This window comes from Salvelinus namaycush, chromosome 32 (genome assembly GCF_016432855.1).
Source record: "Salvelinus namaycush isolate Seneca chromosome 32, SaNama_1.0, whole genome shotgun sequence".
Lineage (NCBI taxonomy): Eukaryota > Metazoa > Chordata > Actinopteri > Salmoniformes > Salmonidae > Salvelinus > Salvelinus namaycush.
Genome location: NC_052338.1, coordinates 17957849 through 18029937, shown reverse-complemented (window position 1 = coordinate 18029937; position 72089 = coordinate 17957849). Strand labels below are relative to the sequence as shown.

At 43.5% G+C, this 72089-nt stretch overlaps 3 protein-coding genes across 4 annotated transcripts; 1 reads left to right on the top strand and 2 right to left on the bottom strand.

Moving 5' to 3' along the window:
- Positions 1-7083: 7083 nt before the first annotated feature.
- LOC120026878 (glucocorticoid-induced transcript 1 protein-like) lies at positions 7084-34027 on the bottom strand. Of its 2 annotated transcripts, none has more exons than XM_038971607.1 (8): positions 33188-34027; positions 19249-19403; positions 16242-16331; positions 10102-10245; positions 9722-9871; positions 8937-9153; positions 8667-8787; positions 7084-8495 (listed from the first exon to the last, which is right to left on the bottom strand). In XM_038971607.1, the coding sequence occupies exons 1-8, from the start codon at positions 33594-33596 to the stop codon at positions 8165-8167; spliced, it is 1617 nt and encodes a 538-aa protein (XP_038827535.1). In that variant the 5' UTR covers positions 33597-34027; the 3' UTR covers positions 7084-8164. The 2 variants fall into 2 exon arrangements, with proteins under 2 accessions (XP_038827535.1, XP_038827536.1); XM_038971608.1 differs by having other exon boundaries at positions 19249-19400.
- A 5469-nt stretch (positions 34028-39496) lies between these two features.
- Positions 39497-64229, bottom strand: LOC120027520 (UBAP1-MVB12-associated (UMA)-domain containing protein 1-like). Its single transcript, XM_038972481.1, has 4 exons — positions 64063-64229; positions 63657-63759; positions 48666-48751; positions 39497-40923 (listed from the first exon to the last, which is right to left on the bottom strand). The coding sequence occupies exons 2-4, from the start codon at positions 63739-63741 to the stop codon at positions 40618-40620; spliced, it is 477 nt and encodes a 158-aa protein (XP_038828409.1). The 5' UTR covers positions 63742-63759; positions 64063-64229; the 3' UTR covers positions 39497-40617.
- Positions 64230-64459: 230 nt separating this feature from the next.
- On the top strand, positions 64460-65954 carry LOC120027337 (replication protein A 14 kDa subunit-like). Its single transcript, XM_038972256.1, has 4 exons — positions 64460-64651; positions 64901-64975; positions 65184-65295; positions 65666-65954. The coding sequence occupies exons 1-4, from the start codon at positions 64478-64480 to the stop codon at positions 65746-65748; spliced, it is 444 nt and encodes a 147-aa protein (XP_038828184.1). The 5' UTR covers positions 64460-64477; the 3' UTR covers positions 65749-65954.
- Positions 65955-72089: the final 6135 nt, after the last annotated feature.

Here is a 72089-nt window from a genome sequence, read left to right as displayed (position 1 = left end):
TGCTTTTAAAACACAAATTCTAATTTCAAATGTTGGAAATTGTAAGACCTAAATAAATTCCCCTCCAATGCGTCCATTGAATGATGTGCCTAAACCTGAAAGTGTAGTTATGATAGGCCTAAGAGGTATATGGTTCAAGATGCAAAGCTTTAAAAGAAGCCAGCTTCCTGTACGCAAAGGATCAAAACTCACATTCTGCTTGACTTTTGAGACTGCATATGATTGACAAATGGATATGTCAAACTGGGATTTCCAAATCGATATGTCTCAAGTTTAACGTTAAAGTTTCCATTTAATGTCCCATAATCTGTGTCATTTAATGTCCCATAAATATGAAGTCAGCTGGTAAATATATGCATGTCGGCCAACATTACATTTTTCAAGTAATGATATAAGACTTCATTCCTGAGTGTCTTCATTTGAATACTTCAGACTAAATCGACAGGCTTTTTGAAGTTTGGATATATCATAACTCAAGGTGAGACCCAGATGCAGACAGAGGAGGCAGATGGTTGGAGTCTTAGATGTTTAATAATCCAAAAAGGAGTAGGTAAGAGAATGGTCGTGGACAGGCAAAAGGTCAAAACCAGATCAGAGTCCACGAGGTACAGAGTGGAAGACAGGTTCAAGGTCAAGGCAGGCAGAATGGTCAGGCAGGCGGGTACAAAGTCCAGAAACAGGCAAGGGTCAAAACCAGGAGGACTAGAAAAAGGAGAAATAGCAAAAGCAGGACAATGGGAAAAATCGCTGGTTGACTTGGACATAGATGACAAACTGGCACAGAGAGACAGGAAACACAGGGATAAATACACTGGCACAGAGAGACAGGAAACACAGGGATAAATACACTGGCCCAGAGAGACAGGAAACACAGGGATAAATACACTGGCCCAGAGAGACAGGAAACACAGGGATAAATACACTGGCCCAGAGAGACAGGAAACACAGGGATAAATACACTGGCCCATAGAGACAGGAAACACAGGGATAAATACACTGGCACAGAGAGACAGGAAACACAGGGATAAATACACTGGGGAAAACAAGCGACACCTGGAGGGGGTGGAGACAATAACAAGAACAGGTAAAACTGATCAGGGTGTGACAGGATATATCCAAATATAACCAAGCCGTGACCCACTCTCATCCACTTAACATTATGCATGTTTCAGCCTGCATAATGTGTTGGTTTGAGGCTATTTACAGTCCATGTGACAGTGCTTTTCTGTAGCCTGTACTGTATTGTATGGTACCCTACTCCGCAGTCACTGTATAAACTAGCTAACAGCAGTGTTATCTGACAGACTGTCTGTCACTCCTCTCCTCCTCAAGGCCACAGCTATGAAATAGCTACAGTTGAAGTCAGAAGTTTACATACACCTTAGCCAAATACATTTCAACTCAGTTTTTCACAATTCCTGACATTTAATCTTAGTAAAAATGCCCTGTCTTAGGCCAGTTAGGATCACCACTTTATTTTAAGAATGTGACATGTCAGAATAATAGTAGAGAATGATTTATTTCAGCTTTTATTTCTTTCATCACATTCCCAGTGGGTCAGAAGTGTACATACACTCAATTAGTATTTGGTAGCATTGCCTTTAAATTGTTTATCTTGGGTCAAACGTTTCTGGTAGCCTTCCACAAGCTTCCCACAATAAGTTGGGTGAATTTTGGCCCATTCCCCCTGACAGAACTGGTGTAACTGAGTCAGGTTTGTAGGCCTCGCACACGCTTTTTCAGTTCTGCTCACACATTTTCTATGGGATTGAGGTCAGGGCATTGTGATGGCCACTCCAATACCTTGGCTTTGTTGTCCTTAAGCCATTTTTCCACAACTTTGGAAGTATGCTTGGGGTCATTGTCCATTTGGAAGACCCATTTGCGACCAAGCTTTAACTTCCTGACTGATGTCTTGAGATGTTGCTTCAATATATCCACATAATTTTCCTCCCTTATGATGCCATCTAGTTTGTGAAGTGCACCAGTCCCTCCTACAGCAAGCACCCCCACAACATGATGCTGCCACCCCCGTGCTTCACGGTTGGGATGGTGTTCTTCGGCTTGCAAGCCTCCCCCTTTTTCCTCCAAACATAACGATGGTCATTATAGCCAAACAGTTCTATGTTTGTTTCATCAGACCAGAGGACATTTCTCCAAAAAGTACAATCTTTGTCCCCATGTGCAGTTGCAAACCGTAGTCTGGCTTTTTTATGGCGGTTTTGGAGCAGTGGCTTCTTCCTTGCTGAGCGGCCTTTCAGGTTATGTAGATATATGACTCGTTTTACTCTGTATATAGATACTTTTGTACCTGTTTCCTCCAGCATCTTCACAAGGTCCTTTGCTGTTGTTCTGGAATTGATTTTCACTTTTTGCACCAAAGTACGTTCATCTCGAGGAGACAGAATGCGTCTCCTTCCTGAGCGGTATGACAGCTGCGTGGTCCCATGGTGTTTATACTTGCGGACTATTGTTTGTACAGATGAATGTGGTACCTTCAGGCGTTTGGAAATTGCTCCCAAGGATGAAACATACTTGTGGAGGTCTACAATTTTTTTTCTGAGGTCTTGGCTGATTTCTTTTGATTTTCCCCATGATGTCAAGCAAAGAGGCACTGAGTTTGAAGGTAGGCCTTGAAATACATCAACAGATACACCTCCAGTTGACTCAAATATATGTCAATTAGCCTATCAGAAGCTTCTAAAGCCATGACATAATTTTATGGAATTTTCCAAGCTGTTTAAAGGCACATGCAACTTAGTGTATGTAAACTTCTGACCCACTGGAATTGTGATACAGTGAATTATAAATGAAATAATCTGTTTGTAAACAGTTGTTGGAAAAATTACTTGTGTCATGCACAAAGTAGATGTCCTAACCAACTTGCCAAAACTATAGTTTGTTAACAAGAAATTTGTGGAGTGGTTGAAAAACGAGTTTATGTTCCTCAAAGGGGAGACGCAAGGTGAGATTGGAGGAAAGGGGTAGGGGGGACGCCGGGATGGGGCGGGGTGTACTTGTTGCCACTGTGTTCCCAGGTGGAGAAGAGAGAGACAGTAACCTCCCCGCCTCTCCCATCACTATCAGCTTAGCGATAGTCACCCACTAACTAACGGCCGTGGGGCAACATTTATCTTGTTGCACTTTTCACCATAGAGGCTCTTGGCAAATATAGGGCGGGTGACTTACTACACCTGTACATGAGATACATTCAAAGTTCATTTTTTTTATTTTACCTTTATTTAACTAGGCAAGTCAGTTAAGAAGAAATTCTTATTTTCAATGACGGCCTAGGAACAGTGGGTTAACTGTCTGTTCAGGGGTGTGTAGATTACATCTACCGATATTTGTTCCACCCCACCCTTTTTTACTCAACACTTTAGCCACACATTCACATGCACCCTCTATCAATAAATCAATCATCCTCAATAAGGAAGATGTTGCATCATTGATGCAGTATGTCTCCATTGAGATCCCAGAATCTACCCTGAAGCATGTCTTTTGATTGTCCTTGTAGTTTATGATATCGAGGTCTACCACACACAAGCACATACACACAAACAAACACACACACACACCGGTCGTGTTCCTCTGCCCAGGCGTTTCTGACGCATGCCAGACCTTACAATGCCTGGATCGGTATTTGAAGTATCAGCTAACCACATCATGTTATAGCAATCTGTCAGTTGATGACACAGTCGATGACGTGGTGGGGTGGATATCATTCAGAGAATTAAAACAATTAGTGTATCGCTTTAATTCCCAGACACTCACCATCAGTGTCAGAAAGGTATTTACTGGAGCACAGGCACCAGGTATGGTGTATTGAGAGTAATGTGTTTGAGATCAAGTAGAATCTATTCTGTAGTGGCCCCTTTCTATCACTAGAGAGTGCTCTACTGACACTCTGCTATTTCATAGCGACCCCTCAAAGATGGCTAGATAATAAACTGTACATGAAAAGGCCCAACCTGGCTGTGAAAAGAAATACATGTTTAATAGTGTATGCATTTAAAAACTTTCACACACTTTCCTCCTCCTATAACTTTCACACACTCTCCCCTCCTATAACTTTCACACACTTTCCTCCTATAACTTTCACTCTCCCCTCCTATAACTTTCACACACTTTCCTCCTATAACTTTCACACTTTCCTCCTATAACTTTCACACTTTCCTCCTATAACTTTCACACTTTCCTCCTCCGAAAACTTTCAGGCTCCTCCTCCTATAACTTGCACTCACCCCTCCTATAACTTTCAGGCTCCTCCTCCTATAACTTTCACTCACCCCTCCTATAACTTTCAGGCTCCTCCTCCTATAACTTTCACTCACCCCTCCTATAACTTTCACACTTTCCTCCTCCTATAACTTTCACTCTCCCCTCCTATAACTTTCACTCTCCCCTCCTATAACTTTCACACTTTCCTCCTCCTATAACTTTTACACTCCTCCTATAACTTTCACACACTCTTCTCCTATAACTTTCACTCTCCTATATCTTTCACACACTATCCTATAACTTTGTCTCCTCCTCCTATAAATTTCACACTCTCCTCCTATATCTTTCACACACTCCTCCTATAACTTTCAGGCTCCTCCTCCTATAACTTTCACACTCTCCTCCTCCTATAACTTTCACACACTCCCCTCCTATAACTTTCACACACTCCCCTCCTATAACTTTCACACACTCCCCTCCTATAACTTTTACAAACTCCCCTCCTTCTATACTTGCACACTCAGTGATGGTCAAAACAACACACAAACCGGTTAATCACATCAACAACCAATCTTTTTATTGTGTTTGTGCATGACCTTTTGCCCCACAGATCCAATGAGGAGCGAGCTGATTGGGTGAGCTGATGATCACTGATGACCTGCTAGCCAATAGCTATGTGCTCTGGTGACATCATATCCAGTACTGGTTTATGTGTCGAGTAATGACTTTCTCAACAGGCTGTTAGGCTTTTCACACTACTGAGCCATACCGAGCCACCATAGTTGCTGGAACCGTGCTGGAAAAGAAATGATCAGAGCCAGCACAGTACAGTCCTATAGTGTGAATCTGGCTTAAGTGCTGATTTGGCTCTATACTCCAAACCAAAGGAATGAGAGAGGAAATGGAGTGGTGAAGAAGAAGCGAAACATATCCAACCCAACGGACACCAACACCTTGTCTATTATTGCACACATCTAGTTAACCAATGCCACATAGTTCATGTATGTAAGTCATTGGATAAGCTATATCGCTTGATAATAAGGTGCTAAATGATTAAAAACAACATCAACATTGCATTGATATTTTTAAAAGCCATATAGTATATCTAACAACGAACAAGAGTATCAATGCAGACAGGAATTCCACAAGCATACATTAGCATATCAAAATAAATAATGTTTCTGATTATGGTTCATCTTTGACTTGAATGTCTTATTGAAGGAATCATGTACAGGTGGGTGTGTTGTTGTGTTCCATGCGAGAATGATGTTACAGACAAATCTGCAGAGGAAATTATTGTGCACAGAATCAAATACGGGACGCTCATAGGAGAATTGCTTCCTTTGAGGAAGATGATGTCAATAATTACTCATGAGTCATGACATTCATGACATTCTGAAGTGTAATGCTTTACAAAGACATGGACTGGATAAGGATCGGGACAGTTTACTCCTTCCCTTAAAAATCCAAAGATGAAACATCTACCAATTCTGCAGGTGCAATAAACCTACTAGGTCCTCTCTAATCAAACCTTAAACTCAGCGCACTGGAGGGCCTAAAGATCAACGTTTGGACATGACTTGATGAGTCTTCTCGACCCCTAACCAGCTAGAATCTCATGGAATGTCTTATGAATCAATAGTAAAGCATAATTATGTTGTCTATGTGATATTAAAACAGTCTCAGACTGGACATCACCTGAATGTAACCAATCAAATGCTTATTTTATGTGATGTTACTGCAGGCCATGACTTGACTAGGACCAGTCAACCCAGACTGACCTGAAGTTGCTACCTGACCTTGACCACAGCACAACGGCTGCAGAGGGTCTGACCACACAGAATCATCAGGCATTGACAGTCATGGCCATTATAGACTTCTCTCAAACATGCACAGCCATTATCTCTCACAGTGGTCTTGGTCTGTTACTAGTCACTCAAAGACAACCAAGACACCTAACAACCAGTGGTGTAAAGTACTTCAGTAAAAATACTTTAAAGTACTACTTAAGTCATTTTTGGGGGGGTTTTGGACTACTTTTACTTCACTACATTCCTAAAGAAAATAATGTACTTTTTACTCCACACATTTTACCTGACACCCAAAAGTACTTGTTACATGTTGAATGCTTAGCAGGACAGGAAAATGGTCCAATTCCCGCACTTATCAAGACAACGATGGTCATCCCTTCTGCCTCTGATCTGGCGGACTCACAAAGGCATCTTTTGGAAATGATGTCTGAGTGTTGGAGTGTGCCCCTGGCTATCCATACAATTTAAAAACAAGAAAACTGTGCTGCCTGCTTTGCTTAATAGAAGGAATTTGAAATTATTTATACTTTTACTTTTGATACTTAAGTATATTTAGAACCAAATACTTTTAGACTTTTACTCAATTAGGATTTTACTGGGTGAGTTTTACTTTTACTTGAGTAACTTTCTATTAAGGTATCTATACTTTTACTCAAGTATGACATTGGGGACTTTTTCCACCACTGCTAACAATACAGTCAACCTGTCATGTCAACCAAGCACAGGTCAAGTCTTGGGACAGCACATCATAACACCATGGAATGTCTAGGGCGAATAAAAGGTTCAGAATTTCTGGAATGGAATCTTGAATGAGAGAAAGCAAAGCTTCAACAAGGAAATGCAGTCGGAGCTGAGTCAATCTGTGTCATGGAATATGGGCATACATTCCAAATTTCCTGAGTTTAGACTCCGTTTGTGATATATACCTGAAGCAAGGCCAGACGCAATGGAGACTGTGCAACAGATTGTTGTGGCCATTTAGAATTTTCTTCTTTATGTCTTTTTCCCCACTTTTTTGATTATTCTTTGCATGTTTCAAAGGAGGTTTGGAAACATAACCTGGATTGTGTAAACATAAATCCTGAATATTTTTTTTTCCTTTCTCTGTTACTGTACATAACATAACACAGCAATACACAGTTTTCTATTTAAACAAGCATTGTTTCTTTCTTTTCATAAGATATATAATGTGTAATATGTTGTATAGAGCTTATTCATACTGTGGAGAATGTCACAACAGAACACAATAACACATAAGTTAAAGAGATTCTCCGGTACTTTTGTATCATTTTCAGCCAGTAGTTCTGAAAGTAGCACACACGAGCCAAAAGTAGTCCCTGAAAACTGTGTTCTACTTCACATATGCGATTGCTCTCTCTCTCGCTGAGCCATTAGGTCCACCCTGCAACCTCATTGGATAACGCTAGCTGTCGTTCAAATGCCAGGGGCTGAAGCTCATTGGCTAGAACTCGAATTGCTAGGGGGCTGGCTGGCCTATGTAGGGGGAAATGTAGAAGAAAATGGCACAGCACATCTTCAAGAAAATAGTGGCTTTCAAACTAGGAATTTCGTGGCTAATTGAGGTAAGACAGTAATTCTGATCATAGATTATGCATGTATGATCTACACATTGACACATCTAGCCCAAAGCGGAAGGTTTAAAATATACTTTTTTAGTTGGCAAAGTACCGGAGCATGTCTTTAATCTTAAACACACTGCCAGTTTAAAACGCATGCCCCTTATCCAAAGTGTCACATTTTCTTCCCATCCATCCCATGCCAGCGTCCAATATCTCTACTTATTACGTGCTGTTAAAGAACATCATGTCTATCTCTGACAGGAACAGTGCTTTAGGAATAGGCTAGAAACATGTGGGACACTTGTCTTTGTTTTCTCAGTTGTTTGTTGTTGTTGTCGTCGTCAGGTACATTGTTGCTAGCACTACGCCATGCAGAGTGTGTAGAGTTCAGCAGAGACAGAGAGAAGAGGAGGGGGAGGTCATTTAGAGAAAGGAGACCAGACTTCAGTGATGATGATGATGATGATGATGGTGGTGGTGGGGGCGTAATAATCAAATGATTAATAACAATAAGAAACAGAACCATGTGACAGAGGCCAGCTCTGCCCAGGTCTAGCTGATGGCCAGGCTGTCTGCCTGAAGGGCAGTCTCTGGTGTCTCCCCCTGCTGGGGAGAGTTGGGCGTTGCAGGGGCAGCTTCCTCGGGGGTGGGAGCGTCGTCTGTGCTGGTGGAGGTGTGGACCTGAGAGGGGAGGACACGGCAGAATGCTGACATCATTGAGCTGGGGCCGGCCTCGGCGTCATCATCGGGGTGAGAGGTCACAGAGAGGTGCAGGGCACCGGGGGTCAGTCTGACGGGGCAGAAGGCGGAGCCGGTGGAGATGAAGTTGACCTTGTTCTTGTCTGGGCAGGAGAAGAGAGGGACGGACGCTGACTGCCTGGAGCTGGACAGACAAAGGGAAAAGTAAGAGACGGCGTGTTAACTCTTTTCATGACATGTATGAGTAACTGACCTTCAGTATCAACGACTTGAAAAATGTGGTGCGATAAAAGAGATCCTAAAAAATCAAATCAAACCCTTCTGGACCCGGTCCCTGGTCTCTTGCTGTACTTACCTCACTTCCTCAAACACCTTGATCTTCTCACAGCCCTCTGGAGGTTCTCTCTTGAACATGTAGCTGTTGTTGGGTTTAGGAGACGAGGCAAACTTAGGCAGCGGAGAGCTACTGCCACTGTCTGTAGACAGAGACAGAGACAATGGTCAGAAACGGTCAGACACAAACACAGTCCAAGGTGGGAGTTCAGAGCCGTGCTCATGGGCACAACAGCAGGATGGACAATGGAGGCCTTGCCCTTGGTCTGAGATGGAATTCTGACAGTCCTACCTTTATCCCTGTCGTAGAGCAGATCGTCAGTGGAGTAAGGGCTGCCCCCATGTGAGCCGGACCCCGGGGGACAGGCAGGAGAGGGACAGGGGGACAGGCTGGAACTACTGCTGGAGCGGCCGGGGGCAGAGGGAGTCTGTGTGTCCACACTGCGGGTACTGCTGCTACGCTGCTGGGGGGGAAAGGGGGCTCGCCGCCCATCTGGTACCTCCAACACCTGGGGAGGGCAGGGGGATGAGGGGGAGAGAGAGCAAGATGTTGGTCAGTAAATATTTGCAAGTAATAGGATTGACAGTGACACAACAGGTGAATGAATGGTTGCGTTTGTGTGCGTGTCTACTCCTCTGTCACCTCCAGGCACATGAGCCTGACTGAAGTCACCCTTGACTGGGAGTGTAAATATGCAGCCTTGTCTCATAGACTAGACGTAAAATAGTAATTGTAAATCCGGGACACTCAAATGAGTATGATATGTTACGTTTGGTATGGTTACATAAGACAGGTTACTTAATAAAGGCAAAAAGCGAAATGAGAGTGGTTGGTCTGGGCGTATAACGCAAACGTCTAGCGACCCAAAGGTTGTGTGTTCAAATCTCAAGTCAGCGTTAGCCACCTAGCTAGTGTTAGCAACAACAAATTGCAATTCGTAACATATCATACAAATTGTAATTCGTAACATATCATACGAAATGGATTGTCTCTGATTTACATACAGAATAATACAAAATGCTCTGAGTCCAGGTTGAAATATGTGATCGTATATGTCTAACAGTCCGTTCCCCCACCTTGAGCTCTTCCTTCTCTCCGTTGTTGTCTCTGATGAAGACCTTCTCCAGCTCGTGGTTGATTCCCTCCATGCTGCTGGGCACTCTGGTGATGGAGGGCTTGGGCACCGTCATGTTGGACATCTGAGATGACTTAGACATGCAGGACCACTGCAGGGACCAGGGACACAACCGCAGAGAGAGACATTCAAAAATGAAACCTCCAACTTACACATATTATAAGAAGCACAGTTTCTGTGATTAAGCTTCACTGGCATGTTGGGTTGGCGAGGGCGCAGTTTGAACTTCTGGGCCGATTGCATTGGTTCCACTCTGCCAAACAAGCTAAACACACACCGTTTTATTTTAACTCAGGTTTGGATGGCAGTATTGTGCCTCACCTGTGCTTGGTTGGCGGTGGTGTTGATGGTGTTGTTAGGTCCCTGTAAAGGAGACAGGCTGTCTTTGTCTCTTTGACACTGAGACTGACGACCTCCCTGCTGCTGCTTACTACCGCCACGCAGCTGCTGCCGGAGCTTGGCTATCTGCTGAGGAGAACAGAGGAGGAGGAGGAGGAGAGGAAGGAGGAAGAGAGGAGGGGGAAGTGGAGAGGAAGAGGAGAAGAGGGAGAAAGACAGAGACAAAGTGAGAAAATAAACATGGGGAAAGAGAGAAAAAGGAATAGTAGCATGTTAACAGCTGAACTTTGTCTCGTGTAATGTAGCCTATTTCATCTTATCACGTTTTTGACACCAATATATCCACCAGGGGTCGCCATAGCCCCTAGGCAGGTAGCTCCAGTAATTAATACATTAGATCACATGTAGAGCTGTAAATGTATTTTCTTTAACTAGGCAAGTCAGTTAAGAACAAATTATTTTTTGAAATGACGGCCTACACCGGCCAAACCCGGACGACACTGGGCCAATTGTGCGCCGCCCTATGGGACTCCCAATCACGGCCGGATGTGATACAGCCTGGAATCGAACCAGGGTCTCTATAGTGACGCCTCTAGCACTGAGAAGCAGTGCCTTAGACCGCTGCGCCCCTCGGGAGTTGTGCAGTCCCTACATACACTGTTCAAAAGTTTGGGGTCACTTAGAAATGTCCTTGTTTTTGAGTTGTAAAGAAAAAGCCATATCTCAAACTGGTCAATAAAAAGGAAAGATTAAGATGGGCAAAAGAACACAGACACTGTACAGAGGCGGATTAGAAAAAAGTGTTATGGACAGACGAATCTAAGTTTGAGGTGTTTGGATTAGAGGTCGACCGATTATGATTTTTCAATTATTTCAATGATTACCGATTATTGGAGTACCAAAAAAAGCCAATACCGATTAAATCGGACAATTTTTATATATATATTTGTAATAATGACAATTACAACAATACTGAATGAACAATGAACACTTTTATTTTAACTTAATATAATACATAAATTAAATCTAATTAGTCTCAAATAAATAATGAAACATGTTCAATTTGGTTTAAATAATGCAAAAACACAGTGTTGGAGAAGAAAGTAAAAGTGCAATATGTGCCATGTAAAAAAGCTAACGTTTAAGTTCCTTGCTCAGAACATGAGAAAGCTGGTGGTTCAATATTCCCTGTTCTTTAATACTCCCAGTTAAGAAGTTTTAGGTTGTAGTTATCATAGGAATTTTGACGAGTCGACTATTTCTCTCTATACCATTTGTATTTCATATACCGTTGACTATTGGATGTTCTTATAGGCACTTTAGTATTGCCAGCCTAATTTCGGGAGTTGATAGGCTTGAAGTCATAAACAGCGTTGTGTTCAAACATTGCTAAGAGCTGCTGCCAAACGCAGTAAAGTGCTGTTTGAATGAATGCTTACGAGCCTGCTGCTGCCTACCACCGCTCAGTCAGACTGCTCTATCAAATATTAAATCATAGACTTAATTATAATAAACACAGAAATACGAGCCTTTGGTCATTAATATGGTCAAATACGGAAACTATCATTTTGAAAACAAAACGTTTATTCTTTCAGTGAAATACGGAACTGTTCTGTATTTTATTGACTGGGTGGCAATCCTCAGTCTAAATATTGCTGTTACATTGCACAACCTTCAATGTTATGTCATAATTGGCGAAGTTGAAGTAGGCTGTGATTCGATGATAAATTAACAGGCACCGCATTGATTATATGCAACGCAGGACAAGCTAGATAAACTAGTAGTATCATCAACCACGTGTAGTTAACTAGTGATTATGTGAAGATTGATTGTTTTTATAAGATAAGTTTAATGCTAGCTAGCATCTTACCTTGGCTCCTTGCAGCCACAAGGTCCTTTTGATGCTGCACTCGCGTAACAGGTGGTCAGCCTGCCACGTACTCTACTCGTGGATTGCAATGTAATCAGCCATAATCGGCGTCCAAAAAGGCCGATTCCCGATTAATATGAAAACTTGAAATCGGCCCTAATTAATCGGCCATGCCGATTAATCGGTCGACCTCTAGTTCGGATCACAAAGAAGAACATTCGTGAGACGCAGAAAAAATAAAAAGATGCTGGATGAGTGCTTGACGCCATCTGTCAAGCATGGTGGAGGCAATGTGATGGTCTGGGGGCGCTTTGGTGGTGGTAAAGTGGGAGATTTATACAGGGTAAAAGGGATCTTGAAGAAGGAAGGCTATCACTCCATTTTGCAACGCCATGCCATACCCTGTGGACGGCGCTGAATTGGGGCCAATTTCCTCCTACAACAGGACAATGACCCAAAGCACAGCTCCAAACTATGCAAGAACTATTTAGGGAAGAAGCAGTCAGCTGGTATTGTCTATAATGGAGTGGCCAGCACAGTCACCAGATCTCAACCCTATTGAGCTGTCGTGGGAGCAGCTCGACCGTAGGTTAGTAAGAAGTGCCCATCAAGCCAATCCAACTTGTGGGAGGTGCTTCAGGAAGCATGGGGTGAAATCTCTTCAGATTACCTCAACAAATTGACAACTAGAATGCCAAAGGTCTGCAAGGCTGTAATTACTGCAAATGGAGGATTCTTTGACGAAAGCAAAGTTTGGAGGACACAATTATTATTTCAAATAAAAATCATTATTTAAAACCTTATCAACGTCATGACTATATTTCCTATTAATTTTGCGACTCATTTAATGTATGTTTTCATGGAAAACAAGGACATTTTTAACCTCTCTTGGGCACGTGAGACGGTAGTGTCCCACCTCTTCAACAGCCAGTGAAACTGCTGGGTGCCAAATTCAAATACAGAAATACTCATTATAAAATTTCAGAAAACAAAACATATTTTACATAGGTTTAAAGATTAACTTCTTGTGAATCCAACCACGGTGTCAGATTTAAAAAATGCTTTACGGCGAAAGCATACCTTACAATTATTTGAGAACATAGCCCACTAGACAATTCATTACAAACAGTAACCAGCCAAGTAGAACAGTTACACATGTCAGAAATAGAGATAAAATGAATCCCTTACCTTTGATGATCTTCATATGGTTGCACTCAGCAGACATTCATTTACTCAAGAAATGTTCCTTTTGTTCGATAAAGTCTCTTTATATCCAAAAACCTCCGTTTTGTTTGCGCGTTTTCTTCAGTAATCCACAGGCTCAAACGCAGTCAAAACAGGAAGACAAAAAAATCCAAATTGTATCTGTAAAGTTCATAGAAACATGTCAAACGATGTTTATATTCAAACCTCAGGTTGTTTTTAGCTTAAATAATCGATAATATTTCAACCGGACAATAACGTCGTCAATTTAAAAGGTAAACAAGAAACGCACTCTCTCGGTCGCGCGCATGAAAAAGCTCTGTGACACTTTAGGGTCCACTCATTCAGACTGCTCTTACTTCTTCATTTTTCAGAATACAAGCCTGAAACAATTTCTAAAGACTGTTGACATCTAGTGGAAGGCATAGAAACTGCAATTTGAGTCCTAAGTCAATGGATACTATAATGGCATTGAATAGAAAACTACAAAACCCCAAAAAACTACTTCCTGAATGGATTTTTCTCAGGTTTTCACCTGCCAAATCAGTTCTGTTATACTCACAGACACTATTTTAACAGTTTTGGAAACTTTAGTGTTTTCTACCCAGATCTACCAGTTATATGCATATCATATCTTCTGGGCCCGAGCGCCAGGCAGTTTAATTTGGGCATGCATTTCATCCAAAATTCCAAATGCTGCCCCCTACCCTAGTGAAGTTAAATGACCCCAAACTTTTGAATGGTAGTGTACATCTAAAAGGAGTGTGGAAGGAAGGCGACTAGCTGGCAGGCTAGTCATTGATCTAATAGCTAAAGGAAGAATCCATAAAACGTAAAACGAGCACACAGACTGGGTCAATTTGAGTATGCAAACACATCTTAAAAGGCCATTTACGATGTAGATAATATATTTCATTTGCATGGTGCCGTTCACACCTTTGAATGCCCCACAGACGGTGCTAAACTACATCTAACAGAAGATATGACAGTGTATTGGCTTCCTTATCTGGTTTGAGAATCCCCTGTGCTCTGACCAATAAGGACAAAGGGCTAGAACTCCTGTCCTGTGTGGCTCTAGGTATATATTTGACCCAAATCTTTGTCTTTATAATTCTGCATCCACAGAGGAAAGTTCCAATTGCCAAAATAGCCTTTTGAACTCTCAGACAAGTGGGGGCCTTTCTATATCAGATAGAAGCACAGTACAGTTAATGGCAAATCAGATAAACAGTTGCTTGCCACATGGTAGCCATCTTATTCTTATTATGTATGCAGCATCTCACTACCAGCCAGGACAAGCCCAGACATGTTATTTTCCTTGCGCCTTTACACAGAAGTCATTGTAGACTCAGTCATTTTACCATAGTAGCACAACACAGGTCACCTTTTACACCAGCAAGACATGCTATGGTGGAAGAAGATAAAGGATGGTTTGTGTAAATGCAATGTGAAACATTCCACCAAGTCTTTTTACTATAGAAACAAAACACAAACACCCAGCCTAACAGGAGGCTCTGTCTGAATGTACAGGCTGATATGTGATCCACTTTCTTTAGCCATCATGAACCTGGTGCACTCAACAGTTAGTCAGCTTTCCAGATATAAAGAATCAGTGGGTGATAATAGGCCAAATCTCTCTTATGATGCTGGGTCCAAAATAAAGACAGTAAAGAAAAGAAAAAAAGCCTACATGTATTATAACATTGTTGCTCAACTGCTTTATTCCAGCAACAAAATAAACAAACTCAAACACACATACTGCAAACTCACTCAAGCGCCTTATATTCTTACTCCTCCCTTCCCTGCACTTTCCCAGCCATTCACTAAAAATACATACCACTAGTACAGGTAGTGCACAGTAGCTAACTGAAAACCCAGTCAGCAGCTGTGACAAAGTATGAATGTGTTCGTTGTCCGGCAGCGTTACATGGCAAGTCAACAAACATGTTGTCCCTGCAACATTGCTGTGTGTGTGCGTGTGTGTGTGTGCGTGCACGGGTACGTGTGAGTTGTAAGACATTAAGCTGGCCCGGGCAGCACTTTACACAGGGCTGAAAGTGGAGCGAGTACATCCTATATAACGCTGAGGAACTAAGATCACAACAAGAGTTAAGTGACAGGAAATGTTTGTAAATAATGAGGTCTATGAGGTTAGGATTACTGTGGATTACGGTCGCTTAATACCGCTGGGATCTCGAGGTTATATAGCCCTAACTGAAGGAGACTTCAACTCAACCCCTCTGCACTGCAGCTCCACTACAGCCCCAAGCTCCACTACTAGTACTAAGGAACATGCCTCAACACTACTATTTAGCTGTTCTCCGGCTGCTAAACTAGGACGGCGAGAGAAAACAGAGAGAGAGAGAGACAAACAGAGAGATGGAGACAGAAAGGGGAGAGAAAGAATGAAAGAAAGAGGTTAAAAGAGAAAGAGGAATCCGAGGCCTGCCTGGCTGTCTTTCCTGTCCATAAATTGCCTGTTGGGTTATGTGTCTGGTTAGTTAACGAGGGAGATAGATAGTGTTATCTGCCTCCTCCCTGCCTGTGGCATTATAGCACCAGGGTGGAGCTGAGAGGGGATGATAAGACAACGACCGCCCGGCCCGGCGCGACGCTCCGTCTCTGACACCCAGCATTAGAACAGACCAAGCCCTGAGCATGCGGAAGTCTGAGGTCAGACAGGAAGTTATATATAGAAGGTGGTACCATGTGGAGAGAGAGAGAGAGAGAAAGAGAGACGGATGGCAGGTGGTAGGCAGTTTCCTATAGACACTGATAACATTCTAGTATTGTCTTGTCAACTTCAAGCCATCTCAACATGGCAGAATCTACGTCTGGATTAAAGGAGGATGACAGCAATGATACGGATACACAGTGTGCTAGGATAGCAGATTTCATCAGTTTTACAGGGAGGCCTACTGTACAGTATGTTGTCATTGTTGATTTGAGAACCCCCTCGGTCCAACGGTCATTAGGAAAGTGCTGCAAGTTGTAGTTTCTTAAATAGGGTTTCTTGTGACATGTTTAAGTGTGGTGTGCGAGTGTGTACCTCTTTGAGCTGGTCGGCGCTGCCCCAAGACGCCGAGCGCTGGTGTGTGCTCCTCCTCTCTCCTGCTTCTTCACTCCAACATCCAGGTGTCTGGACACAACAAGGAAACTGATGATATCATGACCTAATTACCAACCTCTTATCCTCATTAGCCACGTCAATCATCATGATCATCATGGTCGGGAATAAAAGGCCTTTTGCCCTAAGCCTAAACAGAGCTCTACTTTGCCATTTCAAATTTGCCCTTTGCGAAGTGTTAGGTTTGACATGGAAACCTTGATGTGTGTACATCATGTATAACGAGATCTAAAATGGAGCATAACTAGTCGTGAGTTGTGTGTGTCAGTTGACATCAGAACAAGGAGAGGTCTCTAAACGCCACAGCCTCAGGTACAGCTACTATGATGAAGAAGTTATTATGTCAACTAGACGGAGAGAAGCCCTTGCTTCGTCCCCTTGGTTACCCCTGGTCTGACCTGCTCCTGGAGCTGAGAGAGGCACGGAGGAGGAAGAGAGGAGGAGGAAGACAAGTGTAAACAGGAGAAAAAGAGAGAAGGGCTCTCCACACATGACAGTCATCAGACAGGGATTAAATAGAGTGGGTGCTGTGATATAGAATAGTCCTAGCTCTGTGTCTCTGCTTTCAAGAGGGCAGAGAGAGAGGAGAGAGAGGAGAGAGACGAGAGAGAGAGAATGTACACTTCGAATTAAATCCCAAGTTCAAGAACATTGGGAAACAGTGGCACTCCAAAATGTTTTTTTTTAAACAAAGACATTTCACCTTTTTATTGTGAAAAGCGTTTCAGCGGTTATGCTTTCATCAGAGCATCCGAGAATGTACACTGTAAGGGCCAATGGAAGTGCTAGGCCAGTGCTATAGCCAGAAGCGGTAGTAGATATTGTAGTGGTGAGTTGAGTTATTCTATTAATCTGTGGAGACTTCACATTTCAAAGGTTGTCCTCTGTAACCCGCTCAACACCATCACCAAGCCAGGCAGGAAACAGAGAGAGAAAGCTTTGAACATTGTCTTTTTCATCTCCTATTTAAGGGAAGAGGAGGGGGAGCACACACTCACACACACACACACAAACTGAGACACGCATGCGCACACAGCCACACACCATCTCCTCTCCTCTTTCAGTGGACAATGTTTGGTCCACCTTCCCTTCCCTGGTCCACCTTCCCTACGTGTAGATGTGGCAGATTTTTCCATGCATCTGGACAAAGAGCTGAAGTGAAGGAAAAGTGGAATGGACGGGTTGATTCATACAGTAAACCGGCTGCCAGGTTGAGTCCACAGTAATATGGTTTCTGGGATGATCTAGCAATATGGCGTTTGGGTGGCCTGAGGAGCTTATTGGGCTCTGGTTGCCGAGCAGTACAGTAAAAACAGGATGTAGGATGTCATTATGGGATGTCATCTCTGGCTCCGGTGGTGTCATAACCCTGCTAGTTCACTCTCACTGAGACTGGCTCCCACACTAGACCCAGAGAAGAGAAATAAAAAACTAAAGGCCTAATCTACCCCTTTAATGACCAGTTTGAGGGATCCAGAATATTGGGCTGACACTGTAAAATCCTGTTCAACGCAGAAAGCAGAATGTCCATTAAAAGGAGGAATAGGTTTAACCTAGGTTAGTGAAACTGGCCCAGTACACTCACTAGCCTGCACAATAATCAATCTTCCACACACAAATACTTCTTTCTCTCTTGGCATAATCTTAGTGCTATGTGTTTGGGCCTGTCTGTCATAACTTGGAAGGATGGTGTGGGTGTTGCAGGTCACAGCAATGTACAGAATAGAGCGAGGAAGAGGAGGAAGAAGAGGGGGAGGAGGAGAACATTCCAGGTCACAGACCCAATGGCTGAGAGACAGAAAATTACAAGGAAAAGGTGAAGAGTGGAAGAAGGAGAAAGAGGAGCAGGAGGGGAAAATTCCAGCCGCAGCAGGACTGGCAGCAACATGGCTCTGTGCAAACAGCTGACTTCATCTGACAAGCAGAAGCCATGTGTCACACAGACAGACAGGAGCTTGCATATTCTCCACAATGACACCTTTGTGCTGCAGTGACACCCAGTGCCTACTTGTTCAAAGCACAGAAGGCCAGGCAGGTTAATACAGAGAGCCAGGCTGGTTAATCTATTGTAAGTCTAGAGAGGCCCACAGATGCGTATAGATGCGTTTGGTAAATCTCAATGTGACTGACGGAAACAGGGTGTATAGACCTGTGAAAGAGGTCAACAGCGGCTAACTAATATCTGTGTGTGCAGGTGAATCAGTGACTGAGTACTGTACAAACTTGACTGCCACTAGTCAGTTGAAAGAGCCCACTTCCTTATAGCGATGCAGCTCAGTACTCAGCCACTTCTGCTTACAGATGTAAGATCTTAATTTGATCACTTTTTTTAATCACTCTTTTGTTGCTGAGAATGTTCCTACAGATGAGCTTTTCCATTTACATAATTTCACAGAAAACTCACACTAACACACAGTTATATTAACAGTTTTGCACTTTTAATGTAGCCTACTTTTGACCAGCTAATAGCCTAACCACCAATCAAGAACCATTATGGAGTAAATGTTAAAATCCTGTTGCTGCTGGATTATTTTGCTGTTTTGCTGAATATAGGTAAAATTAAGATCCTACATCTGTAGTAGTTTCCTGTCCTTCACCTCAGTATGCTAGTTGAAAACTAGTATGTTTTGCTGATCAAACTGTGCAGATCAGCAAACCAGAGATATCAATAAACCTAGTTTCTTCTAGCTGGAATATCGTTAGGTCTTTGTTGTTGAATTAAATGCCACATGCATTCATCTCAGTAGGGGGACTGAACAAAGCGTGACACATGAAGGATAGGTTAGGGGGACAGGAAGTGGGGAGGCACCTACCTGAGTGGATTTATCTTTAATGCACGAAGCATAGTGTACAGTCATTCATTCATCTCAGTGGGGGAACCAGATAAAACGTGACACATAGGGGGGACAGGAAGTGAGGGGGGACCTACCTGAGTGGATTTATCTTTCATGCATGAGGGGTAGTGCACGTGGTGGTCACGAGGCCACTGGCCGGTAAGGTAGGGGCCGGTGATGGTACCCAGGGATGAAGTCCGCCGAATGGCTCCCAAGTTACGCACCTGCTGCTGGGGCTTGGACCTCTCTACTGGAGAGAAAGAACGAGAGAGAGAGAGGGTGAGCAAGAGAGGAGGGGGATGAGACATTTTAATTAATTGAGGAGGCTCTCACAGGCAACGATTTATTAGAATCCCCATTAGACAACGCCAATGGCGACAGCTAGCCTTACTGAGGTCTGACACGTAACGATAAAAACATTACAGACAGTGGCCTCCCGGGTGGCGCAGTGGTCTAAAGCACTGCATCGCACTGCATCGCAGTGACCCACCAGAGATTCTGGGTTCGAGCCCAGGCTGTCGCAGCCGGCTGTGACTGGGAGGCCCATGGGGCGGCGCACAATTGGCCCAGCGTCGTCCGGGTTAGGGATGGTTTGGCCGGCAGGGATATCCTTGTCTCATCGCGCACTAGCGACTCCTGTGGCGGGACGGGCGCAGTGCACGCTGACCAGGTCGCCAGGTGTACGGTGTTTCCTCCGACACATTTGTGCAGCTGGATGGATGTGCATTGTGTCAAGAAGCAGTGCGGCTTGTTTGGGTTGTGTTTCGGAGGACGCATGGCTCTTGACCTTCGCCTCTCCCGAGTCCGTACGGGAGTTGCAGTGATGAGACAAGACTAACTACTACCATTTGGATACCATGAAATTGGGGAGAAAAAAGGGGTAAAAAATGTAATAAAAAAATTTGACAAAATACTTTACAATTTATATACACTACATGACCAAAAGTATGTGGACACCTGCTCGTCGAACATCTCATCCCAAAATCATGAGCATTAATATGGAGTCGGTCTCCCCTTTACTGTTAAAACAGTCTCCACTCTTCTGGAAAGGCTTTCCATTAGGTGTTAGGGCATTGCTGCAGGGACTTGCTCCTGTGGCTGAATCGAAGCATCAGTGCACTGATGTAGGGCGATTAGGCCTGGCTCACAGTCGGCGTTCCAATTTATCCCAAAGGTCTTAGAGACCCTGTTGAGGTCAGGGCTCTGTGCAGGTCAGTCAAGTTCTTCCACGCCGATCTCAACAAACCTGTATGAACCTCGCTTTGTGCACGGGGGCATTGTCATGCTGAAACAGAAAAGTGCCTTCACCAAACTGTTACCACAAAGTTGGATGCACAGAATCTTCTAAAATGTAATTGTATGCTGTAGCGTTAAGATTTCCCTTCACTGGAACTAAGGGGCTATACCGAACCATGAAAAACAGCCCCAGACCATTATTCCTCCTCCACCAAACTTTACAGTTGGCACTATGTATTGGGGCAGGTCGCGTTCTCCTGGCATCCGCCAAACCCAGATTCGTCTGTCGGACTGCCAGATGGTGAAGCGTTATTCATCATTTCAGAGAACGCGTTTCCACTGTTTCAGAGTCCAATGCCGCTGAGCTTTACACCACTCCAACCAACGCTTGGCGTTGCGCATGGTATTCTTAGGCTTGTGTGCGGCAGCTTTGCCATGGAAACCCATTTCATGAAGCTCCCGACGAACAGCTCTTGTGCTGACGTAGCTTCCAGAGGCAGTTTGGAACTCGATAGTGAGTGTTGCAACCGAGGACAGACGATTTTTATGCGCTGCGCTTCAGCACTCGGCGGTCCCGTTCTGTGAGCTTTTGTGGCTAACTACTTCGCGGCTGAGCCGTTGTTGCTCCTAGACATTTCCAATTCACACTAACAGCCCTTACGATTGACTAGGGCAGATCTAGCAGGGCAGAGATTTGACAAACTGACTTGGTGGAAAGGTGGCATCCTATGACTGTGCCATGTTGAAAGTCACTGAGCTCTTCAGTAAGGCAATTCCACTGCAAAGGTTTGTCTATGGAGATTGCATGGCTGGCTGTGTGCTCAATTTTATACACCTGTCAGCAACGGGTGTGGATGAAATAGCCGAATCCACTCATTTGAAGGGGTGTCCAAATACTTTTGTATATATAATGTACACTTAAAAACATTAACATGTAGTGTGCATCTAACAGTTCCACATACATGTCAGTACATACACACAACAAGTAGGTCACATGGTGGAGAGGCGTTGTTTTAACCAGGTTTCACATGAGCTACATGAGATGGAAGGGACTTCCATGTATAATACTGTACGTTTCCTTGAATTTGTTCTGGCCCTGGGGAGTGTGAAAAGAACCCTGGTGGAATGTTCAATGGGGTAAGCGTGTGTGTCAGTGCTTTGTGCAAGTTCACTATGTAAACAATGTGGAATTTCCAACATATTCATGTTTCTTACAAAAACAAGAAGTGATGCAGTCAGTCTTCCTCAACTCTTAGCCAAGAGAGACTGGCATGAATAGTATTAATATTAGCCCTCTGATTACAATGAAGAGCAAGACATGTCACTCTGTTCTGGGCCAGCTGCAGCACTTGACCATATGACTGGACAATAATCAAGATATGATAAAACTAGAGCCTGCAGGACTTGCATTGTGGAGTGTGGTGTCAAAAAAGCAGAGCATCTCTTTATTACGGACAGAACTCTCCCCATTTTTACAACCACTGAATCTATATTTTTTGACAATGACAGTTTACAATCTAAGGTAACACCAAGTAATTTAGTCTCCTCAACTTTTTCAACAGCCACACCATTCATTACCAGATTCTAGAAGAGATCTAGAACTTCAGGAATTATTTGTACCAAATATAATGCTCTTAGTTTTAGAGATGTTCAGGACCAGTTTATTACTGGCCATGCATTTTAAAACTGACTGCAACTCTTTGATAAGGGTTTCAGTGACTTAATTAGTGGTGGTTCGAAATGCGTATATGGATGAATCATCAGTATACATGGACACACATGCTTTGTTTAATGCCAGTGGCAGGTCATTGGTAAAAATAGAAAAGAGTAGAAGGCCTTGAGAGCTGCCCTGCGGTATACCACTATTAACATGTTTGACATTAGAGAAGCGCCCATTAAAGAAAACAATCTGAGTTCTATTAGATAGATAGCTCTGAATCCACGATATGTCAGAGGTTGAAAAGCCATAACACATACAGTACCAGTCAAAAGTTGACACACCTACTCATTCAAGGGTTTTGAGATTCTTCAAAGTAGCCACCCTTTGCCTTGATGGCAGCTTTGCACAAGCTTGGTATTCTCTCAACCAGCTTCACCTGGAATGCTTTTCCAACATTCTTGAAGGAGTTCCGACATATGCTGAGCACTTGTTGGCTGCTATTTCTTCACTCTGCGGTCTAACTCATCCCAAACCATCTCAATTGGGATGAGGTCGGGTGATTTTGGAGGCCAGGTCATCTGATGCAGCACTCCTTCACTCTCCTTCTTGGTCAAATAGCCCTTACACAGCCTGGAGGTGTGTTGGGTCATTGTCCTGTTAAAAAACAAATGACAGTCCCACTAAGCGCAAACCAGATGGGATGGCTTATTGCTGCAGAATGCTGTGGTAGCCATGCTGGTTAAGTGTGCCTTGAATGCTAAATAAATCACTGACAGTGTCACCAACAAAGCCTCCCCAAACCATCACACCTCCTCCTCCATGCTTCACGGTGGGAACCACACATGCGGAGATCCTTCGTTCACCTACTCTGCATCTCACAAAGACACAGATGTTGGAACCAAAAGTCGCAAATTTGGGCTCATCAGACCAAAGGACAGATTTCCACCGGTCTAATGGCCATTGCTCGTGTTTCTTGGCCCAAGCAAGTGTCTTCTTATTTTGAATATTTTTCACCTTTATTTAACTAGGCAAGTGTGCTTTAATAGTGGTTTCTTTGCAGCAATTCGACCATGAAGGCCTAATTCACGCAGTCTCCTCTGAACAGTTGATGTTGAGATGTGTCTGTTACTTGAACTCTGTGAAGCATTTATTTGGGCTGCAATCTGAGATGCAGTCAACTCTAATGAACGTATTCTCTGCAGCAGAGGTAACGCTGGGTCTTCCTTTCCTGTGGCGGTCCTCATGAGAGCCAGTTTCATGGTTTTTGCAACTACACTTAAAGAAACTTTCAAAGTTCTTGACATTATCTGGATTGACCAACCTTCATATCTTAAAGTAATGATGGACTGTCGTTTCTCTTTGCTTATTTGAGTTGTTCTTGCCATAATATGGACTTGGTCTTTTACCAAATAGGACCGTCTTCTGTATACCACCCCTACCATGTCACAACACAACTGATTGGCTCAAACGCATTAAGGAAAGAAATTCCACAAATTAACTATTAACAAGGCACACCTGTTAATTGAAACTCATTCCAGGTGACTACCTCATGACGCTGGTTGAGAGAATGCTAAGTGTGCAAAGTTGTCATGAAGAATCTCAAATATAAAATATATTTGGATTTGTTTAACACTTTTTTGGTTACTATACGATTCCATATGTGTTATTTCATAGTTTTGATGTCTTCACAATTATTCTATTATGTAGAAAATAGTAACAAAATAAACCCTGGATGAGTAGGTGTGTAGAAACGTTTGACTGGGACTCTACGTTTTCTCAACAACAGGTTATGGTCAATAATATCAAAGGCTGCACAGAAATCTAACAGTACAGCTCCCACATTCTTCTTATTTTCAATTTCTTTCAACCAATCATCAGCTATGTGTGTCAGTGCAGTACATGTTGAGTGCACTTCTCTGTAAGCATGCTGAAAGTCTGTTGTTAATTTGTTTACAGAGAAATTGCATTGTATTTGGTCAAACACAATTTTTTCCAACAGTTTGGTAAGAGCTGGCAGGAAGCTGATAGGTCTGCTGCCTGACCCAGTCCATTACTTTTGCGCTTATAATCTATTAAAAACGGATCAGATTACTATGCCAATCCACCACATTTTGTACAGTCAGAAGCACTTTTTAGAATCCTCACAATATATTTTCTAGAGGCAATATGTGAGGATGCAGACTGAAACAACAATGTCACAGTGTTGTTGTCAGAGACTGCAGGTTGACTTGGTTACCCTTGGAGCAGCCCAGCCCGTCCTCCCTCACAGCCAAGCCTTCATGGTGAGGTAACCCTACACCTGATAAAAAATACCTCACACACACCCCCAAGGCTCTTTCCAGGCTCCCTGGGACCTGAGGATCTGGGTCACGGGCTGTGTGTTTGTTCTAGCAACACTCTCTGGTTGGTGTGTGTGTGTGTGTGTGTATGTGTGATAGAAACAACAATATTTACACCATCCTAACCCTGTGGCCTTGTATGGGACTAGAATATTCAAAAACAAAAACCTTCAACTCACACGGTGCTAGCTAGCGTATATATAGGCCTTTAGCAAAGTTGACCAAACAGGCCAGGTTTCTAAAAACAACATTCCAGTATGACATGAAACAGACTGGTGAAGTGTACAGTAACACCTCTGATTTATGGAGGACTTGACCTACGCTGAAGTTTCTCATAATTAGGAAGTATTGAGTAAATGTTGGTATTTTGTTGTGTTGCAAAACCTCAATGTACGGCTATGATCGGAGGTTTTGAGGGAAGCAGTTGACATGTTTTTCAAAGACATTAGCACAGCAGTGTTTTGCCCTCAAGTGTACTAGGTGGGCTTAGGGCGGCTGGCCCCCTTAACCTGCCCCTGCGCTGACTGACAGGTCCTGTAGGCCTTAGTGGGATCAGATCCCACTGAGAAAGGCACAGGGCAGGGTCACCTGGGGAAAATCCACTGGATTACAGGTAAATACTAGTGCATTCTGAGGGAACTTATAGTAAGGCCTTGGCTGTGTTCTGACACACTATGTCAAGCAGCAGTTAGCTGTATCAGGGAAGCAGAGGTCAGAAGATGTAAGAAGTAACAGGAAGTAAGAAAGAGGAAATAATACACTGAGCTCTTCTTGAAAGATGTTACTTGTGTTTCTTCTCAGGAAGCTAAAACAGCATGTCTGGTTGACTGTCTTGAAGTCTTTTTCTGACTAAACACAAAAGCTCTGGGATACTTTAGAATTGTCACACTATAATCTAATTCACATTCAAAATCACAAAATATTGACATGTGCAATATCCATATAGCAAGAAATCCATATCACATGGAATATTTTCAAATGCCACTCAGCCACGTGCAATGTCCGTTTTGATAGTTTATTCAATTTTTTTCTCATCTTGAGGAACAGTTGCATGCTGTTATGTTAGGTCAAATGCAGTCAACAGACTGTTCCAAACAAAAATTATGCTGCTTTCCACTTTGCTTTTTAATATAAATCATGTTATTTCTATGATTCCAACAGTTCACCCAAAAGTTTTGATCTATATCGCAGATCAAATCATTAAGACACTCCTCTTCAAACTTATTGGGCTTCTCATCATTTCTACTACAATCTTAGAAAAAAACAGTGCTATCTAGAACCTTAAAGGGTTCTGCGGCAGTCCCCATAGCAGAACCCTATCAAGAACCCTGGTTGGTTCCTGGTATAACCCTTTTGGTTCCAAGTAGCATCATTTTTCTTTCCAGATAGAACCCTTTCGACAGAGGGTTCTACATGGAACCCAAAAGGGTTCTACCTGGAAACAAAATGGATTTTGGAACCCTTTTTCTAAAGGCGTCCGCATGCTTCCCAGGCGAAACAGTTCGAGCATATATTATGACGACATTTTGTTAGTTTTTGACTTCAGCAAAGGTTTTTCGGCTGTTCGGGCACACACACAAAATTCTCAAGGCAAGCCAAAGTCAAGAGCATAAGTCTACACCTCCTCCTCAGCGATTGGTCAACAGTAGGGATTCGTCAATGAAGTGCCTGTTGTCATTAAATGAGAGACGACTCGTCCTCATGCAAATTCTTTTCACTAGGGATATACTGCACCAAACATCCTAGTCAGATAAAAAACTGCGGGACAAACTTTTGTTCGGCAAAAAACGCCAAAATTAATTAGATATTTCTTGAATTACCTCTGATTATTTTGAGGAAGTGTATCCTGGCTATGGAGTCTCAAAATTGACAAACAGTACTATTGCCACATTTCTTTCATTTTTCAAGCAGTCTTTTAAGGGAGTATACAAGCTCAGCTAGGTGTCAGCCGAACTGAAGCATGCGGACACCTTATGAGTGTAGGCCTTCCTCACACCAGCTCTGTGCCTGTAATGGTTAGCCTAGTTACACTAGGAAGTGACACATAGGAGATTATTGCTCATAATGAGGCTAGGTGGAACTGGTCTGAGCTCCAAACGGGTCAAGTGTTCCACCGAGATGTGCAGGCTTCTCCTAGGACCTAGTAGGCCCATTAGGTCTACTGGACAGGCCTCTCAGTCCTATAGGCCTACAGCATTAGGTGTCTGCCTCCTGGTACAGACATGTTTCCCCTCAGTTTTTTCCAGTTTTCTGAGAGCAGATGGAGAGAGAGAGAGGAGCAAGACTGCCAGGAGCTGTCACAGAGCAGTCCACTGGCACCATCACAGCACTGTGCTCGCATGTGCGTGTTGCGTGTGTGTAAACATGTGCCTCCTCATGCCTAATCATTTGGGTTACGTAGGTATTCAATGACTAACAAACTGCACCAACAACCTTAGGGGAGTTCTTTCAGTGCAGCTCAGAACAAGGTATGTGTTAGACTTTTTCCAAAAGTGACATAGTATAGGGAAAAAGCGATAGAGAACCTACACAGATGTCGCCATAGGTCTAGTTGGCAATACAAGCATTAATATCAACATAAGGGAACAAGAAAAACAAAGATCGGTTTGATTATATCTGTTGCAACGATGCGTAAATCCCTATCACACGAGGGGGAAAACTGTAAGGGAATGGATAAATATGCAAACATTCAAAACAGACATTACGATGTCTTCTTCAAAGCTAGGTAATGTGACACACTGTCACAAGGAAGGTTACAAAAACAACAGCAACAGTCAGATAACAAAGAATAAACATTCAAGCTGAGCTCTTCAAAGTGCCTTATCAAAATAACATCCAACAGTTAAGGTCAGGTTTCACAAGGTTTAGCCTAAAGTGGAGACTTCAATGAAGGAAAAAGAGCCAACCTAGCCTGGATATAACCAGACGGAAGGCTGCTTTCACGATGAAAACGTAATCTGTTTGGATGCCAGGCTAGGGCCAACCTGCAGTCAGTTTTAAAAATAATAGTTAAACAGAGCTGGAAAATATAGAATACGATACTATATGGAATAGGCCTACTATAAGTAAGCCTGTTAAATAAAGCCACATGACAGTTACAACAATACAGTACTATTCAGGGCCTACTACTAATGAAGACACGTCATGGCAGTTAAAAAGACTCTTCTAAACCTACATACTTTCTCCTCAGGCCATAGGCTAAGACCTACTGCTGAACATTGGTGAGGCAAGGACCAACTATGTACCAAATACACCCACAATGATTTAGATTAAGGTGATAGATGGCAATTACTGGGGGAACGAACAGAGAGAAAGGAATGGTGTTGACTGACAAGAGAAACTCTCCCACATCACACCAGAACAATGTTTAAGGGAACACAGGCGTACACATGGAAAACCTATCCTAACAGGACAATGTCACAGGTTTAAGCCTAGGTTACATATGTGACAGAAACAACAGCTAAAACATGCAATAACCATCAGTCTCAAGTCATTCAATAACCCTAATATGGTTATAGCCCCCATTACAAAAGCATATTGACTATAACGTAACCATTGCTATAGCATATCTCTCACCAACCTATCATACCAGGGGAAAAATGCACAGGTTTATGTGGCTACTTACAGTGGCTTGCATAAGTATTCACTCCCTTAGTAAAATGTGGAAAAGTCTGTTACAACCTTTAACTAAAATGTATTTAATTGTAATTTTTGTCAAAAATCTTCTCAAAATACTCTGTAATGTCAAAGTGGAAGAAATATTTAAAAAAAATTTAAAGATGAATGAAAAATAAAACACTAATATACCTTGGTTACATAAGTATTCACCCCCCTGAGTAAATAACATATGAAAAAAACACATTTGGCAGCGATTAAAGCTATGAGTCTTCTTGGGGAAGTTTCATAAGAGATTTGTGAATTCCTCTCCCAGTGTCTGGTGTAAGGCAGATATAAGCAAGTTTTTCTCTAGAATTTTGAATGTGCTTAGCTCCATCCTGTTTCTTTGCATCCTGAAAAACTCTCCAGTCTTTGACGCTGTCAAGCATACCCCGAGTGGGCTCCAGAGTGGGCTCCCGAGTGGCGCAGTGGTCTAAGACACTGCATCTCAGTGCAAGAGGCGTCCCTGCAGTACCTGGTTAGAATCCAGGCTGCATCACATCCGGCTGTGATTGGGAGTCCCATAGGGCGGCGCACAATTGGCCCAGCGGTGTCCGGGTTTGGCCGGAGTAGGCCGTCATTGTAAATAAGAATTTGTTCTTAACTGACTTGCCTAGTTAAATAAAGAATACCCATACCATGGTGCAGCCACCACCATGCTTGAAAATAAGGAGGCAGTTACTCACTGATGTGTTGGGTTTCCCCAAACAGAAGGCTTTGCATTTAAGCCAAAAAGTGTATTTATTTTCCTTTAATTGCAGTATTACTTTAGTGCCTTTTTGCATGTTTTGGAATATTTGTATTCTTATTTTCACTCTGTCATGTAAGTCATTAATGTTTGAGTCACTACAATGTTATTGATCCATCCTCAGTTCTCTCATCGCAGCCATTAAACTCTGTTTTAAAATCACCAATAGCCTCATGTTAACATCCCTGAGCAGTTTCATTCCTGTCCTGCAGCTCAGTTCAGAAGGACGACTGTATCTTTGATGTGTAAGGGTGGTTTAATACATAATCCACAGCATAATTATTAACTATACCATGCTTAAAGAGATATTCCATGTCTGATTTGTTATTGTTACCCATCTACCAATCACTGCCCTTTTTTATGAGGCTTTTGAAAAGATCCCTGGTCTTTTGTAGTTAAATATGTGCTTGAAATTCAATACTTGACTGAGGGACCATACAGATGTTGTATGTATGGGTTACAGAGGAAGGGTTAGTCATTCAAAAAATCATGTCAACATCTATTATTAGTCCTTGTAACTCATTATTTGATTTGTTAAGCCAAATTGTACTCCTCAACTAATGTAGGCTTGCCTAAACAAAGGGAGTGAATACTTATGCAACTATATTTTAGTTATACATTTTGTATTTATCTTTAAAAAATGTTAGCCTTGGGGTGTCAGTCCAACCAGGCCTCTACATTGAGAGCACCCGTCATCATACCATGAAACAAGAATGAAAGAAAAACACATATTCCCACTTTGGAATGATGCCCTGTGTGCTTTCCAGAAAAATCAATGATTATTCAGCCAGACCAAAAATAGAGATGTAAGCAACGGAAGAAATAAGTTGAAATAGCCTAACATTTGGGTCTGGTCGCAGATACAAGCTTCTCTAGCCAAGATGAAAGCCTTTTATGTAGAAGCTATGGGACATTTATTTGACATTGGTGACAGAAAAGTATGTGATGATTTAAAATGATAGTTCTTAAATAAAGGTGTAGATGAAATCACTGTCACTGCGTATCCGTACAGTGTTAAACGGTTTACAAAGGGGGTTAATAATACAATAACACATGCTACTTAGCAGACGCTGTTATCCAAAGCCACTTACACTAGTTAGCGCATCCATATGTTTTGAGTGTGTGTAGGCTATGTGATCCATGCGGGAATTGAACCCACAATCCTGGTGTTTCCAGAGGTTAAATGCGCAGCATTCATGCAAGATACACAATCCCTCTCTATCTGCACGACTAACTCATTCATTCAACCCCTTACTATTTAAAGGCAACATTGACCCATATTGGAGTTTGGAAGAGAGACAGGTTGTGTTCTCGGTTCAAGGTGATGATGTCATGTGTTAATCACTCATAATCCCTCTCTCACTTTAAGTGTGGCTGACAGTTCAGCACAGGGTCGCACAAGGACTGTCACTAGCAGAACAGGCCCTGAGCATGACAGAGCCCTATAGATTTGTCCAAAAGTAGTGCACTACGTGCCATTTTGAAAGGCTGTGGCTCTGGTCAAAAGTAGTGCACTAGCTTAATATAGGACGTAGCTCACAGATCTGCAGTACGGATCCTTTCATCAGGAAGTAGGTGGTTGTTGTTGTGTTGTGTTCCTTTAATGCCAAGCCTATTACAGGAAGCTGCCATGTCTTTGTTTTACAGCTTCACGAGAGCGTAGTGAACTGGCTCATTAACTGTTGCGTCACACACACACACTTTTCAGCGTAGTTTACAACCCTCGCTCTCTCTGAAGTTATACCTGGAGAGAATTCACAAGTCCCTTGTAGGTAATGACTTTAGGTGTCAAAAGGAACATAGACTAGATTATATAACGCCTACGTCAACATATTCACTGTCCCATTTGTTCATAACTTGACACGAGGGGCCATTTTCTCGGGCACAGAAACACTTTCGATGCAGAATATCCACTGAATATGCTTTTTAGTCCTGGACCAGACTTCGGCTTAATCTGTGTCCAGGAAACCGGCCATAAAGGGGCGACTACAAGAAATTGCTAGAAAGTTTAACTGCCCCAAACTTACTACCTGAAGATAAAAGGTTTGATGATAAAACGGCTACATTTTTCCATTAAAACTGTTCATGCCAGAGTAATGTATTCTAAATCCCTCCCAGCCTGCAGTCCTCTATAAGCCTGCTTTACAAGCTATACACTTAAAGACCTGTAACCATAACATCCCCCCCCCTTTTTATACAACAAGGTATTGATTATCCTATACATGGTGGAATATGAGCCCAGATACAATATGCTATGGAAATGCAAGCAACGTGTCTCTAACATATATCTGTTAGGTTGAAGCAGTGCAAAATCATTGCCTCAACATAACCCTGTAGCAATGAGTTAGGCCTGTCTCTGCAGAAAGCCATAGATAGGATATAGGCCTACCTCCGACACAGAACTGACTGAGTGTCAGTCAACTTTAAACAGATGGTTTTAAACACCTTATTTTTGGTTCATATAAGCTAGTTTCAGCTAAAGGTGATGTGTTAAAAGGGCCTTTTGAGTCAAGATGAATGACAATGTTGTGGGAGTGTCTCTCCAGGGGTTTTCCTGGTCTTTAAGCATGATGATGTCATCTCTCAGAACCTTAAAAACGGTAATGTGATGGAATGTCAGAACATGCCACACTGAACCAAGGAACGCTTTCAGCAGTGACAAACCAGAGTGTGAGCTGGAAGGAAAGCACAGCCTGTCTCACACACCTGCTTGTCACCCATTATCAAACAAACAACACCTACTTACGCACAGACTTGTGCATGTTGCATAACCAACACAGACTGGGCCCAAAGCACTACCTCATTTCATTTATTTAACCAGGATAGTCCACTCAGTAACAATGGCCACTGTTTTTCAGGGAGTCCTTAATGCTAATGTAGGAACTAAATAGTGTTAATAGATGAGTTCTAATGACTAAATAGCACATAGGGCCATCAACAATGACTGCATACGCATGGCATACTAACACAGAGGGTATAGCTATCAATATTATCAAATGACTTGTAATATCATGTGGTTGTCACTTGTCCTTCTTTGGAGACTAGACCCTACATGCTTGACCTGAGCTCAAATTCATAATTACTACAGTACAAATGACAAACTGTTAAAGCTGAGAAATCTAGCCCTTTGAATATCATATGCTTTTTAAGAGATTGTATGATAAGACATGTTAAGGCCTCCTTTTCCATTCCATTCAAACCCAGTCGTGGTGCCCCCTGTCCAATGCCCCCGACCTAAAAAGTACAGAACCTCTGTGGTGATCAGTGACCTCACCATATTGCATCCATAATATCTGGCTTGACATGGAGAGAGGCCAAGGCTTTCTAGGGGTCTGGGCAGTGGTATCCCACTGTTAAATCAGTACTACTACCAGCAGACAGTTCTACTAAACCTGCAGAATCCGCATTGCACACCTAGGCTACTGAGGTCTCTTATTTTGAGAGAGGGTGCACAGAGACAGCATATTGTGGGCCTGGTAGCTAAAGAAATGGATTGGAATACAGTCTCTACCTCTTCTAGAATCCATACCATCATAAGTTCTGGGAAAGAATAGCACTCCCTAATAGCATTTCACCTCTTAGATGGATGTATTTACCTAACTGTCAAATAGAGTCAATAGCACTCTCCTGTAAGGTGTCAAATAACACTACAGCTTTAGAAAAACTTATTTGAAACAAGCAAGAGTATATTTGCAATAGAATTATCGTGTTTACGTCTCGAGATGCTCTCGCTCCTACTAGGCCCCAGTGTTGCCATAAGCGCGCGACCTTCTCCAGTCAACGACGTAATTATTTCCATTCCTTCGCGCTGGTAAACAAGCGTCCATTTCAGAGAAAATACCTAAATACATTTCCATGTCACTCTAATCATGAATGGTATTGATTGAATACTTTTAACATGTCCGCTGATGTGGTTGCAGTTATTCATTTATTTTAATACGACGAACCAGTCGTGTTTATCCAACTGTCGCGCGCTGGCCTGGAGGTACAGTAACTGCATCGTCACCATAATAGCCACGGATACATAAATCGAAAGCCCAAAGCAGTAGTTTGCAAATTAAACAACATAGTACATATCTGGTTTCAAAGCATCGCCTCGATACCAATTCATTATTTGAACATGACAACATTTGGCTACTGGGTCCATAATAATTCATACGACATACGCAATAAATTTCAGCATTTTCAGGGTTAGCTAGGTTTGTTATTTGCTATATCTGGATTGGCTTATAAACACACAAATGTGGGGCAAAACAATATGTGTTTGCGTGCTAGTGATGCTGATGCGTCTAGCAGAGACCCCCGATCTGACCCAATTAGCTTGCTAGCTATAGCAACAGCTAGCCTGTCTAGCGTTGGATGCAATAAATGGTGGACAAACGGCACTACTGCACCTTTGAAAACAGGCGAGATCGGACACCGCTCAGGTGAGCTTTTGCTGTCCAGCGGCGAGCGTCTCTGCCTTGCGACCAGCCTGCCCTCCACCGAGCCGTTTCCACCCGGGTTCGCGAGCAGCAGCTGCGTCGGGCTGGAGGGGCTGTTGCAAGGGGATGTCGATGTCGGTTCTGTATTGCTCGCGACTGTGAAGGAAGATGAGCAGGAGCGGGTTGGGCTGTGCTGACTTCCACGCAAGAGCTGGTATGGCACCGTGGCACGAATAGGCTGCAACCGGATCGTGGTGGTGCTGCCGTTGCTGCAGCCGGCTGGAGAGATGGTTGGGGAGCCCCCGCTGTCACCTCTTCGCTTGACCCGCTGTTGCTGCTGTTGGGTTGAGTTGGTTGCTGATGATGCTGCTGTTGACATTATGTTGATTGCCACAGTGCAACTCTTCCAGTTCACAAACTTGGCAAAAACAAAAATACTAAGTTAAATCTTGAATAAGCCTCAAGTTACTTGCGAGTACTTTCGTTTGTTTACTTAGATATAATCAATGTGACATGATAAAGCAAGTTGGTAACTTTCCCAAAAAAGCTGGAACATTTGTTCTTGTAAAAGTCCAGTTGAGTTTAACGTTAGTTATTAATAAGCTGCCCAGAGTTAGCTTAGCTAGCTACATTTTCTCACTTTTTCTTCTACTTGTCCATGTTGAAGTGTTTCAACAAGTATGCATTCTCGAAAAACTCTCAATTAAACATTTTCATATCGAACAAAACTATTTAAATCACGACGTTCACTTATAAAAGCTCTATAACATAGCTAGCTAGTTAGCTATGTCTCTGTGTCGTCTGTCTTCCAACGCGCAATCCCTTTCCTGTGTCCCTCCTCTGGCAAACTACTGGCTGACAGACCAGGGCGGGACAAAATAACTCACTGTAAACTTCTGATTGGTTAATATAATACTAGAAGGACGAGGTCATCAGGCACACTCTAAGCATCCACCAATCGATTCATTGAAGTTGGCTGAAGATAGACCACTCTCGAGCAAGCAATTGGTTGCAGAGTTTTTTTATTTTTTTTATTTTATTTAACCTTTATTTAACCAGGAAGGGCTCGTTGATATTTAAAATCTCTTTTTCAAGAGCGTCCTGGCCAAGATAGGCAGCACCAAGTCATTACAAAAATTACAGACAGACATGAAAAACTACAAGTAATCTAGTAAAAACCATTGAATTCACAAGAGTATAACAAAATCAAAAACAGCAAATTAAAAACATTGACAGGTCAGGGAATCAGCCTCAAAATCCTTCATCAGTGATTTAAAAACACCAATCGGGACAAGTTCTTCCAGTTTAAAAGTATTTTGTAAGGTGTTCCAAGACGATGGCGCAGAGTACATAAAAGCCCTTTTACCAAATTCAGTTCGGACATTTGGAACAGTTAGCAGGATAAAGTCCAGCGAACGAAGAGAGTACCCACCACATTTCTGAACAATAAAAATGCCCAAATAAAAAGGTAGTAAACCCAAAATGGCTTTGTAAATAAAAGTATACCAGTGACTGAGCCTACGAGTGACTAGAGAAGGCCAGCCAACCCATGTATACAAAGTGCAGTGGTGCGTAAGGGTTTTTCAGTTTAAAATAAATCTCAAAGTGCCATGGTAAAGTATAAAAAGCAGTTTGCAAGTTCTGGAAAGCTTTTGTAAGAGACGATGCACAACAGTAAATAACAGTATCATCAGCATAAAAATGAAGTTGTGCATTTTGGACATTTTTGTCTAAATCATTTATATAAATAGTGAATAAGAGAGGACCAAGTACAGAGCCTTGGGGCACACCATTAAGGACAGACAATTTAACAGACATAAGCCCATCAAATTGAGAGTTAAATCTCAGAGAAATGGGTGGTGCACAATCTTCAGAAAAACAAAGGTCGTCTGGGTTTCTGTTGTTGACAACTGCAATGTTATTCTTATACCAGTCATCGTAAATTGAAACAACCACTGCACAGTTGAAATATTAAAATACTGTAGCTAGATCCCTCCTAAAAATCCACATACTGCTTTACTAATAAAACAGACAGAAGCAATACTGTTACATTTATTACAGCTTTATAAACACCATATGTATTTTCACTACCAACAAGACAATAATAATCCCAATATTTTTTTTACATGTTTTAATAGCCTGCTTTTGTACAACTTTGATCAAGTTCTTTCACCCACATACAAAAAAATATATATATGTATAGCTGATTCACAATCAAATGCATATACGATTGAAAAACAAAGCAGATACAGAACCAAAATGTTACAGTTGCTATTGGTTGTGTAAAGTAGTACTTTCAAGTATTTTTACTTAAGTCGTTTTTTGGGGTATCTGTACTTTACTATTTATATTTTTGACAAATTTTACTTCACTACATAAGAAAAGTATGTACTTTTTCCTCCATACAAAAGTACTCATTACATTTGTAATGCTTATTAGCAGGACAGGAAAATTGTCTAATTCACACACTTATCAAGAGAACATCCCTTGTCATTCCTATTGCCTCTGATCTGGCACACTCACTAAACACATGCTTAGTTTGTAAATATTGTCTGACTGTTGGAGCATGCCCCTGGCTTTTCATAAATAAATAAAAACAAGTAAATAATGCCAACTAGTTTGCTTTAGATAAGGAGTTTTAAATTATTTATACTTTGATTTTGATACTTAAGAATATTTTAGCAATTGCATTTACTTTTGATACTTAAGTATATTTCAAACCAAATACTTTTACTCAAGTAGAATTTTACCAGGTGACTTTCACTCGAGTCATTTTCTATTAAGGTATCTTTACTTTTACTCAAATATGAAAATTAGGTACTTTTTCCACCACTGGCTGCAAATATGTAACTTTTTGGGCGACCGACCAAATTCACATAGAAATATAAGTCATAGATACAGTATGTCACTCTCATTGAAAGCAAGTCTAAGAAGAAGTGGTAGATCTGGTCCATGTGCACTATAAGTTGTCTTTTGCATCTTTTACTTTTGGTTTTGTACAGCAGCTTCAAACAGCTGAAAATACAATATTTTGCAAACTATTCGATTTTTAGCAGAGGTGACATCATCACAATATGCAGAGCCATTTCTGCATATTGCACATTTAAAAGGCATTGGACAAGGACTGAAAAAGAAGTGAAGCTGAAGACAAGGTTCAGAATAAGGGGGTGTAAACTTTCCAGATATACCACAATGTAAAATAGTTCGATTTTAAAGTGCCATTCAAACTTCTTCACAGGTAGGCTACATTTTCAAAGAACCCACAACTGAATGTTGAGATTTACCGGATGTACTATTGCATGTAACATCCTTCATAAACTCTTAATATCAATTTGAAGTTGCAGTGTTGGGGAGTAGTGAACTTCATGTAGTTCAACTAGTAATTTACCTACATTTTGAAGTAGCTTGCTGGTAGTTGAACTAAATTCAAATCAAGGTAGTATTTTCAGTAGTTAAATACTTTTTTTGCCATGTAGTGGTGTAGCTAACTACTAGAACTAAACTCTACTACTCTTTTTGCAAAAATAAAATATGGGTGAAATCAGCATCAGACCTGTCCAATTCTCACTTGAAAAATAGTTTGATTAATAGGACAAATTACATTCTGTTAACATCGGACTACAGAGGGATCTGTTCTTGACATTTTTCAACTATGACATTTCAGATTTACATTTGGATGTAGTGGACTACCATTTCAAAATAACTAGTGAAGTAAACTGTATATTTTTTTTAAAGGGTAGATTTAGTGTAGCTTACTTTCTTCCAGTGTGAAGTAATTGGTAACAATATTTTCAGAGTAGCTTCCCCAACACTGAGTACTTGGTACATGATAATGTGCAAATACTTGGCTGATGCTCAGGTACGGCCATTATGAAAACAGAAGCAGGTAAGTAGGGCAGATAGAGGATATATTGTCATTGGGTTAGAGCATGTAAAACATATTCTAACCCAATAACAACATATTTCCTAATAAAAATAAAAAACTAATAAAAATACAGTACTCATGCTTTTACAGGTCAACCACTTTTAGAGAAACCTCAGTTAAATGACAAAAAAATAAACAGCAGGACAAGAAAATTAAATAATAAAAAAAACAATGTCTTGTTAATAGCAAACATGCACAACCACATAAAATGAACCACTTTGTAAGTAAACACCCAAAATACATCCAAGTAAACCAAACAAACTAAAGTTACTCAAACCTCCCCAAAATACAAAAGAAAACAAGTGTATATTTCCACGCCTGTGAAACAAAATCAACATGCAAGGTTAGGTCAGTGATTGACTTACAAAGAGAGGAAGAGGCCTGGGAAAATCCACAGTGTCGTTTAACACAGACAGACAGAATACACTTGGTTTCCAGCTATGCATAGCAAAGGATTGTCCAGAGAAGGTCAATACCAAACATTTCCTAATGTATACAGTAGAAAGTAACTTTACACAGGCGGCCAAATTCAGATTTTTTTGTTGTCAAAAAGAGCTGATCTGATTTGTAAAATCAAATAAAAAATTTGAATTGAGCTGCCTGTACACACGCAGCATCTGTGGATGATTTCACATGATGTGGAATACCACAACATTGCACTGAAAATACCAGTGCAACTTATGAGCCATCTTTTCAGATTCTTGAGTGGTTGTATTATGAGTTAACTACTCATAATTAGTTAACTTCAAAATAATTGTCATAAAAATAAACAGTTTATTATGATTTGGCTTCTCTTGGCCATTTGTACAGCAGTCCAAAAGATGAGATTGAGAGTTAACAATGTGTAATTGTTCACAAGATCATTTGTTTGTGTGCAATGCAGTATATAGATAGTGAATTCAGAAAGTATTCAGAACCTTGACTTTTTCCACCTTTTTTTATGTTACCTTATTCTAAATTGATTTTAAAAAATCCTTATCTACACACAACACACAAAGCAAAAACAGGTTATACATTTTTGCAAATTTATTAAAAAAATAAAACTGAAATATTACATTTACATAAGTATTCAGACCCTTTACTCAGCACTTTGTTGAAGAACCTTTGGCAGCGATTACAGCCTCAAGTCTTCTTGGATATGACACTACAAGCTTGGCACACCTGTATTTGGGGAGTTTCTCTCATGCCTCTCTGTAGATCCTCTCAAGCTCTGTCAGGTTGGATGGGGAGCGTCGCTGCACAGCTATTTTCAGGTCTCTCCAGAGATGTTCGATCGGGTTCAAGTCCGGGATCTGGCTGTTCCACTCAAGGACATTTAGAGACTTGTCCCAAAGCCACTCCTGCATTGTCTTGGCTGTGTAATTAGGGTCGTTGTCCTGTTGGAAGGTGAACCTTCACCCCAGTCTGAGGTCCTGAGCGCTCTGGAGCAGGTTTTCATCATGGATCTCTCTGTACTTTGCTTCGTTCATCTTTGCCTCGATCCTGACTAGTCTCCCAGTCCCTGCCGCAGAAAAACATCCCCACAGCATGATGCTGCCACCACCATGCTTCACCGTAGAGATGGTGCCTGGTTTCCTCCAGATGTGACGCTTGGCATTCAGGCCAAAGAGTTCAATCTTAGTTTCATCAGACCAGAGAACCTTGTTTCTCATGGTCTGAGAGTCTTTAGGTATCTTTTGGCAAACTCCAAGCAGACTGTCATGTGCCTTTTAATGAGGAGTGGCGTCCGTCTGGCCACTACCATAAAGGCCTGAGTGCTGCAGAGATGGTTGTCATTCTGGAAGGTTCTCCCATCTTCACAGAGGAACTCTGGAGCTCTGTCAGAGTGACCACTGGGTTCTTGGTCACCTCCCTGACCAAGGCCCTTCTCCCCCGATTGCGCAGTTTGGCCGGGCGGCCAGCTCTAGGAAGAGTGTTGGTGGTTCCAAACTTCTTCCATTTAAGAATGATGGAGGCCACTGTGTTCTTGGGGTCCTTCAAATGCTGCAGAAATATTTTGGTACCCATCCCCAGATCTGTGCCTCGACACAATCCTGCCTCGGAGCTCTATGGACAATTCCTGTCAACTGTCAACTGTGGGACCTTATAGACAGGTGTGTGCCTTTCCAAATCATGTCCAATCAACTAAATTTACCACAGGTGGACTCCAATCAAGTTGTAGAAACATCTAAGGATGATTAATGGAAACAGGATGCACCGGAGCTCAATAAGTCTCATAGCAAAGGGTCTGAATACTTATGTAAATACGTAGTTTTTATTTTTTGTAATACATTTGCAAAAATATCTAAAAACCTGTTTTCAATTTGTCATTATGGGTTATTGTGTGTAGATTGTTGAGAAAATGTTTTATTTAATCCATCTTAGAATAAGGCTGTAACGTAACAAAATGTGGGGGGAAAAAAATCAAGGACGGCTGAATGCTTTCCGAAGGCACTGTATATTACAGGATTCCTTGAAACACTGTCAAATCTGAACTGTGCCATGAGAACTGGAGGAAACTTGGTCTGTTAAAAAAACAGACTAAAACAGAATAAATAGCAAATACAATGTTTGGGAGGTTACAACACATGATGATACCATGCTGAAGATGATCAAAAGAGAACGCCACTCCTGATAATAACTGTTGAAAATTAGGGGATATATATTCTTACATTTTAAATACATTATCAAAAAGCTACAAAGTTCCATTGTAGAAATGCTTATGCTACACAAACTTTTTTGGAAATGTCTTCATTGGCAAAGGTGAGGACACCAGGGTAAAAAACGTAACCAGATAAAGAAGTAATTTCCTTCCTAAGATTCGATTTGAAATCTGTCTGGTACGTACATTAGTGCAAACCCAAAAGGTAAATCAGTGATTCCTAAACCAACAACAACAGCAGGTGATTCTAGACCCTGACTCTGTTCTTCAATGCAAGCCTCAGCTATGTTCAAGCATTCCTATCATCAGACATGAAGCTAACGCTCTTCTGACACACACACACTTAAAACAGTGAACCAGCACTACTATGACATGCATCAGCAAGTGATTAACATGCTTAACTAGTATTCCTAGTCCGCAATCTTAAAAAGGTAGAACTCTGTGTACCCATCTACCTACATACTGTTTGTACCTACATCACTGCAGGCAGGTGCAGTTTTGACCCCACCTAATGCTGATCATCACCAGAACCAGGTTTATTATTAATTATAGTACTGCCATTCTCAGACAGAGCCCCATGGAACTGAAACTAAACCTGAGTGGTAACGAGACAAGACAGTCCAAGGTTGTGTTCAGTAGAGCACATGTAGCTAAACTCTAAACAAAAATGTGCCTTTCTTACTAGGCAAGCCCAGGTTGTCCTGCCCTGTTTCAGTACGTTTTCTTCTGTTTGCTGACCAATGATCACGACCCAGGGTTGACAAAGGGTTGGTATTGGAGGAGAGGTTGACAGATCAAAAAGGTCAGAGGTCATACAGTCAGAAAGTAGACAGGTCAATGGTCACAGAGCACAGAGTTCTCCAGGGTGAAGTCATAAGTGAAGGAGGCCAGATTGTGGTTGATGTCTCGGGGGGACATCAGCATCTCAGAAAAGAGGGGGAACCCGGGACCCCCTGTCTGCATGGCCAGGACATGGGGGGCCAGGGTGAACGGGACATCTCCTAGTAGCTCTGGGAGAGACGGTGGGGCCTCCACGATGGGCGCAGGGGGCTTCCACATGGGCCCTGGTGATGGGGCGATCATGGAAGGTGGAGCGGGGGCTGGAGAGTGGTGGGCCTGGGAAGGTGTCGCACTGGAAGACTGGGGAGAAGAGGAGAGAAAATGTCCACCTTCAGGCATTACATTTAGAAACAAGTGTAGGCTACACATGACAAGGAACACTAATGTGGCACATTTTTGGCAAACATGAAAACAGATTTTTAAGGGTGGGTAGGTTGCAACTTAAACACTAGTAATCGAACACAAAACAGTGTCATGACACGGTCAAGATGACGTTTCAGATCTCTGCAAAGTCCTAAGGAAGGAAGTCACAAGGTGTGGCCACATACGACTCCAACAACATTTTCAAGTTCGCTGACAATGGTGGTAGGCCTGATCACCGGCGACGATGAGTCAGCCTACAGGGAGGAGGTCAGTGACCTGGCAATATGGTGTCGGGACAACAACCTCTCCCTCAACACAAGCAAGACCAAGGAGCTGATTGTGGACTATAGGAATTGGGGGGGGGGGGGGGGGGGCAATAGAGCAGGTAGACAGCTTCAAGTTCCTCAGTGTCCAAATCACTAAAGACTTAAAAATGGTCCAAAACACACAGTGTTTTGCACAGTCATGACGAAGGCGCGACAGTGCCTCTTCCCCCTCAGGAGGTTGAAAAGGTTTGGCATGGGCCTTCAAATCCTGAAAAGATTTTACAGCGGTACCATTGCGAGCATATTGACTTGATTGGCTGTGTCACTGTTTGGTATGGCAATAGCTCCAACCTCGATCGCATGGCGCTACAGAAGGTTGTGTGGACAGCCCAGTAAATCACTGGGGACGAGCTCCCTGCCATCCAGAAACTCTATATCAGGCAGTGAGAAAAGAAGGCCCAGAAAATCATCAAAGACTCCAACCACCCAAGCCATAGACTATTTTCTCTGCTGCCGCACGACAAGAGGTGCCGGTGCATCAAGTCTGACACCAACAGGCTCCTGAACAACTTCTATCCCCAAGAAATACGACGGATAAATAGCTAACAAAATACCTACACGGCCCGAGTTTAACTTCTATCTTTATTGACCTATTTCAATATTTGAACTGTCTCTACGCGCACACACACAGGGCCCTACACACTCACCCACACCGTCACTCCAACACACAGGGCCCTACACACTCACCCACACCGTCACTCCAACACACAGGGCCCTACACACTCACCCACACCGTCACTCCAACACACACACACACACACACACAGGGCCCTACACACTCACCCACACCGTCACTCCAACACACAGGGCCCTACACACTCACCCACACCGTCACTCCAACACACACACACACACAGGGCCCTACACACTCACCCACACCAACACACACACACACAGGGCCCTACACACTCACCCACACCGTCACTCCAACACACACACACACACACAGGGCCCTACACACTCGCCCACACGGTCACTCCAACACACACACACACACACACAGGGCCCTACACACTCACCCACACCGTCACTCCAACACACACACACACAGGGCCCTACACACTCACCCACACCGTCACTCCAACACACACACACACAGGGCCCTACACACTCACCCACACCGTCACTCCAACACACACACACACACACACACACACACACACACACACACACACACACACACACACAGGGCCCTACACACTCACCCACACCGTCACTCCAACACACACACACACAGGGCCCTACACACTCACCCACACGTCACTCCAACACACACACACAGGGCCCTACACACTCACCCACACCGTCACTCCAACACACACACACAGGGCCCTACACACTCACCCACACCGTCACTCCAACACACACACAGGGCCCTACACACTCACCCACACCGTCACTCCAACACACACACACACACACAGGGCCCTACACACTCACCCACACCGTCACTCCAACACACACACACACACACACACAGGGCCCTACACATTCACCCACACCGTCACTCCAACACACACACACACAGGGCCCTACACACTCACCCACACCAACACACCATCATTCGCTCACTCACACAATTTGTACATACATTGACTCTACACACCCACTCACATACAAGCTGCTGCTACTCTGTTTATCTTATATCCTGTTGCCTAGTCACCTTACCCTTTACATATCTACCTCCGTCATTTCAGTATTCCTGCACATGTAAATATGGTATTGGAACTGACTAATTAAATATTGTCTGTATATAGTACGCTTAGTTACTTATTAGTTTAGTTAGTTATTACTTATTATTACGCTTAGTTACTTACTTTCTTATTCCTCTTTTCCCCCCTTCTAGTAATACATTGTTATTGCATTGTTGGGTTTTGAGTTTGCAAGAAAGGCATTTCACTGTACTTGTGCATGTGACATTACAACTCAGCTAGCGTACTAGTGAGTGTACCACAAAACACAAGCAAACACCACACAAAATGATTTTAGCCTGTGTCTTCCATGATATTATAGGCCTACTGTTTTTACTCTTCAATTGACTTCGTTAATTCAAAAGAATTTGGTGTACACACCAAGTGCTAGATTGGAGACTTAAGCTGTGCTTTGGGCCTTGTAAGACCGAATGAAAGCCTAAATGCAGAGAAGATGTCACAGGAAATGGCTTATTCCTCTGCAATTAACATAACATTCAGTTGGGACGTAACCACGGAAACATCCTTTAATGAGTCTCAGAGTGTTTGTGCTCTCAAACACGATGATGACGAGGACTCACCTGGGAGCATGAACAGCAGTGTGAGGGTCTTTTCCTTATTTTTCATAACTTCTACCACTTCACATATAAAGTAAGCTTACACTTTTAAACCTTAACCACTATAGCTTAATATAACCTCTGTAACAACCAATACAGAACACTGCAGGTAGTGTCCAACCATCTGTCCCTCTCGATTTGTCATATATAGCCCATCCTGAAGCAGGACAGGTTTATAGTGTTGTAGGTAGGCGTCTGTACAGTCTGAATGAGGACAGGTCTATAGTGTTGTAGGTAGGCGTCTGTACAGTATGAATGAGGACAGGTTTATAGTGTTGTAGGTAGGCATCTGTACAGTCTGAATGAGGACAGGTCTATAGTGTTGTAGGTAGGCGTCTGTACAGTCTGAATGAGGACAGGTTTATAGTGTTGTAGGTAGGCGTCTGTACAGTATGAATGAGGACAGGTCTATAGTGTTGTAGGTAGGCGTCTGTACAGTATGAATGAGGACAGGTTTATAGTGTTGTAGGTAGGCGTCTGTACAGTATGAATGAGGACAGGTCTATAGTGTTGTAGGTAGGCGTCTGTACAGTATGAATGAGGACAGGTTTATAGTGTTGTAGGTAGGCGTCTGTACAGTATGAATGAGGACAGGTTTATAGTGTTGTAGGTAGGCGTCTGTACAGTCTGAATGAGGACAGGTCTATAGTGTTGTAGGTAGGCGTCTGTACAGTATGAATGAGGACAGGTCTATAGTGTTGTAGGTAGGCGTCTGTACAGTCTGAATGAGGACAGGTCTATAGTGTTGTAGGTAGGCGTCTGTACAGTCTGAATGAGGACAGGTTTATAGTGTTGTAGGTAGGCGTCTGTACAGTATGAATGAGGACAGGTCTATAGTGTTGTAGGTAGGCGTCTGTACAGTATGAATGAGGACAGGTCTATAGTGTTGTAGGTAGGCGTCTGTACAGTATGAATGAAGACAGGTTTATAGTGTTGTAGGTAGGCGTCTGTACAGTATGAATGAGGACAGGTCTATAGTGTTGTAGGTAGGCGTCTGTACAGTCTGAATGAGGACAGGTTTATAGTGTTGTAGGTAGGCGTCTGTACAGTATGAATGAGGACAGGTTTATAGTGTTGTAGGTAGGCGTCTGTACAGTCTGAATGAGGACAGGTTTATAGTGTTGTAGGTAGGCGTCTGTACAGTCTGAATGAGGACAGGTTTATAGTGTTGTAGGTAGGCGTCTGTACAGTCTGAATGAGGACAGGTTTATAGTGTTGTAGGTAGGCGTCTGTACAGTCTGAATGAGGACAGGTCTATAGTGTTGTAGGTAGGCGTCTGTACAGTCTGAATGAGGACAGGTTTATAGTGTTGTAGGTAGGCGTCTGTACAGTATGAATGAGGACAGGTTTATAGTGTTGTAGGTAGGCGTCTGTACAGTATGAATGAGGACAGGTTTATAGTGTTGTAGGTAGGCGTCTGTACAGTCTGAATGAGGACAGGTCTATAGTGTTGTAGGTAGGCGTCTGTACAGTCTGAATGAGGACAGGTTTATAGTGTTGTAGGTAGGCGTCTGTACAGTATGAATGAGGACAGGTTTATAGTGTTGTAGGTAGGCGTCTGTACTGTATGAATGAGGACAGGTTTATAGTGTTGTAGGTAGGCGTCTGTACAGTCTGAATGAGGACAGGTCTATAGTGTTGTAGGTAGGCGTCTGTACAGTATGAATGAGGACAGGTTTATAGTGTTGTAGGTAGGCGTCTGTACAGTCTGAATGAGGACAGGTTTATAGTGTTGTAGGTAGGCGTCTGTACTGTATGAATGAGGACAGGTTTAGTGTTGTAGGTAGGCGTCTGTACAGTATGAATGAGGACAGGTTTATAGTGTTGTAGGTAGGCGTCTGTACAGTATGAATGAGGACAGGTTTATAGTGTTGTAGGTAGGCGTCTGTACAGTATGAATGAGGACAGGTTTATAGTGTTGTAGGTAGGCGTCTGTACAGTATGAATGAGGACAGGTTTATAGTGTTGTAGGTAGGCGTCTGTACAGTATGAATGAGGACAGGTTTATAGTGTTGTAGGTAGGCGTCTGTACAGTATGAATGAGGACAGGTTTATAGTGTTGTAGGTAGGCGTCTGTACTGTATGAATGAGGACAGGTTTATAGTGTTGTAGGTAGGCGTCTGTACAGTATGAATGAGGACAGGTTTATAGTGTTGTAGGTAGGCGTCTGTACTGTATGAATGAGGACAGGTTTATAGTGTTGTAGGTAGGCGTCTGTACAGTCTGAATGAGGACAGGTCTATAGTGTTGTAGGTAGGCGTCTGTACAGTCTGAATGAGGACAGGTTTATAGTGTTGTAGGTAGGCGTCTGTACTGTATGAATGAGGACAGGTTTATAGTGTTGTAGGTAGGTGTCTGTACAGTATGAATGAGGACAGGTTTATAGTGTTGTAGGTAGGCGTCTGTACAGTATGAAAGAGGACAGGTTTATAGTGTTGTAGGTAGGCGTCTGTACAGTATGAATGAGGACAGGTCTATAGTGTTGTAGGTAGGCGTCTGTACAGTATGAATGAGGACAGGTCTATAGTGTTGTAGGTAGGCGTCTGTACAGTATGAATGAGGACAGGTCTATAGTGTTGTAGGTAGGCGTCTGTACAGTATGAATGAGGACAGGTTTATAGTGTTGTAGGTAGGCGTCTGTACAGTATGAATGAGGACAGGTTTATAGTGTTGTAGGTAGGCGTCTGTACAGTATGAATGAGGACAGGTTTATAGTGTTGTAGGTAGGCGTCTGTACAGTATGAATGAGGACAGGTCTATAGTGTTGTAGGTAGGCGTCTGTACAGTCTGAATGAGGACAGGTCTATAGTGTTGTAGGTAGGCGTCTGTACAGTCTGAATGAGGACAGGTTTATAGTGTTGTAGGTAGGCGTCTGTACAGTCTGAATGAGGACAGGTTTATAGTGTTGTAGGTAGGCGTCTGTACAGTATGAATGAGGACAGGTTTATAGTGTTGTAGGTAGGCGTCTGTACAGTATGAATGAGGACAGGTTTATAGTGTTGTAGGTAGGCGTCTGTACAGTCTGAATGAGGACAGGTTTATAGTGTTGTAGGTAGGCGTCTGTACAGTATGAATGAGGACAGGTTTATAGTGTTGTAGGTAGGCGTCTGTACAGTATGAATGAGGACAGGTTTATAGTGTTGTAGGTAGGCGTCTGTACAGTATGAATGAGGACAGGTCTATAGTGTTGTAGGTAGGCGTCTGTACAGTCTGAATGAGGACAGGTTTATAGTGTTGTAGGTAGGCGTCTGTACAGTCTGAATGAGGACAGGTTTATAGTGTTGTAGGTAGGCGTCTGTACAGTATGAATGAGGACAGGTTTATAGTGTTGTAGGTAGGCGTCTGTACAGTCTGAATGAGGACAGGTTTATAGTGTTGTAGGTAGGCGTCTGTACAGTCTGAATGAGGACAGGTTTATAGTGTTGTAGGTAGGCGTCTGTACAGTCTGAATGAGGACAGGTTTATAGTGTTGTAGGTAGGCGTCTGTACAGTCTGAATGAGGACAGGTTTATAGTGTTGTAGGTAGGCGTCTGTACAGTCTGAATGAGGACAGGTTTATAGTGTTGTAGGTAGGCGTCTGTACAGTATGAATGAGGACAGGTTTATAGTGTTGTAGGTAGGCGTCTGTACAGTATGAATGAGGACAGGTTTATAGTGTTGTAGGTAGGCGTCTGTACAGTATGAATGAGGACAGGTTTATAGTGTTGTAGGTAGGCGTCTGTACAGTATGAATGAGGACAGGTTTATAGTGTTGTAGGTAGGCGTCTGTACAGTATGAATGAGGACAGGTCTATAGTGTTGTAGGTAGGCGTCTGTACAGTATGAATGAGGACAGGTTTAGTGTTGTAGGTAGGCGTCTGTACAGTATGAATGAGGACAGGTTTATAGTGTTGTAGGTAGGTGTCTGTACAGTCTGAATGAGGACAGGTTTATAGTGTTGTAGGTAGGCGTCTGTACAGTCTGAATGAGGACAGGTTTATAGTGTTGTAGGTAGGCGTCTGTACAGTATGAATGAGGACAGGTTTATAGTGTTGTAGGTAGGCGTCTGTACAGTATGAATGAGGACAGGTTTATAGTGTTGTAGGTAGGTGTCTGTACAGTCTGAATGAGGACAGGTTTATAGTGTTGTAGGTAGGCGTCTGTACAGTCTGAATGAGGACAGGTTTATAGTGTTGTAGGTAGGCGTCTGTACAGTATGAATGAGGACAGGTCTATAGTGTTGTAGGTAGGCGTCTGTACAGTATGAATGAGGACAGGTTTAGTGTTGTAGGTAGGCGTCTGTACAGTATGAATGAGGACAGGTTTATAGTGTTGTAGGTAGGTGTCTGTACTGTATGAATGAGGACAGGTTTATAGTGTTGTAGGTAGGTGTCTGTACTGTATGAAGGTCAAGGTTCTGTAACTTCCTGTGTGCACAACATTAAAGGGCAGGGCACACACATCTCACTCATTGAACAACGGGAGCCAAGCTGCAGTGCAATGTCACCATATGAATCTTCAACACACACACACACAGCTTCCATTGATTAAACCCATAATAAATGGCTTCAAGGACTAGTAGCCCTAACCAGATCATACAGACAACTAGCAGCAACATAATAGAGCTTTTCTACAGCCACCATATGTCCAGACCCAGTGTAGCAGGCATGGAGCGTGCTCTCTCTCTCTCTGTGTCTGTGTGTGTGTACAGGATCACACCCATACCACTCAGCATCTGTCACCAACACAGCAGCAGCAGACTGTAGGCAGTATGTATGCAGGCAGGATGAGCTAGACCAGACAGAGAATAAGAAAGCAAACTCACAGTCCTTGAAGTCAGTCAGTCTCACTGCTGTCTGTTTAAGTCTACAACAGTTGTGTTTCCTGGTACAGCACATGCAAGACGGACATCTTGGCAGTTTTGAGTAACGCAACCCAGGTTGCGTCCTAAATGACAGCCCATCGGCCTATCCTCTATATGTTGTGCTATTTTCGACCAGATCCCATAGGGAGTGTTATACTGTATGTTCTGCATAGCGCCGCCCCCTGGTTATAAAGACAATCACCTTTGATGGTTGCACAATGACGTTACATGATGGTTTGCTGATGTTCACGTTTTGGATCTTCTGCCTTTGTTCCTCAACAGTTTCTCCTGGAGAGAAAAAACAAACAAGAGTCATTGTGTCATTATACACTGTGGGCTTAGGCCTAGATTCTTCATCAACATACATGTGTAACAGTATAACTTTACGGCATCCCCTCGCCCCGACCCGGGCGCGAACCAGGGACCCTCTGCACACATCAACAAGTCATCCACGATGCGTCGTTACCCATCGCTCCACAAAAGCCGCGGCCCTTGCAGAGCAAGGGGAAACCCTACTTCAAGTCTCAGAGCAAGTGACGTAACCGATTGAAACGCTATTAGCGCGTACCCGCTAACTAGCTAGCCATTTCACATCCGTTACACATGTGCATGAGTCCCACTACTAGACCCCTCTCCAAGTCCTACTTTCCTAGTGGTCTTTGTAACAGAAGTTATTAGCTTGCCTGGTGTATTTTTTCCTTCATTGGGAGAACCAGGTCAATTGAGTGATTAGATGTGGTTTAACGAGTAGAGTGGCCTTCTGATCAAATTAATGGATTACACAGAATTAACACAGTTAGCAATACAGTTCCACAGAGCACTACGTGGACCAGAGCACGCCTGCAGCTCTCTCTGGTGTAGCCTGTCCCCAACCCTCCCTCTGGTGTAGCCTAGCCTGTCCCCAACCCTCCCTCTGGTGTAGCCTAGCCTATGTTCCCAACCCTCCCTCTGGTGTAGCCTAGCCTATGTTCCCAACCCTCCCTCTGGTGTAGCCTAGCCTATGTTCCCAACCCTCCCTCTGGTGTAGCCTAGCCTATGTTCCCAACCCTCCCTCTGGTGTAGCCTAGCCTATGTTCCCAACCTTCTCTCTGGTGTAGCCTAGCCTGTCCCCAACCCTCTCTCTGGTGTAGCCTAGCCTGTCCCCAACCCTCTCTCTGGTGTAGCCTAGCCTGTCCCCAACCCTCTCTCTGGTGTAGCCTAGCCTGTCCCCAACCTTCTCTCTGGTGTAGCCTAGCCTGTCCCCAACCCTCCCTCTGGTGTAGCCTAGCCTGTCCCCAACCCTCCCTCTGGTGTAGCCTAGCCTGTCCCCAACCCTCCCTCTGGTGTAGCCTAGCCTGTCCCCAACCCTCCCTCTGGTGTAGCCTAGCCTGTCCCCAACCCTCCCTCTGGTGTAGCCTAGCCTATGTTCCCAACCCTCCCTCTGGTGTAGCCTAGCCTGTCCCCAACCTTCTCTCTGGTGTAGCCTAGCCTGTCCCCAACCTTCTCTCTGGTGTAGCCTAGCCTGTCCCCAACCTTCTCTCTGGTGTAGCCTAGCCTGTCCCCAACCTTCTCTCTGGTGTAGCCTAGCCTGTCCCCAACCCTCTCTCTGGTGTAGCCTAGCCTATGTTCCCAACCTTCTCTCTGGTGTAGCCTAGCCTATGTTCCCAACCTTCTCTCTGGTGTAGCCTATGTTCCCAACCCTCTCTCTGGTGTAGCCTGTGTCCCCAACCCTCTCTCTGGTGTAGCCTGTGTTCCCAACCCTCTCTCTGGTGTAGCCTGTGTTCCCAACACTCTCTCTGGTGTAGCCTGTGTTCCCAACACTCTCTCTGGTGTAGCCTGTGTTCCCAACACTCTCTCTGGTGTAGCCTGTGTTCCCAACACTCTCTCTGGTGTAGCCTGTGTCCCCAACCTTCTCTCTGGTGTAGCCTAGCTTGTCCCCAACCCTCCCTCTGGTGTAGCCTAGCCTGTCCCCAACCCTCTCTCTGGTGTAGCCTAGCCTGTCCCCAACCCTCCCTCTGGTGTAGCCTAGCCTATGTTCCCAACCCTCCCTCTGGTGTAGCCTAGCCTGTCCCCAACCCTCCCTCTGGTGTAGCCTAGCCTGTCCCCAACCTTCTCTCTGGTGTAGCCTAGCCTGTCCCCAACCTTCTCTCTGGTGTAGCCTAGCCTGTCCCCAACCTTCTCTCTGGTGTAGCCTAGCCTGTCCCCAACCCTCTCTCTGGTGTAGCCTAGCCTGTCCCCAACCTTCTCTCTGGTGTAGCCTAGCCTGTCCCCAACCTTCTCTCTGGTGTAGCCTAGCCTGTCCCCAACCCTCTCTCTGGTGTAGCCTAGCCTGTCCCCAACCCTCTCTCTGGTGTAGCCTAGCCTGTCCCCAACCCTCTCTCTGGTGTAGCCTAGCCTATGTTCCCAACCCTCTCTCTGGTGTAGCCTGTGTCCCCAACCCTCTCTCTGGTGTAGCTTGTGTCCCCAACCCTCTCTCTGGTGTAGCCTGTGTTCCCAACCCTCTCTCTGGTGTAGCCTGTCCCCCCAACCCTCTCTCTGGTGTAGCCTAGCCTATGTTCCCAACCCTCCCTCTGGTGTAGCCTAGCCTATGTTCCCAACCCTCCCTCTGGTGTAGCCTAGCCTATGTTCCCAACCCTCCCTCTGGTGTAGCCTAGCCTGTCCCCAACCTTCTCTCTGGTGTAGCCTAGCCTGTCCCCAACCTTCTCTCTGGTGTAGCCTAGCCTGTCCCCAACCTTCTCTCTGGTGTAGCCTAGCCTGTCCCCAACCTTCTCTCTGGTGTAGCCTAGCCTGTCCCCAACCCTCTCTCTGGTGTAGCCTAGCCTGTCCCCAACCCTCTCTCTGGTGTAGCCTAGCCTGTCCCCAACCCTCTCTCTGGTGTAGCCTAGCCTATGTTCCCAACCCTCTCTCTGGTGTAGCCTGTGTCCCCAACCCTCTCTCTGGTGTAGCCTGTGTCCCCAACCCTCTCTCTGGTGTAGCCTGTGTTCCCAACCCTCTCTCTGGTGTAGCCTGTGTTCCCAACCCTCTCTCTGGTGTAGCCTGTGTCCCCAACCCTCTCTCTGGTGTAGCCTAGCCTATGTTCCCAACCCTCCCTCTGGTGTAGCCTAGCCTATGTTCCCAACCCTCCCTCTGGTGTAGCCTAGCCTATGTTCCCAACCTTCTCTCTGGTGTAGCCTAGCCTGTCCCCAACCTTCTCTCTGGTGTAGCCTAGCCTGTCCCCAACCTTCTCTCTGGTGTAGCCTAGCCTGTCCCCAACCCTCTCTCTGGTGTAGCCTAGCCTGTCCCCAACCCTCTCTCTGGTGTAGCCTAGCCTGTCCCCAACCCTCTCTCTGGTGTAGCATGTGTCCCCAACCCTCTCTCTGGTGTAGCCTGTGCCCCCAACCCTCTCTCTGGTGTAGCCTGTGTTCCCAACCCTCTCTCTGGTGTAGCCTGTGTTCCCAATCCTCTCTCTGGTGTAGCCTGTGTTCCCAACCCTCTCTCTGGTGTAGCCTGTGTTCCCAACCCTCTCTCTGGTGTAGCCTGTGTTCCCAACCCTCTCTCTGGTGTAGCCTGTGTTCCCAACACTCTCTCTGGTGTAGCCTGTGTTCTCAACACTCTCTCTGGTGTAGCCTGTCCCCAACCCTCTCTCTAGTGTCGCCTAGCCTATGTTCCCAACCCTCTCTCTGGTGTAGCCTGTGTTCCCAACCCTCTCTCTGGTGTAGCCTGTGTTCCCAACCCTCTCTCTGGTGTAGCCTGTGTTCCCAACCCTCTCTCTGGTATAGCCTGTGTTCCCAACCCTCTCTCTGGTATAGCCTGTGTTCCCAACCCTCTCCCTGGTGTAGCCTGTGTTCCCAACCCTCTCTCTGGTGTAGCCTGTGTTCCCAACACTCTCTCTGGTGTAGCCTGTGTTCCCAACCCTCTCTGGTGTAGCCTGTGTTCCCAACACTCTCTCGGGTGTAGCCTGTGTTCCCAACCCTCTCTCTGGTGTAGCCTGTGTTCCCAACCCCATTCTTCTTGCATCATGTCATCTGGGGGACAACTACTGGGCCTTAGTAACTAGACTAATTGACTGCATGTTGTCAATGTCCACAGATACACTTTTCAAACTCTCCTCCCTCCCTTTTTCCTTTCCTCTGTAACCATCTCCACTCCTACCCCTCTCCTCTGGGAGTGAACTCGCTCTCCAGCATGGAGTCATCCTCCCTGATCTCACCAGCTTCCTTTGATCTGAGCTCAGTGTGTCTCCAGTCCACCAATGTCTCTCTCTATAGAGGGTGAAATTATCTCCATGAGAGGGAATTGAGGCCCAGAGCACCCTGACAAAACAAAGGTTACTCTACTCTGCACAGGAACAATGGGATCTATCAGCTCACTCTAGTCTAGTAGTATAATGTCTCTCAGCTTCACTAACATCAAGCTCAGATTATTTAAATTTTAATACAAATATTCTGTCTATTGTCTTAATTTATTGTTATGATGGATATTCATATTTCCATCCATGTTTGAGGTATAGAAGTATGCAGTATTAATGCCTTTTATGCCTTGAATTTATAGCTTTGATTTCCCCCCTCAGGCCTACAGGTACAAAAATATCCCTAGGTCTTCCCTCAATTTCCTGACAAGCCCACATTTCCATCCACATCTGTGAATTAATTCTTGGCATGGTGAGCATTGTTCACCTACAAAGCACTCATTATTTCACAGCAAATAGTGCAAGACCTAAGACAACAAGGGCATCTAAATAATGCCATGTAAAGTAAGACTAGCCTATATTCAACTCTTTGTGTCATCAGCATTGTACACGCATGGCCTTGTCTCTGGACTCAGTCAGTTAGACACAGGCCTCTCTCTCTCTGTCAGTAAAACACAGAGCATGCATCCGTCTGCTCAATAGCGTGCAGGAATTTATCTCTACCATTCACTAAATCCTTCAGAAGGAGAGAGGGATAACCAGGCTAAAGCACTGAAATAAATAATATATACTGTATATACACACACACACACTCACAAAATCTCTGCTTTATGATACAGAGGACAGGTTAGTTCGGTTGTACTTGATTTCACATTATTGTAAGGCTGCATGTTGTTTTCACGTTCAACATCGGGAAAATACGTTCACTTTGTGTGTTTGGATAACTGCCAGTCCAGCCAACATTTTTTTTTTTTTTTTTTTAAAGATGTCAAAATGAAAATCTTGTCTAAACAGTGTCAGGGAAGGAGAGAGGCCTATAACCTTCTGGTTTGGATCATGAGCTGATCAACTTAACACAAGCAAAGAGAAATGAAAAGGAGCACAGTTACATTCTGCATCGACCTGCTCTGTGCAGTGTCGACCTTGTCAATGACATCACGTTATGTCATGATTCGTGCTGGAGTTGTGTGACCTGCTTAGAGTGTGGACCTTGACAATGACATCACGTTAGGTCATGATTCGTGCTGGAGTTGTGTGACCTGCTTAGAGTGTGGACCTTGACAATGACATCACGTTATGTCATGATTCGTGCTGGAGTTGTGTGACCTGCTTAGAGTGTGGACCTTGACAATGACATCACGTTAGGTCATGATTCGTGCTGGAGTTGTGTGACCTGCTTAGAGTGTGGACCTTGACAATGACATCACGTTATGTCATGATTCGTGCTGGAGTTGTGTGACCTGCTTAGAGTGTGGACCTTGACAATGACATGCAGCTTGTCAGGCTTCTTTTAAAACAGCTCTGCCAGTCCAGATAGGATAGAACAAACTAGCTCTACTAATGATAGACACTGTTAGCCTCAGGTTTATTTTCTGGATGGGTTAAGTCACAATCTTCTCTTAAGCGACCAGTGATCAATGACTAAAACACTTATGAACTCACATGCACGATGCACACCCTTGCATTACCTGTAATGACTTCAGGACTCCCTGGAAAACAGTGGCAATTGCTACTGAGTGGCCTACTATCTGAGCTAAATAAATAAAGACTTTAGACACAAAAACACAACAGCTGAGGACAAAGGTTCAAATGAATGTGGTGTGGGGGTGTAGGCTTATTGAACATGAAGTTAGTGAAAGAGACAACTTCAACTGTCGTGAGACTGTAGACACTGACAGCCATCCAAATACAAGTAAGGCTATTGTCTGTCTACCGGCTGGGATTAGAGCCTGTGAGAGGGAGATGGGCTCCTAGAAAAGGCACAGGCCGCTGCTCATGACTTCAGCAGTCAACCAGGCCCACTCCTCAAGAGTGTCAGCATCAGACAGGGATGTGCAAACACACATCCTGCCTTTGAGGGACTGAAGGCCCTCGACTTGGATCGTCACAGAGATGACTAGGCAGATAATAAAACAAATCCTTTCTCATCTTATTCCATCTGACAGGACAAAAAAAAAAGTGGTGTTACAGATGAACAGCTTAGACTGGGAAGAGGGATTCGTTGTTATTGTAATAGCTAATTAGCTAATCTTCTGAGGTAAAATGAGATTAAACTCCATGGCCCCTGACAAATGTGAGCCATCCCCCCATCTAGCGTCAGGGGTGGACTCTGCAGAGTTTTTTCCCTTAAAAGACTGCATGCAATCTTTTTTTATAAAATGTTTAAATCACACTGTATGTCTAATAAATCACTGTGTGTGTTTATTTCATGAAATTAACTCAATATATTTGTTTGTAATTTATTTCCCTGAGCTTCCTTTTGCCGTAGAAATGCTCAGTCTGATCATGTGGGTGTGTTGATACAAATTTGTATATATTTGCATACACAGCAATGACTGGCAGAGAGTCTAAAGTCTACCACGCTTACCCCTTCAATGTAGGAGGATACAAATGCAAATAAAAGATGACTGGTTATTGGTCTGAATAATCAGATTGTGAAGTCATGCTGTGGGCCAAAACCAAAAGAGGCTGAAAACCCAGCCATAAAAATAAATAACAGCTCTTTCACTAAAAGGGGATTATCATAATTTTCACAATTTCAGTGTTAATTCTACCGTACATTGTGGGGGGGGGGGGGTGTCTCATTTTTGAATGCACTGCCTTCTCTCCCTCGCTCACTTTCCCCAAGACGATTTCTCTCTGCCTGAATAACCAAATGTGGATGGAGGCGAGAAGGGCCACAGAGGATCCTGCTGCCAGCCTCCCAATCCCAGCGGAAAATCCCAGTGGGCAGGGTTTCTCTCCCACAGCCTCAGCCTGAACCTACTCAACTGGCAGGCTGCTGGCTGGGAAAGTGAAAGGTTAATAGAGTGGCACATGATATCCCCCCCTTGCCATAAGGACCCAGACAGATGATTACCCCCCCCCCTACCATACGGACCCAGACAGATGATACCCCCCCCCCCCCTTGCCATAAGGACCCAGTCAGATGATACCCCCCCCCTTGCCATAAGGACCCAGACAGATGATTACCCCCCCCCCCCCCCCCTACCATACGGACCCAGACAGATGATACACCCACCCCCCCCCCCCCCCCCTTGCCATAAGGACCCAGACAGATGATTACCCCCCCCCCCCCCCCTACCATACGGACCCAGACAGATGATTACCCCCCCCCCCCCCCCCCCCTTGCCATAAGGACCCAGACAGATGATTACCCCCCCCCTACCATACGGACCCAGACAGATGATACCACCCCCCCCCTTGCCATAAGGACCCAGACAGATGATTACCCCCCCCTACCATACGGACCCAGACAGATGATACCCCCCCCCCTTGCCATAAGGACCCAGACATATGATTACCCCCCCCCTACCATACGGACCCAGACAGATGATACCACCCCCCCCCCCCCCCCCCCCCCCCCCCTTGCCACAAGGTCCCAGACAGATGATTACCCCCCCTACCATACGGACCCAGACAGATGATACACACCCCCCCCTGCCATAAGGACCCAGACAGATGATTACCCCCCCCTTGCCATAAGGACCCAGACAGATGATACCCCCCCTTGCCATAAGGACCCAGACAGATGATTACCCCCCCCCCCCTACCATACGGACCCAGACAGATGATATCCCCCCGCTTGCCATACAGACCCAGACAGATGATATCCCCCGTGGATTGATGGCAGCATTCGCACGAAACTGAAAGCGCGAACCACTGCTTTTAACCAGGGCAAGGTGACCGGAAACATGACCGAATACAAACAGTGTAGCTATTCCCTCCGCAAGGCAATCAAACAAGCTAAGTGCCAGTATAGAGACAAAGTAGAGTCGCAATTCAACAGCTCAGACACAAGAGGTATCTGGCAGGGTCTACAGTTAATCACGGATTACAAAAAGAAAACCAGCCCTGTCGCGGACCAGGATGTCTTGCTCCCAGACAGACTAAATAACTTTTTTGCTCGCTTTGAGGACAATACTGAACACTGACACTGCCCGCTACCAAAACCTGCGGGCTCTCCTTCACTGCAGCCGAAGTAAGTGAAACATTTAAACGTGTTAACCCTCGCAAGGCTGCAGGCCCAGATGGCATTCCCAGCCACGTCCTCAGAGCATGCGCAGACCAGCTGGCTGGTGTGTTTACGGACATATTCAATCAATCCTTATCCCTGTCTGCTGTTCCCACATGCTTCAAGAGGGCCACCATTGTTCCTGTTCCCAAGAAAGCTAAGGTAACTGAGCTAAATGACTACCGCCCCGTAGCACTCACTTCCGTCATCATGAAGTGCTTTGAGAGACTAGTCAAAGACCATATCCCCTCCACCCTACCTGACACCCTCGACCCACTCCAATTTGCTTACCGACCCAATAGGTCCACAGACGACGCAATCGCAACCACACTGCCTTAACCCATCTGGACAAGAGGAATAGCTATGTGAGAATGCTGTTCATCGACTACAGCTCAGCATTTAACACCATAGTACCCTCCAAACTCGTCATCAAGCTCGAGACCCTGGGTCTCGACCCCGCCCTGTGCAACTGGGTACTGGACTTCCTGACGGGCCGCCCCCAGGTGGTGAGGGTAGGTAACAACATCTCCACCCCGCTGATCCTCAACACTGGGGCCCCACAAGGGTGCGTTCTGAGCCCTCTCCTGTACTCCCTGTTCACCCACGACTGCGTGGCCATGCACGCCTCCAACTCAATCATCAAGTTTGCGGACGACACTACAGTGGTAGGCTTGATTACCAACAACGACGAGACGGCCTACAGGGAGGAGGTGAGGGCCCTCGGAGTGTGGTGTCAGGAAAATAACCTCACACTCAACGTCAACAAAACAAAGGAGATGATTGTGGACTTCAGGAAACAGCAGAGGGAGCACCCCCCTATCCACATCGACGGGACAGTAGTGGAGAGGGTAGTAAGTTTTAAGTTCCTCGGTGTACACATCACGGACAAACTGAATTGGTCCACCCACACAGACAGCGTTGTGAAGAAGGCGCAGCAGCGCCTCTTCAACCTCAGGAGGCTGAAGAAATTCGGCTTGTCACCAAAAGCACTCACAAACTTCTACAGATGCACAATCGAGAGCATCCTGTCGGGCTGTATCACCGCCTGGTACGGCAACTGCTCCGCCCACAACCGTAAGGCTCTCCAGAGGGTAGTGAGATCTGCACAACGCATCACCGGGGGCAAACTACCTGCCCTCCAGGACACCTACACCACCCGATGTCACAGGAAGGCCATAAAGATCATCAAGGACAACAACCACCCGAGCCACTGCCTGTTCACCCCGCTATCATCCAGAAGGCGAGGTCAGTACAGGTGCATCAAAGCAGGGACCGAGAGACTGAAAAACAGCTTCTATCAAGGCCATCAGACTGTTAAACAGCCACCACTAACATTTAGTGGCTGCTGCCAACATACTGACTCAACTCCAGCCACTTTAATAATGGGAATTGATGGAAATTTATGTAAAAATGTATCACGAGCCACTTTAAACAATGCCACTTAATATAATGTTTAAATACCCTACATTACTCATCTCATATGTATATGTATATACTGTACTCTATACCATCTACTGCATCTTGCCTATGCCGTTCTGTACCATCACTCATTCATATATCTTTATGTACATATTCTTTATCCCTTTACACTTGTGTGTATAAGGTAGTAGTTGTGGAATTGTTAGGTTAGATTACTCGTTGGTTATTACTGCATTGTCGGAACTAGAAGCACAAGCATTTCGCTACACTCGCATTAACATCTGGTAACCATGTGTATGTGACAAATAAAAGTTGATTTGATTGCCATAAGGACCCAGACAGATGATACCGCCCCCTGCCATACGGACTAGAGGTCGACCGATTATGATTTTTCAACGCTGATACCGATTATTGGAGGACCAAAAAAGCCGATGCGGATTAATTGGCCATTTTTATTTATTTATTTGTAATAATGACAATTACAACAATACTGAATGAACACTTATTTTAACTTAATATAATACATCCATAAAATCAATTTAGCCTCAAATAAATAATGAAACATGTTCAATTTGGTTTAAATAATGCAAAAACAAAGTGTTGGAGAAGAAAGTAAAAGCGCAATATGTGCCATGTAAGAAAGCTAACATTTAAGTCCCTTGCTCAGAACATGAGAACATATGAAAGTTGGTGGTTCCTTTTAACACAAGTCTTCAATATTCCCAGGTAAGAAGTTTTAGGTTGTAGTTACTATAGGAATTATAGGACTATTTCTCTCTATACCATTTGTATTTCATTAACCTTTGACTACTGGATGTTCTTATAGGCACTTTAGTATAGCCAGTGTAACAGTATAGCTTCCATCCCTCTCCTCGCTCCTACCTGGGCTCGAACCAGGAACACAACGACAACAGCCACTCTCGACGCAGCGTTACCCATGCAGAGCAAGGGGAACAACTACTCCTAGTCTCAGAGCGAGTGACATTTGAAACGCTATTAGCGCGCACCCCGCTAACTAGCTAGCCATTTCACATCGGTTACACCAGCCTAATCTCGGGAGTTGATCGGCTTGAAGCACAGCGAAGAGCTTCTGGCAAAACGCAGGAAAGTGCTGTTTGAATGAATGCTTACGAGCCTGCTGCTGCCTACCACCGCTCAGTCAGACTGCTCTATCAAATCATACTTTGTTATAACATAATAACACAGAAATACGAGCCTTAGGTCATTAATTTGGTCAAATCCGGAAACTATCATCTCGAAAACAAGACGTTTATTCTTTCAGTGAAATACGGAACCGTTCCGTATTTCATCTAACGGGTGGCATCCATAAGTATAAATATTCCTGTTACATTGCACAACCTTCAATGTTATGTCATAATTACGTAAAATTCTGGCAAATTAGGCAGCCCAAACTGTTGCATATACACTGACTCTGCGTGCAATGAACGCAAGAGAAGTGACACAATTTCACCTGGTTAATATTGCCTGCTAACCTGGATTTCTTTTAGCTAAATATGCAGGTTTAAAAATATATACTTCTGTGTATTGATTTTAAGAAAGGCATTGATGTTTATGGTTAGGTACACATTGGAGCAACGATATGCACCGCATCAATTATATGCAACGCAGGACACGCTAGATAAACTAGTAATATCATCAACCATGTGTAGTTAACTAGTGATTATGATTGATTGTTTTTTTTTATAAGAGAAGTTTAATGCTAGATAGCAACTTACCTTGGCTTCTACTGCATTCATGTAACAGGCAGGCTCCTCGTGGAGTGCAATGTAATCAGGTGGTTAGAGCGTTGGACTAGTTAACTGTAAGGTTGCAAGATTGAATCCCCCGAGCTGACAAGGTTACAAAATCTGTCGTTCTGCCTCGTTCCTAGGCCGTCATTGAAAATAAGAATGTGTTCTTAACTGACTTGCCTAGTTAAATAAAAGGTGTAAAATTTGAAATCGGCCTTTCCGATTAATCGGTCGACCTCTAATACGGACCCAGACAGATGATATGCCCCCTGCCATACGGACCCAGACAGATGATATGCCCCCTGCCATACGGACCCAGACAGAGCCCCACAGATCAGCTTTGTAAGAACATCTGCTCCCTTTGGTCTGGAGCCATCAGTACCAGGAAAGAGCGTGAAAAGAGGCTGTGGTGCGAATAGCAAATGTGAATGGCACATTTCAGGGAAAACACGTAACTAACCTTCACAGATAATTAAAAAATAAAAGTTTATTCAGTAAAAACTATTTAAAATGTCTTCTTTTCTTTTTTTTTATCTACAGAAAAGTGTCTATGAATGTTCATTTTCAATGCAGCTGGACAAATTAGCCTAACTGTACTTTAATTGAAATCCACTACAACAACTCCCATCAACATTCATTACACCCAGAGTAAATCTATTAATTCCATTTTGGTGATTCACCTTTCAAACTCCCTGGTTTCCTCATCAGCCATCTGACTGAGCCCTTCCTTCCTTACAAAAACACACGCACAGTCATTGGCGTCTTTGAACAGAGAATGTGATTAAACAGAGCACAGTCATTGGGTTTACACTAGAACGTCTGTGAGCTCAGTCAGACTCTTTCTACTTTATCTGGGAAGAAACGCTGGCTCTGAGACTGGCTCTCTGTCTGCCAAGAGAAACATACAACTCCTGACCATCTGTGTCTACTGCTCCACCAACAGCCAAAGCTGGGTTCAAATACTATTTGAAATCACTTTAAATACGTTTGGCGTTAGCTTTAACCTGTCTGGAGTGCCAGATGCGTTGCATTTGCACTTTTGTGACTACTTTATTGGTTCCATTGCACCAGACAAGCCCAATCAAGCCCAGCTAAAGTATTTGAAATGACTGAGTAGTATTTGAACCCAGGTCCACCAGCAGTGCTCCCAGTCAACACCGTTTTTTAAAGAGCCAATTATACTGCTCTTTACTGGTAGAGGAAAGAGGGGGAGGGAACTTCCTGACTTACAATAACATTTTCATTATTTGAAAAGGTACTAAAAGGAGGTTGTTGCATTGGACCTTCAAAATTGGCAGGATTTACCTTCATTTTTCAGTAAAGCATGTAGCAATCCTATATTATGCCCATTTATTGTTATGCATAATTACCATGCCCATGAGCACGAGAAAACTGTTGTGCAATGCCTTACTTTAATTTCAGGTTCATCTCAACCTCAAGGAAGTGTTGAAAGACATTATTCAATGCTGGTGACTACACTGAACAAAAACATAAAAACACATCATGCAATAATTTAAGATTTAACTGAGTTACAGTTCATAAGGAAATCAGTCAATTTAAATAATCTATGGATTTCACATGCATCCGTTGGTCACAGATACCTAAAGGTAGTGTCATGATCAGAAAACCAGTCAGTATCTGGTGTGATCACCATTTGCCTCATGCAGCACGACATCTCCTTCGCATTGAGTTGATCAGGCTGTTGATTGTGGCCTGTGGAATGTTGTCCCACTCCTCTTCAATGGCTGTGTGAAGTTACTAGATATTGGCGGGAACTGGAACACGCTGTCGTACACATCCAAAACATGCTCAATGGGTGACATATGTCTGGTGAGTATGCAAGCCATGGAAGAACTGGGACATTTTCAGCTTCCAGAAATTGTGTACAGATCCTTGCGACATGGGGCCGTGTATTATCATGCCAAAACATGAGGTTACGCCGGCGGATGAATTGCATGACAATGGGCCTCAGGATTTCATCACGATATCTCTTTGCATTCAAATTGCCATCGATAAAATGCAATTGTGTTCGTTGTCTGTAGCTTATGCCTGCCCAAAACATAACCAGCAGGTAGCCTAGTGGTTAGAGCTGTGGGCCAGTAACCAAAATGTTACTGGATCAAATCCCTGAGCTGACAAGGTAAAAATCTGTCGTTCTGCCCCTGAGCAAGGCAGTTAACCCACTGTTCCCCGGGTGCCATGGATGTTGATGAAGTCGGGACCTCTCTGATTCAGAGGGGTTGGGTTAAATGCGGAAGACACATTTCAGTTGAAGGCATTCAGTTGTACAACTGACTAGGTATCCCACTTTCCCTAACCCCACCACGAGGCACTCTTCAAAGTTGACATCAGCAAATTGCTCGCTCACACAATGCCATCAACCCGGTACAGTTGAAACCGGGATTCATCCATGAAGAGCACACTTTGCCAGTGGCCATCGAAGGTGAGCATTTTCCCACTGAAGTCAACTATAACGTTGAACTGCAGTCAAGAAAACGAGCACGCAGATGAGCTTCCCTGAGACTGTTTCAGACAGTTTGTGCAGAAATTCTTCGGTTGTGCAAACCCACAGTTTCAACCTCTGTCCAGGTGGCTGGTCTCAGACGATCCCGCAGCTGAAGAAGCCGGATGTGGAGGTCCTGGTCTGGAGTTGTGAAACCAGTTGGACGTACTGCCAAATTCTCTAAAACGACGTTGGAGGTGGCATATGGTAGAGATCTTAAATGATCTGGCAACAGCTCTGGCGGACATTCCTGCAGTCAGCATGCCAATTGTACGCTCCCTCAAACTCAAAACTTGAGACATCTGTGGCATTGTGTTATGTGACAAAACTGCACATTTTAGAGTGTCCATTTATTGTCCCCACAGGTGCACCTGTGTAATGATCAGCTTCTTGATACGCCAGATTATCTTGGCAAAGGATAAATGCGCACTAACAGGTATGTAAACAAATTTGTGCACAAAATAAGATTTTTGTGTGTATGGAAAATTTCTGGGATCTTTTATTTCAGCTCATGAAACGTGGAATCAACACTTTACATGTTGCATTTATATTTTTGTTTTAGTTTACGTGGACTGAAACTCTTTTTGAAGCTTAATGTTACAAAGTAGAGGTTCAGGATTTAGTCTTGGTGATAAAAAATGGCTCATATAAAATGTAAAAAGGAACAAGAAACTCAAAATATAGGCCTATGTTATTGACTAAAAGTGTACAGCGATTTGAAACATTTAAAATACAATTTTATAATAAAGTAGTACTGGACACAATGACAACATTGTGTGCAACTATCTGAGACACAACCCCCAAAGCATTGTTCTGGGTGATATCAGTAGGTGGTCAGGAGAGACCCAGCCGCCACTTAGAGACATTGATTTATGAAACAAGATTTGTACAACCAGAAGAGCATTGTGGAATCCACACATTTCATGGATTGAATGACAATCACAGCATTACTTTGTGTGTGTGTTCCGCCCAACTTGTTAGATGGTGAGTGTTGGTTTACAAACTGACAGGAGCCTACTGAGCAGTAGGATGGCCTGAAACCTCAAAGTTCTGTTGAGCATGTAGACGTTGAGTGCCTATAGCAGATTTACTTCTCACTCTTACAAATTCAGCAAGATGAAGTTTCGTGTGTTTCTCACCGATTATCACGAACCCATCTGTATCCTCCTCTGACGATGACTTCTTGGAAGAGTCTTTATTACGATGTCCGAAAAAACTGAACATACTGACTCCTTACGCTGTCTGCAAAGGCGAGGAAAACAACTGTAAGTAAGACCACATACGGCAACATCATCACGACACTTGGAATGATAAAATGCAGTAAACATTCTGCTGGTGTTACCTTTATGTATGTAGAACCTAGGACTATGCCTGAAAGTTGATCATAGATTGTAATATCATAACTAAATACAAGGTGACTTTCAGTTTGATATGATTGTAACTTCCGAAGTATCAAATGTCACGTTTGACCAGCGAGCTAACGTTAGCGGCTCTTTCTAACGCCTAGTTAGCTCGGTTTTTATCAAACAAATGCAAATTACTTACCTTATCAGTGTTTCGTTTCGTTAAAAAGTTGAGTAAAGTAACATAAAATGTTGCTATTGTTAGATTATCTATGCAATTTCACTTCGATTTCGTGTAGCTAGTTAGACATAGGCCCGTGTGTTGTTGTTATTGTGTCTTATGTGTTTCCGGTCATTCCTGTCCTATAAATGGTCCGTGTCGAAACAATGTCGAGTATGATCTAATTCTGATCCGTTTTACAATGGTTATACCGCAATATATCGCTTGGATTCTGGTGTTTGGTTATTATACTAAACTTTTAAATGACTAAAGTTTTATTTATATAAAAGTATCCCTTCAGCTGGCATTTCAATATTAATATGAGGGACGATAATTAATACGAGCTTGTATCCTGGGAAAGAATGTAACATAGAACAATGCGGAAACATCGTCATACATGATATTTCCCGCGCTACAACCTGCTTGTCTGATATACAATCGTAGCTACAAATTGTGCACAGCAAAATCTTTCGAAATGGCAGTTTTCGAGTTACAAAAAGCCAGGATTAACTCTGATATGCTGTCTCGATATATCAGCAGGCCGATTTGCTTCGTTGGACGCGTTGAGAAGGTAATATGCTAGTGTTATTGGTCCACCGTTAGTTCAGCACTATAAAATGGATTTCTAGTAAGTGTGTCACTGTAAAGTCGACTCCTGTTGTATTCCGCGCGTGTGACAAATACAATTTGATTTGGATGGCGGTCTTATCTTGACGAAAGGTTCGTGGTGGTAACGTTACACCAGACTACACGGCCAGAAATGGCAATGGAATTCGACACTTAGCATTACGAAATCGCAATTCATTGTTGTCTATGACAGATCCACCCAACGGGAAAATCATTCAGTCTTTCGGACGGAGAAGGGAAGTCTGCATCAGTGGAACTCAACGAGCCCGTAAGTACAGTCACAGCGTTTCTATAACGTTAACGTTAGTTGCAAGACTTTAACTAACTAGCTAGCTACAGTAGACTGGTTGAACAGTAAGTAGCTATCTGCTAGGAATTGAGAATACAAATATCTGACAAAGACAACACTCAACTGAAAGTGAACATTGTACTTGAGTTTAGTATTGTCTGATGTAACATTGTTTATTTTTCCCCAGCTTGATGAGGAGCTGAGCGGGGTGGTGGAGGTGCTTGGTATGGTGTCCAACAAAGGGACAATAATGGCCTCTGCATACAACATACTCAGAGAAGACAAAGGCATTCCTTTCGGTAAGTATATAATCTCTCCTGTGGAAAAGGGAATGTGTTCTCAAAGTTAGACTGCTAAATGACATTATACACAGCAGGGTGACTTCCTGCAACAAAGTCAACAAAATATGTTCTCTTCCCAATGTGTGCATATCTCAAGGGAGAGCACATATTTGGGATAAATAATAATGGTGGTCTTGGCATATTTTAATTCTTGTTGATGATGGTGTTTCTAGGATGTCGCCCCACAGTATTTGATGATATTGACCTCTTGCAGAGTCTACTTTTAAACATAGCAAAGACTGTGTTCAACTGGTTTGACATCTCTTTATTTTCTTCACATAATGGTTTAACTAATAGCATTTCATTTTAATTTGTATTTTCTTTCCAGACCTGGAGCTGTACAATGATGTCCTGAAAGTCATCCACGATTTCCCCCAGCACTATCCATTTGAAATAGCCACCAGTGGATGAGCACTTTGCACTTATTCATTACTTCCTAAAGATCATTGTCAACATGATCTTGTTTGCCATTTTTTAAATATACTTGTATATGAGTGTTAAATGGATATGTACAGTTTCTTATATTTCTTCATATGGAAAATAAAAATGAATGCTTTTATAACTGTCTGTTTTAGTCATTACAACAAGATTCATTAATAAACCCCAAATAAGCCGTGTCTCAATTTGTTTGATATCATCATCCTCGACTAAAATCAAGCTTTATTATCTTAACTCAACCAAGTTACTGCCTCGACTGTTTATAATATTCTCGTTAGCGGGTCTACTCCTTAGTTAATTAACTTGAACAGCGAGGGTTATGAGGGCTGCCCTAAACAGTAAAAGCATCTGGCTAGTCAAACATTTTTGGGGGGTGGGCTCCCAAGTGGCACAGGGGTCTAAGGCACTGCATCTTAGTGCTAGAGGCATCACTACAGACCCTGGTTCAATTCCAAGCTGTATCGCAACCGGCTGTGATTGGTTCACCCATAGGGCGGCGCACACTTGGCCCAGCGTTGTTAGGGTTTTGCCGCAGTAGGCCATCATTGTAAATAAGAAGTTATTCTTAACTGACTTGCCTAAATAAATAAAAATGTATATATTTTCCCCTCCAAGTTTTCTGAGCACTTTTGTTTTTTTGACAAGACAAAAAATACAAGCAAATCTGCTTCTTGCGATCAGTTTGCAGTCTACAAATGATTTGTAATTATGTTCCAACCCTCTGACCCTCCGCTCAAGAAAAAATTGGTCCGCGGCTGAATATAGTTGGTCACTGAGCTAGAGGGGTCTCTGCAATATATACTGTATTTCAAATCTGACTTGAAAATGGCTTTCCACCATCTTCTAGTCTACTGCATGCATGGCTGTGTTGTAATGCCCTCTGTTGATACAAAGTGTTCAACACAAGCTCCTGTACTGCTGGAACCACACTTCTTACCACCAGGTGGTGAGGTAGGGACTAAATAACCATCAACACTATCACTGTATTACTTATCCTTAATATAACCAGGTAGGCTAGTTGCAAACAAGTTCTAATTTGCAACTGCGACCTGGCCAAGATAAAGCAAAGCAGTTCAACACATACAACAACACAGAGTTACACATGGAATAAACAAACATACAATCAATAATACAGTAGAAAAATCTTTATACAGCATGTGCAAATGAGGTAGGATAAGAGCGGTAAGGCAATAAATAGGCCATGGTGGCGAAGTAATTACAATATAGCAATTAAACACTGGAATGGTAGGGTGTGCAGAAGATGAATGTGCAAGTAGAGATACTGGGGTGCAAAGGAGCAAGATAAATAAATACAGTATGGGGATGAGGTAGATTGGATGGGCTATTTACAGATAAGCTATGTACAGGTGCAGTGATCTGTGAGCTGCTCTGACAGCTGGTGCTTAAAGCTAGTGAGGGAGGTAAGAGTCTCCAGCTTCACAGCTTCAGAGATTTTTGCAGTTCGTTCCAGTCATTGGCAGCAGAAAACTGGAAGGAGAGTTGGCTTTGGGGGTGACCAGTGACATATACCTGCTGGAGCGCGTGCTACGGGTGGGTGCTGCTATGGTGACCAGTGAGCTGAGATAAGGTGGGGCTTTACCTAGCAGAGATTTGTAGATGACCTGGAGCCAGTGGGTTTGGCGATGAGTATGAAGCGAGGGCCAGCCAACGAGCACATACAGGTCGCAGTAGTGGGTAGTATATGGGGCTTTGGTGACAAAACGGATGCCACTGTGATAGACTGCATCCAAATTGTTGAGTAGAGTGTTGGAGGCTATTTTGTAGAGTTATTCAAGTGACTATGCATAGATGACAGAGTAGCAGCAGCGTCCCAGAGGGGGGGGGGGCAATGCAAATAGTCTTGGCGCTCCGTTACCGCACTACCCTCTGTAGTGCCTTGCGGTCGGAGGCCGAGCAGTTGCCATGCCAGGCTGTGATGCAACCCGTCAGGATGCTCTCGATGGTGCAGCTGTAAAACATTTTGAGGTCAGGTCTCTGACCTCCTCCCTATAGGCTGTCTCATCGTTGTCGGTGATCAGGCCTACCACTGTTGTGTCATCAGCAAACTTAATGATGGTGTTGGAGTCGTGCCTGGCCACCACAGGCCAGGGAGTTTGAAGGGCGGCTTCCTGCCATCTCTTGGGGTGCAGCGACTAAACATGAGACTGAGATAACAAAGAAACAAAACTATAGACAGCAGGCTCTGATGGAGAATAGAGGAATCCAACCCAGGTTGTCTTGTCTCTCCATCAGTTGGGAGTTTGCACAGTCTGTCATCCAAGAGGCAAGAACACCAAATAGTGTCATGACTAGACATGTTGTTCAACAGAGTCCAATGTTCAGAGCGTTGCTGCAGATATACATATGGCAACATTCTAAAGGTTCCATGTTCAATCAGACACATTCTAAAGGTTCCATGTTCTATCTTCAACATTCTAAAGGTTCCATGTTCTATCTGCAACTTTCTAAAGGTCTGTGTACCATCAGACACATTCTAAAGGTTCCATGTTCTATCAGACACATTCTGATAGACACCCAGCCTGAACCCAGCTACCGACCCAGTACTCACTCTCACAGTGCCAGAGCATGGCTTTCACAACAGCCACACTGAATAATAATAACACTACATGCCACTGTGCAGACACTTTCATCCAAATTGACTTACAGCATAGGACAGTTCTTACATTTTGTGTAGGCCTTTGTAATCCCTGTGGGAATTGAACCCACAACCTTGGATTTTGCTAGTGTCCTGCTCTTACCAACAGAGCAACACAGTACTTCAATTCCAGCCATGCAGTTATCAAGCAACATTCCTTCAACATTCTCAGAAGTATAACTTTTTGGCAGACATGTTCTGTGGTTTGACATCTTTATAATGCCTGGAAGAAGAAGCAGCATGGTCCCTGTCACAGTGTAGATGTAGATCACTGCCCCCTCCAGCTAATGAGCACCCTTCAACTAGGGAAGTTTATGGCCGATTCCTCAGGGTGACATTTTAAGTACTGTGAAATACAAATATATGAGGCTACTAATGCCACCAACACCTGTGTCCTATTGTCAATATAGGTTGGTGATTTGTAATTTGAGCAAGTTTGTGAACCTGGTGTCTTCATTACATCTCAGAAAAACATATTGTGTTAACATCTGTAGTCCTTCTGGCCTGTTGCACCAAACCTGATACATCTCATGGGAAGATTGTTAACCTTTTCAGTTGGAGCAATCCCTCTTTCGCAGACGTTTTTTATTTACGTCCTCAGGAGTTGGCATGACAACCCTCTCGGCCATGTCTCTGTGCTGTGAGTTATAGGAAGGAGACAGGTACAGTGATGATGTCTCTTTCACATTGAAGTCATCCAGATGAGGTCTGGTGCTTGCTAGTCCCTGAACAGTGCTGGGTTGCTGCTTGGAGTGGGTCCAAGATGTTACTCAATGGTCATTGATCAATAATATGTTCATCCTATTCCTTTCCTTTAACAGATCATTCACGCCATCCCTACACTCTTAGAAAAAAAGTGCTATCTAGAACCTAAAAGAGTTCTTCGGCTGTCCCCATTGGAGAACCCTTTTTGGTTCCAGATAGAACCCTTTCCACAGAGAGTTCTACATGGAACCAAAAACGGTTCTCCTGTGGGGACATCCGAAGAACCCTTTAGAAACACTTTTTTCTAAGAATGTAGCAGTTGGGTGACCTACATGTACTCCAGACCTAGGTCAACATTATAACTCAAACTCTTGAGTTGGACTTGATTTAATTAGTTTGACCAACATACAAGGTGGGACGTGTTTGCACTTTTGGGATTATTACATTGGCTTTATTGTAGGCTAGCCTACCGGGCAAGTTAAATCAAGTGCACCTCCAGGTTTTGAAAGTATTTGGCTGACAGTAAGCATTTGCTCCAGTTCTACGGTACTCATGTGTTTTACCTATAAATCATATTTAGAGCCATATTTCCCCTGTCGACTTTTACAGGCATGTCAGTGAGGATTGATATTTGACTCAATGGATCATGCTAGAAACTTGATCACTCTGAACCGGGGGGGGGGGGCAACAGAGGTTCACCATGACTGTCTGTGGGTTCAATGAGACTCCGTAGTCTACAGATATGAATATAAACATATACAGTAGTCCAATTAACGTTATTTATTCAAGTAGCACATTAATAACATTAGCGGTTGGGTGGGAGGGATGTTGCACGTTGATAGGCCACAACATGGTTTAGTTGGTATGAATGATGACTGAGAAAACAAGGTTGTAGAGTGAAGAAAACAGATGAACTATTGATGTTATCAAGAATGTGCAATAACCTGTACTCATATTTCTTTCCGTCAATCCGTTTGACAACAGTGTGATTGTCGGTGCGCTTCATAAAAATTCAGTGTTCCCAGTCAGCCCCCTCGTGCAGGTTTGAATCGATTCGAGCAGGTTGATCACGGTTGCTCTCTCCTGCTTTAGGACTAAACCGGGGATAAAAAGGTTGCCCACTGGACTATGTAATTCAGACCAAATTAGCTGACTATTACTTTGATTCATTGTATTTGAATAAGAATCAAGGTACGGTTTAATTGATTTGAAACTATGTTATGTAACATTCGTGTCAAGTGCACTGTAGGCTATTGAACATCAAGTAATTTCCAGAGAGAAATTTGTTGTAGGCTATCCAATGACAATCGCATGTGTTGCATGTTGTGTTGCAGATTGACATGCAAATATATTTTTTAATGATAATGGGTAACCCTGTCATTTTGATGATGAGTTCAGGGTTGTTTGTGCTTTTAAATTAATCAATCCATTGATTTGGGAGCATTAACTAGTACTCAGAATAATTCTCAGGAATTAAACATTTATAATAACATATTTACAATTAATTATTTGATATGAAATAAATCAATTGAAATGGAATTCAAGAAATGTAAAACTTTTTTGGAATTAATGGGGAAAATTTCAGAAGAAAAAATGGTGTTTGACCATATCCTGCAAATTACTGCTATAGAGGCAAAATGTAACTGGGAATAACTTGGCATCAGAATCCATTCGATCTGGTGAATGAAACATAGGATCTGACAGAGAGCAGTGGTTCTGGTTCCCTGGGTAGTCATTATGTCACACCGGCAGCTATTCCCTCACTGGAGGCTTCATGTGCAACCTGTTTCCTTTGCTTGCAAACAAATTATGATATCACACTGGCCCAAATTGATCTGGCATTATTTAGTGTTGTGTGTTATGGTGTTGGCGCCCTCTAGTGTGTACATAAGTCATAGCACTCTTCTGTGACTGCGTGTGTGTGTGTGTGTCTGTCTGTCTGTCTGTCGGTCGGTCTGTCTGTCTGTCTGTGTGTATATATGTATATATATGTATATATATATATATATATATATATATATATATACAGGAGGAGGAAGGGCCAGAGAGATGACAACCAGGTCCTCCAAAATGAAGGAATAAGTTAGTGGGTTCCAGAAAGTGGACTTTCTTCATCCATCCATCCATTCGTTCATTAATTCCTTAATGTATTCATTATCCTTCCATCCTCTCCACCCCGTCTCTCTTTCCACCCCTTTTCTCTCCATCTTTCTCTCCCCCTCCCCAATAGTTGTGATCTGCCCCGTGGAGATCATGTTCATCCTGGACAGCTCAGATAAGGCCAAGGTGCTGCTGTTTGAGAAGCAGAAAAACTTTGTCTTGCATTTCAGCACATGGCTCTTGCAGATCCAGGCAGCAGGTTGGAGACTGAGGATGATGCTAGCTGCGCTGCAGTACAGCAGTTTGGTACTGTAGAGGTTAGAGAGATGAGCTAGCAACCAGAGAGTCAAGGGTTCTATCCCATGACAGACGGGACAAACATCTGGTTGGTGTTGGGCTGGCAATCAGTGTGTTGCTGGTATTAGTATCCCACTGTAGATGTAATCTTCTGCCCTTGTGCCCACAAGCAAGGCACTTAACCCTAACTGCTCTCCATCTAACTGCTCTCCATCTAACTGCTCTCTATTTAACTGCTCTCTATTTAACTGCTCTCCATTTAACTGCTCTCCATCTAACTGCTCTCCATCTAACTGCTCTCCATCTAACTGCTCTCCATTTAACTGCTCTCTATTTAACTGCTCTCTATTTAACTGTTCTCTATTTAACTGTTCTCTATTTAACTGCTCTCTATTTAACTGCTCTCCATCTAACTGCTCTCTATTTAACTGTTCTCTATTTAACTGCTCTCTATTTAACTGCTCTCCATCTAACTGCTCTCTATTTAACTGTTCTCTATTTAACTGCTCTCCATCTAACTGCTCTCCATCTAACTGCTCTCTATTGAACTGCTCTC

Coding starts and splice junctions, on each gene's coding strand:
- LOC120026878 (XM_038971607.1), bottom strand. CDS start 33,596: ATGTCAACAGCAGCATCATCAGCAACCAACTCAACCCAACAGCAGCAA. Junction 10,246..16,241: donor GCGCCGACCAGCTCAAAGAG/GTACACACTCGC, acceptor TCTCCTCAGCAG/ATAGCCAAGCTCCGGCAGCA. Junction 8,788..8,936: donor GCTCTACGACAGGGATAAAG/GTAGGACTGTCA, acceptor CTCTGTCTACAG/ACAGTGGCAGTAGCTCTCCG.
- LOC120027520 (XM_038972481.1), bottom strand. CDS start 63,741: ATGTTCAGTTTTTTCGGACATCGTAATAAAGACTCTTCCAAGAAGTCA. Junction 48,752..63,656: donor AGATGGGTTCGTGATAATCG/GTGAGAAACACA, acceptor TTTTCTCTCCAG/GAGAAACTGTTGAGGAACAA. Junction 40,924..48,665: donor TCATTGTGCAACCATCAAAG/GTGATTGTCTTT, acceptor TCTTCTCCCCAG/TCTTCCAGTGCGACACCTTC.
- LOC120027337 (XM_038972256.1), top strand. CDS start 64,478: ATGATATTTCCCGCGCTACAACCTGCTTGTCTGATATACAATCGTAGC. Junction 64,652..64,900: donor TCGTTGGACGCGTTGAGAAG/GTAATATGCTAG, acceptor TGTCTATGACAG/ATCCACCCAACGGGAAAATC. Junction 64,976..65,183: donor CAGTGGAACTCAACGAGCCC/GTAAGTACAGTC, acceptor ATTTTTCCCCAG/CTTGATGAGGAGCTGAGCGG.